Below are 72,089 nucleotides of genomic sequence, written 5' to 3'. Positions count from 1 at the left end.
CAGTAACGGTATCCTACTGCAGACAGTAACAGTATCCTACTGCAGACAGTAACAGTGGCCCTAGGTAACACGGTATCCTACTGCAGACAGTAACGGTGGCCCTAGGTAACACAGTATCCTACTGCAGACAGTAACAGTGGCCCTAGGTAACACGGTATCCTACTGCAGACAGTAACAGGGGCCCTAGGTAACACGGTATCCTACTGCAGACAGTAACAGTGGCCCTAGGTAACACGGTATCCTAATGCAGACAGTAACAGTATCCTACTGCAGACAGTAACAGTGGCCCAAGGTAACACGGTATCCTACTGCAGACAGTAACCGTGGCCCTAGGTAACACGGTATCCTACTGCAGACAGTAACAGTATCCTACTGCAGACAGTAACGTTGGCCCTAGGTAACACGGTATCCTACTGCAGACAGTAACCGTGGCCCTAGGTAACACGGTATCCTACTGCAGACAGTAACCGTGGCCCTAGGTAACACGGTATCCTACTGCAGACAGTAACCGTGGCCCTAGGTAACACAGTATCCTACTGCAGACAGTAACGGTATCCTACTGCAGACAGTAACCGTGGCCCTAGGTAACACGGTATCCTACTGCAGACAGGAACAGTGACCCTAGGTAACACGGTATCCTACTGCAGACAGTAACGGTATCCTACTGCAGACAGTAACGGTGGCCCTAGGTAACACGGTATCCTACTGCAGTCAGTAACAGTGGCCCTAGGTAACACAGTATCCTACTGCAGACAGTAACACAATCCTACTGCAGACAGTAACAGTGGCCCTAGGTAACACGGTATCCTACTGCAGACAGTAACAGTATCCTACTGCAGACAGTAACAGTGGCCCTAGGTAACACGGTATCCTACTGCAGACAGTAACAGTATCCTACTGCAGACAGTAACAGTGGCCCTAGGTAACACGGTATCCTACTGCAGACAGTAACAGTATCCTACTGCAGACAGTAACAGTATCCTACTGCAGACAGTAACAGTATCCTACTGCAGACAGTAACAGTGGCCCTAGGTAACACGGTATCCTACTGCAGACAGTAACCGTGGCCCTAGGTAACACGGTATCCTACTGCAGACAGTAACAGTATCCTACTGCAGACAGTAACAGTATCCTACTGCAGACAGTAACGTGGCCCTAGGTAACACGGTATCCTACTGCAGACAGTAACCGTGGCCCTAGGTAACACGGTATCCTACTGTGGCGCTAGGTAACACGGTATCCTACTGCAGACAGTAACCGTGGCCCTAGGTAACACGGTATCCTACTGCAGACAGGAACAGTGACCCTAGGTAACACGGTATCCTACTGCAGACAGTAACGGTATCCTACTGCAGACAGTAACAGTATCCTACTGCAGACAGTAACGTTGGCCCTAGGTAACACGGTATCCTACTGCAGACAGTAACCGTGGCCCTAGGTAACACGGTATCCTACTGCAGACAGTAACCGTGGCCCTAGGTAACACGGTATCCTACTGCAGACAGTAACGGTATCCTACTGCAGATAGTAACGTTGGCCCTAGGTAACACGGTATCCTACTGCAGACAGTAACCGTGGCCCTAGGTAACACGGTATCCTACTGCAGACAGTAACAGTATCCTACTGCAGACAGTAACAGTATCCTACTGCAGACAGTAACCGTGGCCCTAGGTAACACGGTATCCTACTGCAGACAGTAACCGTGGCCCTAGGTAACACGGTATCCTACTGCAGACAGTAACGTTGGCCCTAGGTAACACGGTATCCTACTGCAGACAGTAACCGTGGCCCTAGGTAACACGGTATCCTACTGCAGACAGGAACAGTGACCCTAGGTAACACGGTATCCTACTGCAGACAGTAACGGTATCCTACTGCAGACAGTAACAGTATCCTACTGCAGACAGTAACAGTATCCTACTGCAGACAGTAACAGTGGCCCAAGGTAACACGGTATCCTACTGCAGACAGTAACCGTGGCCCTAGGTAACACGGTATCCTACTGCAGACAGTAACGGTATCCTACTGCAGACAGTAACGTTGGCCCTAGGTAACACGGTATCCTACTGCAGACAGTAACCGTGGCCCTAGGTAACACGGTATCCTACTGCAGACAGTAACAGTATCCTACTGCAGACAGTAACAGTATCCTACTGCAGACAGTAACAGTGGCCCTAGGTAACACGGTATCCTACTGCAGACAGTAACGGTGGCCCTAGGTAACACGGTATCCTACTGCAGACAGTAACAGTGGCCCTAGGTAACACGGTATCCTACTGCAGACAGTAACAGGGGCCCTAGGTAACACGGTATCCTACTGCAGACAGTAACAGTGGCCCTAGGTAACACGGTATCCTACTGCAGACAGTAACAGTATCCTACTGCAGACAGTAACAGTGGCCCAAGGTAACACGGTATCCTACTGCAGACAGTAACCGTGGCCCTAGGTAACACGGTATCCTACTGCAGACAGTAACGGTATCCTACTGCAGACAGTAACTTTGGCCCTAGGTAACACGGTATCCTACTGCAGACAGTAACCGTGGCCCTAGGTAACACGGTATCCTACTGCAGACAGTAACCGTGGCCCTAGGTAACACGGTATCCTACTGCAGACAGTAACCGTGGCCCTAGGTAACACGGTATCCTACTGCAGACAGTAACGGTATCCTACTGGACAGTAACCTGGCCATAGGTAACACGGTATCCTACTGCAGACAGTAACCGTGGCCCTAGGTAACACGGTATCCTACTGCAGACAGGAACAGTGACCCTAGGTAACACGGTATCCTACTGCAGACAGTAACGGTATCCTACTGCAGACAGTAACAGTATCCTACTGCAGACAGTAACAGTGGCCCTAGGTAACACGGTATCCTACTGCAGACAGTAACGGTGGCCCTAGGTAACACAGTATCCTACTGCAGACAGTAACAGTGGCCCTAGGTAACACGGTATCCTACTGCAGACAGTAACAGGGGCCCTAGGTAACACGGTATCCTACTGCAGACAGTAACAGTGGCCCTAGGTAACACGGTATCCTACTGCAGACAGTAACAGTATCCTACTGCAGACAGTAACAGTGGCCCAAGGTAACACGGTATCCTACTGCAGACAGTAACCGTGGCCCTAGGTAACACGGTATCCTACTGCAGACAGTAACGCCTACTGCAGACAGTAACGTTGGCCCTAGGTAACACGGTATCCTACTGCAGACAGTAACCGTGGCCCTAGGTAACACGGTATCCTACTGCAGACAGTAACCGTGGCCCTAGGTAACACGGTATCCTACTGCAGACAGTAACCGTGGCCCTAGGTAACACGGTATCCTACTGCAGACAGTAACGGTATCCTACTGCAGACAGTAACGTTGGCCCTAGGTAACACGGTATCCTACTGCAGACAGTAACCGTGGCCCTAGGTAACACGGTATCCTACTGCAGACAGGAACAGTGACCCTAGGTAACACGGTATCCTACTGCAGACAGTAACGGTGGCCCTAGGTAACACGGTATCCTACTGCAGTCAGTAACAGTGGCCCTAGGTAACACAGTATCCTACTGCAGACAGTAACACAATCCTACTGCAGACAGTAACAGTGGCCCTAGGTAACACGGTATCCTACTGCAGACAGTAACAGTATCCTACTGCAGACAGTAACAGTGGCCCTAGGTAACACGGTATCCTACTGCAGACAGTAACAGTATCCTACTGCAGACAGTAACAGTGGCCCTAGGTAACACGGTATCCTACTGCAGACAGTAACAGTATCCTACTGCAGACAGTAACAGTATCCTACTGCAGACAGTAACAGTATCCTATTGCAGACAGTAACAGTGGCCCTAGGTAACACGGTATCCTACTGCAGACAGTAACCGTGGCCCTAGGTAACACGGTATCCTACTGCAGACAGTAACAGTATCCTACTGCAGACAGTAACAGTATCCTACTGCAGACAGTAACCGTGGCCCTAGGTAACACGGTATCCTACTGCAGACAGTAACGGTGGCCCTAGGTAACACGGTATCCTACTGCAGACAGTAACAGTGGCCCTAGGTAACACGGTATCCTACTGCAGACAGTAACAGGGGCCCTAGGTAACACGGTATCCTACTGCAGACAGTAACAGTGGCCCTAGGTAACACGGTATCCTACTGCAGACAGTAACAGTATCCTACTGCAGACAGTAACAGTGGCCCAAGGTAACACGGTATCCTACTGCAGACAGTAACCGTGGCCCTAGGTAACACGGTATCCTACTGCAGACAGTAACGGTATCCTACTGCAGACAGTAACGTTGGCCCTAGGTAACACGGTATCCTACTGCAGACAGTAACCGTGGCCCTAGGTAACACGGTATCCTACTGCAGACAGTAACCGTGGCCCTAGGTAACACGGTATCCTACTGCAGACAGTAACGGTATCCTACTGCAGACAGTAACGTTGGCCCTAGGTAACACGGTATCCTACTGCAGACAGTAACCGTGGCCCTAGGTAACACGGTATCCTACTGCAGACAGTAACGGTATCCTACTGCAGACAGTAACGTTGGCCCTAGGTAACACGGTATCCTACTGCAGACAGTAACCGTGGCCCTAGGTAACACGGTATCCTACTGCAGACAGGAACAGTGACCCTAGGTAACACGGTATCCTACTGCAGACAGTAACGGTATCCTACTGCAGACAGTAACAGTATCCTACTGCAGACAGTGGCCCTAGGTAACACGTATCCTACTGCAGACAGTAACAGTGGCCCTAGGTAACACGGTATCCTACTGCAGACAGTAACCGTGGCCCTAGGTAACACGGTATCCTACTGCAGACAGTAACGGTATCCTACTGCAGACAGTAACACGGTATCCTACTGCAGACAGTAACCGTGGCCCTAGGTAACACGGTATCCTACTGCAGACAGTAACAGTGACCCTAGGTAACACGGTATCCTACTGCAGACAGTAACGGTATCCTACTGCAGACAGTAACAGTATCCTACTGCAGACAGTAACAGTGGCCCTAGGTAACACGGTATCCTACTGCAGACAGTAACGGTGGCCCTAGGTAACACAGTATCCTACTGCAGACAGTAACAGTGGCCCTAGGTAACACGGTATCCTACTGCAGACAGTAACAGGGGCCCTAAACACGGTATCCTACTGCAGACAGTAACAGTGGCCCTAGGTAACCTATCCTACTGCAGACAGTAACAGTATCCTACTGCAGACAGTAACAGTGGCCCAAGGTAACACGGTATCCTACTGCAGACAGTAACAGGTAACACGGTATCCTACTGCAGACAGTAACGGTATCCTACTGCAGACAGTAACGTTGGCCCTAGGTAACACGGTATCCTACTGCAGACAGTAACCGTGGCCCTAGGTAACACGGTATCCTACTGCAGACAGTAACCGTGGCCCTAGGTAACACGGTATCCTACTGCAGACAGTAACCGTGGCCCTAGGTAACACGGTATCCTACTGCAGACAGTAACGGTATCCTACTGCAGACAGTAACGTTGGCCCTAGGTAACACGGTATCCTACTGCAGACAGTAACCGTGGCCCTAGGTAACACGGTATCCTACTGCAGACAGGAACAGTGACCCTAGGTAACACGGTATCCTACTGCAGACAGTAACGGTGGCCCTAGGTAACACGGTATCCTACTGCAGTCAGTAACAGTGGCCCTAGGTAACACAGTATCCTACTGCAGACAGTAACACAATCCTACTGCAGACAGTAACAGTGGCCCTAGGTAACACGGTATCCTACTGCAGACAGTAACAGTATCCTACTGCAGACAGTAACAGTGGCCCTAGGTAACACGGTATCCTACTGCAGACAGTAACAGTATCCTACTGCAGACAGTAACAGTGGCCCTAGGTAACACGGTATCCTACTGCAGACAGTAACAGTATCCTACTGCAGACAGTAACAGTATCCTACTGCAGACAGTAACAGTATCCTATTGCAGACAGTAACAGTGGCCCTAGGTAACACGGTATCCTACTGCAGACAGTAACCGTGGCCCTAGGTAACACGGTATCCTACTGCAGACAGTAACAGTATCCTACTGCAGACAGTAACAGTATCCTACTGCAGACAGTAACCGTGGCCCTAGGTAACACGGTATCCTACTGCAGACAGTAACCGTGGCCCTAGGTAACACGGTATCCTACTGCAGACAGTAACCGTGGCCCTAGGTAACACGGTATCCTACTGCAGACAGTAACCGTGGCCCTAGGTAACACGGTATCCTACCGCAGACAGTAACGGTGGCCCTAGGTAACACGGTAACCTGTTGCATCAAGTTTAGTTCAGCGTGTTTGTTTGATTATAGTATCTAACAGAGCACCATCCCTGATTTTGGATGTGAACTGTTGTTCATATTGGACAGAGGGACAGACAGGCCAGATGGTCTGGTCCATCTTTAGTCAATAGGACTTATGTAAAGTTGTGCAAAGTGACTTTAAAAAAAAAATATATAATATATAATAATAATAATAATAATATTATAATAATAGGAGTGACAAGGAAAAAGAAATTGTTGAGAAAAAAATGGTCTGGTAAACAATGGGCTTGTATGCTAGAAAATCCCTGTTGGGCTGCTTCCTATATAGTTCATTATGGTATGAACAAAATGGTTTGTATAATGGTAGTGTGAGAATGCTATGTTAATATTTTTTTCAAGGCAATAAGAATAGTTCATGTTGTGCCAAAGGTGTGTCACTTAATCAGATAATAAAATACAAAAATTGTTAATTATTGCTTCTTGACATTTCTGATGTTCATTCTTGAAATTGTTTGAGACGTGACTAAACCTTTTAGTTTGTAAGTCAGTCAAAGAAATTTGGCCTCCAGTGAGAAGTTCAGTATCGATGCGATACATTCTCATCGCTCCCTATCACTCATGCCATTGTATTATTCTTTATAAAAACACTCCCTCATGAACACACCCAGCCCAGCCTAATGGGAAAGCTGTGCAGGGGACTATAGTCTGCCTGTGACCAACAGCAACTTTAGAAGTCAGAGCACTTCCTCTTTCTTACATTCCATCACATTCCATTATGAAAGGATGTGGTCAACAATGATTGGCATGTGTGTCACGCTCACAAAGTCTTCTCATTAAAAAGATCTCCAAAAGTTATGGGAACTTAGAATGGCACAGGTTATGTTCATGTAGAATGGCACAGGTTATGGGAACTTAGAATGGCACAGGTTATGTTAACTTAGAATGGCACAGGTTATGTTGTCTTAGAATGACACAGGTTATGGGAACATATAATGTATCGTGTCTGGTAGTGGCCTAACTCTAACCTAGACTGACTAAACGGTCTAAATGGTGAACTCACAACAATTCAATCATCTGAAACGATCAAATAAATGAAATCAAATCAAATGTATTAATAAAGCCCTTCTTACATCAGCTGATATCTCAAAGTGCTGTACAGAAACCCAGCCTAAAACCCCAAACAGCAAGCAATGCAGGTGTAGAAGCACGGTGGCTAGGAAAAAGTCCCTAGAAAGGCCAAAACCTAGGAAGAAACCTAGAGGGGAACCAGGCTATGTGGGGTGGCCAGTCCTCTTCTGGCTGTGCCGGGTGGAGATTATAACAGAACATGGCCAAGATGTTCAAATGTTCATAAATGACCAGCATGGTCAAATAATAGTAATCACAGTGAACAGGTCAGGGTTACATAGCCTGCAGGCAGAACAGTTAAAACTGGAGCAGCAGCACGGCCAGGTGGCCAGGGGACAACAAGGAGTCATCATGCCAGGTAACAAATAACATAACACCTCTACATCAAGAGAGGTTGTGCTGAAGACCATGTGGTCAACAGTGGCCCGTAGTAGGCCTGTGTTCAACTAGGAGGGCTACAGCTGACGAGGCATTAGACACCACCGTTATCCACCGTTATCCACCATTATCCACCATTATCCACCATTATCCACCGTTATCCACCATTATCCACCATTGTCCACCGTTATCCACCATTATACACCATTATACACCGGTACCCACCATTATCCACCGTTATCCACCATTATCCACCATTATCACCATTATCTGCCATTATCCACCATTGCCCACCATTATCCACCGTTATCCACCATTATCCACCATTATCCACCATTATCCACTGTTATCTACTCCAGAAAGTAAATACGACAGCTGAAGGAATCACATTGAGAGAGCTGGGATGCCCAAAAACTGCAAGTGATCAGAGGGTGCAGGATTTCCCATGATGCTAGATTTCAGCTCTAGATCTATGATCTACTACCACAAATGTTCTGATCATAATGTGATAGGCAGAATGTCTTTCCTTCCCGGACTGTGTTCTGATTTGTCAGAAGATATGATGCAGATGCATACCTCAGATATTGCCTTTTGAATAATTAAGAATGGACTGTAATACTGTATCACGATTAACTAACCTGAAAATACCTATGAAATAAGACTCAACTATATAAGTTCACCGAGTGACTGCTGCTGTGTAGGCCTAATCTGATCTACATTTTACACTGTGACAACAGAAGCCAGTCAGTGATGTAATACTGTGATGTAACTCATAGGAAGTTCCATGTAAATGACTCTAAATCTGACATTACTAGGTTTCTTGCTACAATATAGTAGCACTGAACCTCTGTCCTCGTGCAATCCGCATAACGTCAATTTTGTCATCCTGGAAACGTCATACTTTCTGCGTGACTGATGAAAGGATCATGAGTAATGCTGCTTTGAATTTGACATTATCAATTATAAACTGTTTATTTTACAGTCTGTTTTAAGATTGTACTTATCTGTCATTTACATATTAGCAGTTTTCACATTTCATGCCCACCTTCATGATCATCTTTAAGTAGCCATATTGAGCTACACTACAATCAATTTAGGATACTTTTGGATGATTTGGACATGACAAACAACAAATTATTATCGGGATATTGACTTGCATTGTTTTTTGGCACACAGATGAACATTTTGGAGACAGTGGCCAGGTAAACAACACCTAATCAATTATACTGTCTATCTTAGCCTGCTTACAGGGTACGGAAACCAACATTCTGTCATTTAGGTGAACTACCCATTTAATATCCTGTTACCACCTTGTTACCACCTTGTTACCACCCTGTTACCACCTTGTTACCACCTTGTTACCACCCTGCTACCACCCTGTTACCACCTTGTTACCACCTTGTTACCACCCTGTTACCACCCTGTTACCACCTTGTTACCACCTTGTTACCACCCTGTTACCACCATGTTACCACCTTGTTACCACCCTGTTACCACCTTGTTACCACCTTGTTACCACCCTGTTACCACCCTGTTACCACCTTGTTACCACCTTGTTACCACCCTGTTACCACCCTGTTACCACCTTGTTACCACCTTGTTACCACCCTGTTACCACCTTGTTACCACCCTGTTACCACCTTGTTACCACCCTGTTACCACCTTGTTACCACCCTGTTACCACCTTGTTACCACCCTGCTACCACCCTGTTACCACCCTGTTACCACCCTGTTACCACCTTGTTACCACCCTGTTACCACCTTGTTACCACCTTGTTACCACCCTGTTACCACCCTGTTACCACCTTGTTACCACCCTGCTACCACCCTGTTACCACCTTGTTACCACCCTTTTACCACCTTGTTACCACCCTGTTACCACCTTGTTACCAGTTTGGAGTCCAATCTGTTTGGTACAGGCCTATAAAGATAAAGCCAATCATTTCTTTCAATATTGCAATCCTTATTCGTCCTAGAGGCAACATTTATTCAATGTAGGATTCAGATCATAATACATAACTAAAACAGGACATCAAATAGGCATATTCATTCCCCTGAACGGTTCAGTGTGTTCCCCCAGCAAGACGACGGACGAAATGTCTATCTTTTGCTCTTGTGGCCTCAATGAACAGAAATAAATACCACTGTTTACTAGAGTGATGTTGTGTACTGTATTCTTCCACTCAGTGCTGGGTGTTTCCATCTTCTAGGCCCTGTGCGTTTTTAGGGGAACCAATCAACAACAACAAAAACATGTGGAGATGGTTATTACATCATCCCTGAGGGGAAACCTCATGACACGGCATGTGGAGATGTGGGAGTGGTTGGAGAAAAACACTTCATGGGTTACAGAGTTTGAATCTCCTCTGCTGTTAGGTTATACTGTCCTCTGCTGTTAGGTTATACTGTCCTCTGCTGTTCGGTTATACTGTCCTCTGCTGTTCGGTTATACTGTCCTCTGCTGTTCGGTTATACTGTCCTCTGCTGTTCGGTTATACTGTCCTCTGCTGTTCGGTTATACTGTCCTCTGCTGTTAGGTTATACTGTCCTCTGCTGTTAGGTTATACTGTCCTCTGCTGTTCTGGTTATACTGTCCTCTGCTGTTAGGTTATACTGTCCTCTGCTGTTAGGTTATACTGTCCTCTGCTGTTAGGTTATACTGTCCTCTGCTGTTCGGTTATACTGTCCTCTGCTGTTGTTGTTATACTGTTATACTGTCCTCTGCTGTTAGGTTATACTGTCCTCTGCTGTTAGGTTATACTGTCCTCTGCTGTTAGGTTATACTGTCCTCTGCTGTTAGGTTATACTGTCCTCTGCTGTTAGGTTATACTGTCCTCTGCTGTTAGGTTATACTGTCCTCTGCTGTTAGGTTATACTGTCCTCTGCTGTTCTGGTTATACTGTCCTCTGCTGTTCTGGCTGTATACTGTCCTCTGCTGTTAGGTTATACTGTCCTCTGCTGTTAGGTTATACTGTCCTCTGCTGTTAGGTTATACTGTCCTCTGCTGTTAGGTTATACTGTCCTCTGCTGTTAGGTTATACTGTCCTCTGCTGTTAGGTTATACTGTCCTCTGCTGTTAGGTTATACTGTCCTCTGCTGTATATACTGTCCTCTGCTGTTAGGTTATACTGTCCTCTGCTGTTAGGTTATACTGTCCTCTGCTGTTCGGTTATACTGTCCTCTGCTGTTCGGTTATACTGTCCTCTGCTGTTAGGTTATACTGTCCTCTGCTGTTAGGTTATACTGTCCTCTGCTGTTAGGTTATACTGTCCTCTGCTGTTCAAAGTGGACACGACACTTCTAAAACATTTTTTTGTTTTGTTTACCAGGGCCTATATACAGTACATAAAATATATCAGAGTACAAGTGCTGATCTAGGATCAGTTTCACCTTTTAGGTCATAATGAATATGAATATATTTACATGAACAGGTGAGACCTGATCATAGATCAGCACTAACCTAAGCAGATTTAAGGGACAACCTCACATCAAAATAATTGCATTTAGCAATGAAAAAAAACAAAACACTTATTGTGTTCCAGATAACTCATGTTGTCTACTCTAGTCGTATGATTGCATTCTGGTAGGGTGACAATCCAGGAAGGACGTTTTATTAAATGGGGCTGCAAAAACATCTCCCTCACCTATAGGCTCCATCACTAAAGTTCTTGAGACTGGGTTCAACAACCTTCACTCACAATGTAATGTATTGTTGGTTGGGGCTATTCATTGTGAAAAGCTATTAAAAATTTCCAGCACTGCTATCTTTGGCTAAACTCTGAATTTAATTTAAATGCAATTGTTAGAGAGCAATTCCAAATTAACACTGACAAGGTGCACTCTGATGATGACAGGTAGGATTTTATTGGACAGCTGGCCTAGACTGGAAGTGGGGTTTCTGGACACTCAGAGCGGGTCTATACAGTACAGGTGTAGGATCTTAATTTGAGCCAGTTTGCTACAGCAGGAAAATAATCCTGCAGCCACAGGAAATTTGAATTATTATATAGATTGTAATTAACAGAAATGTTTGAATGGGGTTCATACAAATTTGACATTTTAAAGTGGAAATTGCAAACTTCAGAAGCTTTTTTAAAACTTAGATACATCACACGTTTGCATTTCCTGCTTAAAATAAATAATTAAATTAAGGTCCTACGTCTGTAGGTTGGTTGCCTTGACAGAGTCATTTTGAAAAAGGCTCTCTGTGTCGTTAATGGAAGATTAGGGATTATGATTGAGGCTATTCTAGATTAGAAGGTTAGTTAGAAACGCTTGAGCCCCCATCCCATAATATGGGATGACATCAGAGGCATCACTGATTTTAGGGAATTTAGGGAAACTGGCCTCAAAAACTTGATTAGTATAGGTTTAGGTTAGGCCTACATTTATCACGTGAATTTGCCTTAAAATGCGTGCTCCAGTGCCTAACGGAACAGGAGTCATATTGCCTAGACAAATGTCCCAAATCGCGACCGTGCGCATGAGCCCATGTTGCGCCCATGGTCGCACCTCCTTCTCCCTCTATGGGCCGGAAGCGGGATGTGATGTAAAAATTACATTGGAACTTTTTTCCTTGTGTGCTGATCCTCAGATCCATTGTAATACACCGAGAATCATCCACTTTTTTGCGATAATGATCCGGAAATTTTAATCAACAAGCGTGTCCGAAAGCCAGTCGAGTTGGGAAAGTCTATTGTCGGGATCCCGTCAATAACTCAAATCAGGTAAATTGATAATGTTATCGGTACAAAGAAACAAGCTGAATTTGCCTGGAACAGATAAAAGTTATCCCATGGCTGTTTATGTTGGAGTCTTTGTTGCGATTAACAAACGAACTCGGAGAGAGAAATGTTTACGCTCGTCCTAGGACCTCTCAAACGTTAAAACTCACTGTTGTAGACTAACTGTTGATTAAGTTATTGATAATGACAACAGAGTTATAAGGATATCAAACATATATTTTATTCGTTTAGGCCTATAATGCTTTTTGTCTTTATTTTTATTTTATTATTTTTTTTGGGGGGGGGGTTAACCGCCCAAACATAACCATTTCAAACGTTGCTTACGTTTGTATACGATCACATCTATCGCTCTATTATGCAGAGAATACCTTGGGAACACATTTCCAAAATTAAAATCACTTGGAGCTGATTTGCTGGTGTTTTTACTGTGTTTAATGTCAACAACAAAAACACTTGGGGGGGCAAACAAAAATCACCCGTGGGCCAGTTGGTGTACCCTGCTGTAGTTTTATCTGACGTTTGCTTATCCAAATGCAGTTAACTTGTTTAAGTAGGCTGTTTCTTTTGGTTATTTTTTAAATTTCACAGACTGCTTCTGAAGAGTAGACTGGTATGGAATTACGGGACCGCAGAGATAAGGCCACTGACAATAAAATAGTTGAAATCATACAAGTCATTCTCTTCTAACCGCGGCGCGTGCGTTATGCTTGGTTATAGCCAACATGTCTCCAAACTGAAGGCCTTGAGATTGCCAAACAAATCATTTTTTTTGCCTAGTGGGACTGTCTAACTTCTTTTAGGTTTTTTTTTTTGCGCAAAATGATCTGGCTAATATTGGGGGCCTTGAGGGAAAAAAATGGGCCAATATGTTTTTCCTCATTTAGTTGTGTTACAACCTGCATTTAAAATGGATTAAAATGTTTGTCACTGGACTAGACACAACAACCCATAATGTCAAAGTGGAGTTATGTTTTTAGAAATTTGTACAAATTAATTCAAAATGAAAAGCTGAAATGTCTTGAGTCAATAAGTATGGCAAGCCTAAATAAGTTCAGGAGATTGCATAAGAACATAATAAGTTGCATGGATTCACTCTGTGTGCAGTAATAGTGTTTAACATGATTTTTGAATGAATTTCAAACACAAACACAGCATTTTGTAATGCCCGCAGAGAAGGGCACCTATTGGTAGATGAGTAGAAATTATGTACATACAGTTGAAGTCGGAAGTTCACATACACTTAGGTTAGAGTCATTGAAACTAGTTTTTCAACCACTCCACAAATTTCTTGTTAATAAACTATAGTTTTGGCAAGTCGGTTAGGACATCTACTTTGTGCATGACACAAGTAATTTTTCCAACAATTGTTTACAGACATATGATTTCACTTATAATTCACTGTATCACAATTCCAGGGGTTCAGAAGTTTCTGATAGGCTAATTGACATAATTTGAGTCAATTGGAGGTGTACCTGTGGATGTATTTCAAGGCCTACCTTCAAACTCAATGCCTCTATGCTTGACATCATGGGAAAATCAAAAGAAATCAGCAAAGACATCAGAATTTTTTGGTAGACCTCCACAAGTCTGGTTCATCCTTGGGAGCAATTTCCAAATGCCTGAAGGTACCACGTTCATCTGTATAAACAATAGTACGCAACTATAAACACCATGGGACCACGCAGCCGTCATACTGCTCAGGAAGGAGACGTGTTCTGTCTCCTAGAGATGAACGTACGTTGGTGCAAAAAGTACAAATGAATCCCAGAACAACAGCAAAATACCTTGTGAAGATGCTGGAGGAAACAGGTACAAAAATATCTTTATCTAGTGAAATGAGTCGTATATCGACATAACCTGAAAGGCCGCTCAGCAAGGAAGAAGGCACTGCTCCAAAACCACCATAGAAAAGCCAGACTATGGTTTGGAACTGCACATGGGGACAAAGATTGAACTTCATGGAGAAATGTCCTCTCATCTGATGAAACAAAATTAGAACTGTTTGGCCAAAATGACCATCGTTATGTTTGGAGGAGAAAGGGGGAAGCTTGCAAGCCGAAGAACACCATCCCAACCATGAAGCACCGGGGTGGCAGCATCATTTTGTGGGGGTGCTTTGCTGCAGGAGGGACTTGTGCACTTCACAAAATAGATGACATCATGAGGTAGGAAAATTATGTGGATATATTGAAGCAACATCTCAAGACATCAGTCAGGAATTTAAAGCTTGGTCGCAAATGGGTCTTCCAAATGGACAATGACCCCACGCATAGTTCCAACATTGTGGCAAAATGGCTTAAGGACAACAAAGTCACGGTGTTGGAGTGGCCATCACAAAGCCCTGACCTCAATCCTATGTGGGCAGAACTGAAAAAGCGTGTGCGAGCAAGGAGGCCTATAAACCTGACTCAGTTACACCATGTGTGTCAGGAGGAATGGGTCAAAATTCACCCAACTTATTGTGGGAAGCTTTTGGAAGTCTACCCAAAACGTTTGACCCAAGTTAAACCAATTAAAGGCAATGCTACCAAATACTAATTGAGTGTATGTAAACTTCCGACCAACTGGGAATGTGATGAAAAAAATCAAAGCTGAAATAAATAATTCTCTCTGCTATTCTGACATTTCACATTCTTAAAATAAAGTGGTGAGCCTAACTGACCTAAGACAGGGAATTTTTACTCTGATTAAATGTCAGGAATTGTGAAAAACTGAGTTTAAATGTACGGTATTTGGCTAAGGTGTATGTAAACTTTAGACTTCAACTGTATTCAATACCAGTCAAAGTTTGGACACACCCACTCATTCAACGGTTTATCTTTATTTAGACTATTTTCTACATTGTACAATAATAGTGAAGACATCAACACGATTAAATAACACATGGAATCATGTAGTAACCAAAAAAATGTTTAAAAATTCTATATATATTTTAGATTTTAGATTCTTCAAAGTAGCTACCCTTTGCCTTGATGACAGCTTTGCACACTCTTGGATTTCTCTCCATGCCAAGAGGGAGAATTGCACTACAGGTGCTGGCACAAGCGCAGATGAAATACACCGCTGGGATGCCGATTAAGATATTTACATGTCCTAATTAGAAAGATTGCTCAGAAAACCATGCATTTTAATCGGCATATGCTTACTTTGATTTTCACCGTACACCTGTTAAGATAAGCAGACTAATGTGTTTATGTGACTAATGCATAATCGGCCTTCTGCCATATTCAGTTTAATATTGAATTATTTGTGTGCATGTAAACATACTCATTGTTGTTAGGGGTATTATAAAAGTCAAGGATGGCATTCTGTCTTGTTGGAATGTTAACAAAGGGTTGTAATCGATTCCCATTAAGTCCAGACACATGAACGTTGTTTAAATCACCCATGATAATAATCCTAGCATTAACCTATTTTGCTCTGATAGTATCAAGGCTGTCCATTGGACGTTGGATATGTCGATATTCTGAATTGGATTGAGTTGAGGGAATAATTGATATAATCGATCCAACTTGTCTTGGTAATCATTTAGATGTAAGCCACACTGCAATTCAGCTGGTACCTCTATGAATGGGAGGTTGTGTGTATTTCAGCTGGTACCTCTATGAATGGGAGGTTGTGTGTATTTCAGCTGGTACCTCTGCGAATGGGAAGTTGTGTGTATTTCAGCTGGTACCTCTATGAATGGGAGGTTGTGTGTATTTCAGCTGGTACCTCTATGAATGGGAGGTTGTGTGTATTTCAGCTGGTACCTCTATGAATGGGAGGTTGTGTGTATTTCAGCTGGTACCTCTATGAATGGGAGGTTGTGTGTATTTCAGCTGGTACCTCTATGAATGGGAGGTTGTGTGTATTTCAGCTGGTACCTCTATGAATGGGATGTTGTGTGCAGGCATATCCTCTCTTTTATAAAGTGTCACACCCCTTACCCTTTGACCTTGTCTTGGTTTAGGTGTTGAAAACATTAATTTCCCAGAGTTCAGGTTTGTACATCTGGATCAAACCATGTCTCTTACACAGCAGCAATTTCACCTCTCTCTGACAGCAGGATTGACAGACCAGTGACTGTGCATTGCACACTATGACCCTAGGAGAACTATTCATTTATTTCCTGTCCAACTTTGGTGAGCGAGTTTGTTTCCTCCTGGCGTTGTGGGAAATAGGGTTTAACTAGCACCATCCTCTCCGTCTGGTTTTTCTGATATATTCTGTGTTGAATCAAGTGGGGGTTTTTTTTCAGGCTCTTTACTCAGGGTTGTTATGATCTACTGGAGACTTTGTAGGAATCCTATTGGATACTGGATTAGAATCTTAAACATGAAATTAATCAGACTGATTTATCCTCGTAATGCCACCCGGGCCACCCTACAGTGTGCAGGACTCATTGACTTGTACAATTTGTAACACTTCTCTCCCATCTGAATGCTTGAAAAAAAATAATTGCAGAGTAACAATATGATGTCATTTCACGTAGAAGTTTATGCTTTAGGAAATGCACTTCAACTACAGAGACAGATCAAATCAAATCATATTTTTATTGGTCACATACACGTGATTATCAGATGTTATTGCGGGTGTAGGGAAATGCTTGTACCTCTAGCTCCGACTGTGCAGTAATATGTATATGTTGGCCTTGAGATAGATGCTGTTTTTCAGTCTCTCGGTCCCATCTTTGATGTACCTGTACTGACCTCGCCTTCTGGATGATAGTGTGATGGACAGGCAGTGGCTCGAGTGGTTGATGTCCTTGATGATTTTTGGCCTTCCTATGTCATCGGGTGCTGTAGGTGTCCTGGAGGGCAGGTTGTTTGCCCCCGGTGATGCATTTGGCAGACCGCACCACCCCCTGGAGAGCCTTGTGGTTGAGGGCGTTGCAGTTGCTGTACCAGGTGGTGATACAGCCCAACAGGATGCTTTCAATTGTGCATCTGTAAAAGTTTGTGAGGGTTTTAAGTAACAAGCCAAATGTCTTTAGCCTCCTGAGGTTGAAGAGGCTCTATTGATGGAAAGGGTCCCATGTACCCCACTTCAATCAAGCAGGGTCTTCAGACAGCCACTTGGCGACAGTCATCCCCAAGACAAATCCAGCTATGGCCTCCTCCTTGTCAGGCCTCTCAAACTGGGCAGACAGGGGTCCTGGGATGGACAGCTCAGGTCTCTCTCACTGGGCAGACAGGGGTCCTGGGATGGACAGCTCAGGTCTCTCTCACTGGGCAGACAGGGGTCCTGGGATGGACAGCTCAGGTCTCTCTCACTGGGAAGACAGGGGTCCTGGGATGGACAACTCAGGTCTCTCTCACTGGGAAGACAGGGGTCCTGGGATGGACAGCTCAGGTCTCTCTCACTGGGCAGACAGGGGTCCTGGGATGGACAGCTCAGGTCTCTCACACTGGGCAGACAGGGGTCCTGGGATGGACAGCTCAGGTCTGTCTCACTGGGCAGACAGGGGTCCTGGGATGGACAGCTTCCCCACATACAAGTGCTGGATCACGGCCCTGGTGAACTCGTTAAAGAGGAGATCCAGGAGCCTGTCTGCGTTGCCTTGAGAACCAGCCTTGCCTTGTACCCGAGGAGACGCACTGGAGACCAGAACGCTTATTTTGTATCACAGCATTCCTGCTGTGGCGGTTGCCTGGAAGTAGATGCAGCATCTCAGACTTAATGTCAGGGTCTTAGGGATTTTTTTAATGTATAATTGTTTAACCGTTATTTAACTAGGCACGTCAGTAAAGAACAAATTCTTATTTTACAATGACGGCGTAGCCCAGCCAAACCACCACAGATGGTGGTTACCAGAATCTTTGGTCGTACGTTCTGCTTGAGCTAGTAGCTAGCTTACAGTTGGTAAACAAAGCCAAAGGAAGGTGTAAGCGCACATGTGATGACGGTTTTAAAGCGGTACATATTTAAATGACAAAATATGATGAGACGCTACTATTGGTGTATTACATTTCCGGCTTTATGTGATGTTGCATAAAGCCCGGAAATAAATCTTGGTAATGGCTGCCTCCTGAATCCAAGTGTTTGACACGGGGGGGCAGGGGACCAGCAACTTTATTTTCAAACTTGATCAATGTACCAGCTACAGTTATTTTTCATACTTGAGTCACCCTACTTTGAACTGGTTTCATCCAAATATCATCCAATTGAATGAAAAACACTGTTCGAGACCTGATGTTTGGGCCTAATGCATTTCCTTTATGCAAATTCACAGTAGTTACACATGCCCTACAATATACCACTAGGGCCTTCAGAGATGTTTTAACTAATTATCTTTCTTGAGTTTCTTGAGTTTGTCAAAATGTTACAGATCAGAATAACACAGAATAAAAATAACATAGAATAGCATAGAATAGAATAACATAGAATAGCATAGAATAGAATAACATAGAATAGCATAGAATAGAATAACATAGAATAGAATAACATAGAATGGAGTAACATATAATAGAATAACATAGAATGGAGTAACATATAATAGCATAACATAGAATGGAGTAACATATAATAGCATAACATAGAATGGAGTAACATATAATAGCATAACATAGAATAGAATAACATAGAATAGAATAACATAGAATAGAATAACATAGAATGGAGTAACATATAATAGCATAACATAGAATAGAATAACATAGAATGGAGTAACATATAATAGCATAACATAGAATAGAATAACATAGAATAGAATAACATATAATAGATTAGCATAGAAAACAATAACATAGAATATAATTACATAGAATATAATAACAATAATTTTCCCAGAGGGAACATCAGTGTCTCAAAAGGAGGTGATGAGGCTGTTATCTCAATCCTAATTAGCTTTGTCTCTTTTTCATATACTCCTCTCACCCACAATGCTTTATGGTTATAAACAAATGTTTATAGTTAAAATGATCTGTCATTTGGACATAAATGCAAAAAATACACTTAAACACATGACTTAAGCCAGCAGGCTGGGGATCCACATTCTATCTATCCAATCAGAGACCTGGCCAGGTGGTGCCAGAATAACAACCTATCCCTCCACGTAACCAAGACTAAGGAGATGATTGTAGACTACAGGAACTTGAGGACCGAGCACGCCCCCATTCTCATCGATGGGGCTGTAGTGGAGCAGGTTGAGAGCTTCAAGTTCCTTGGTGTCCACATCAACAACAAACTAGAATGGTCCAAACACACCAAGACAGTCGTGAAGATGGCACGACAAAGCCTAGTCCCCCTCAGAAAACATAAAAGATTTGGCATGGGTCCTGAGATCTACAGGTTCTACAGCTGCAACATTGAGAGCATCCTGACCGGTTGCATCACTGCCTGGTACGGAAATTGCTTGCCAATATCAGACCACTGTGTGCCAATATCAGACCACTGTGTGCCAATATCAGACCGCTGTGTGCCAATATCAGACCACTGTGTGCCAATATCAGACCACGGTGTGCCAATATCAGACCGCTGTGTGCCAATATCAGACCGCTGTGTGCCAATATCAGACCACTGTGTGCCAATATCAGACCACTGTGTGCCAATATCAGACCGCTGCCTGCCAATATCAGACCACTGTGCCAATATTAGACCACTGTGCCAATATTAGACCACTGTGCCAATATCAGACCGCTGTGCCAATATCAGACCACTGTGCCAATATTAGACCACTGTGCCAATATCAGACCGCTGTGCCAATATCAGACTGCTGTGCCAATATCAGACCGCTGCCTGCCAATATCAGACTACTGTGCCAATATCGGACCACTGTGTGCCAATATCGGACCACTGTGTGCCAATATCAGACTACTGTGCCAATATCAGACCGCTGTCCAAATATCAGACTACTGTGCCAATATCAGACTGCTGTGCCAATATCAGACCGCTGTGCCAATATCAGACCACTGTGCCAATATCAGACCACTGTGCCAATATCAGACCGCTGTGCCAATATCAGACCGCAGTGCCAATATCAGACCGCTGTGCCAATATCAGACCGCTGTGCCAATATCAGACCGCTGTGCCAATATCAGACCGCTGTGCCAATATCAGACCACTGTGCCAATATCAGGCCGCTGTGCCAATATCAGACCACTGTGTGAAACGCTATTAGCGCGCACCTCGCTAACTAGCTAGCCATTTCACATCGGTTACACCAGCCTAATCTCGGGAGTTGATAGGCTTGAAGTCATAAACAGCTGCTGGCAAACGCACTAAAGTGCTGTTTGAATGAATGCTTATGAGCCTGCTGCTGCCTACCACCGCTCAGTCAGACTGCTCTATCAAATCCTAGACTTAGTTATAACATGATAACACACAGAAATACGATCCTTAGATCATTCTTATGGTCGAATCCGGAAACTATCAGCTCGAAAACAAGACGTTTATTCTTTCAGTGAAATACAGAACCGTTCCGTATTTTATCTAACAGGTGGCATCCATAAGTATAAGTATTCCTGTTACATTGCGCAACCTTCAATGTTATGTTATAATTATGTAAAATTCTGGCAAATTAGGCAGCCCAAACTGTTGCATATACACTGACTCTGCGTGCAATGAAAAGTGACACAACTTCACCTGGTTAATATTGCCTGCTAACCTGCTTTTAGCAAAATATGCAGGTTTAAAAATATATACTTCTGTGTATTGATTGAAAGGCATTGATGTTTATGGTTAGGTACACGTTGGAGCAACGATACGCACCGCATTGATTATATGCAACGCAGGACACGCTAGATAAACTAGTAATATCATCAACCATGTGTAGTTAACTGGTGATTATGATTGATTGATTGATTGATTGTTTGTTTTTTTGTAAGATAAGTTTAATGCTAGCTAGCAACTTACCTTGGCTTACTGCATTCGCGTAACAGGCAGGCTCCTCGTGGAGTGCAATGTAATCAGGTGGTTAGAGCGTTAGACTAGTTAACTGTAAGGTTGCAAGATTGAATCCCCCGAGCTGAGAAGGTAAAAATCTGTTGTTCTGCAGCTGAACAAGGCAGTTAACCCACCGTTCCTAGGCCGTCAGTGAAAATAAGAATGTGTTAACTGACTTGCCTAGTTAAATAAAGATGAAATAAAGGTGTAAAAAAATATTTTTAAAAAATCGGCCAAATCATTGTCCAAAAATACAGATTTCCGATTTTTTGTGAAGACCTGAAATCGGCCCTAATTAATCGGCCATTCCGATTAATCGGTCGATCTCTACTGTATTTACAGTTGAAGTTGGAAGTTTACATACATCATAGCCAAATATATTAAAACTCGGTTTTTCACTATTCCTGACATTTAATCCTAGTAAAACCTCCCTGTCTTAGGTCAGTTAGGATCACCACTTTATTTTAAGAATGTGAAATGTCTGAATAATAGTACAGAGAATGATTTTATTTCTTTCATCACATTCCCAGTGGGTCAGAAGTTTACATATACTTAATTAGTATTTGGTAGCATTGCCTTTAAATTGTTTAACTTGGGTTAAACGTTTCGGGTAGCCTTCCACAAGCTTCCCACATAAGTTGGTTGAATTTTGGCCCATTCCTCTTGAAAGATCTGGTGTAACTGAGTCAGGTTTGTAGGCCTCCTTGCTCACAGTCTTTTTCAGTTCTGCCCACAGATTTTCTATAGGATTGAGGTCAGGGCTTTGTGATGACCACTCCAATATCTTGACCTTGTTGTCCTTAAGCCATTTTGACACAACTTTGGAAGTATGCTTGGGGTCATTTTTCATTTGGAAGACCCATTTGCGACCAAGCTTTAACTTCCTGACTGATGTCTTGAGATGTTGCTTCAATATATCCACATAATTTTCCATCCACATAATTTTCCTACCTCATAATGCCATCTATTTTGTGAAGTGCACAAGTCCCTCCTGCAACAAAGCACCCCCACAACATGATGCTGCCACCCCCGTTCTTCATGGTTGGGATGGTGGTCTTCGGCTTGCAAGCCTCCCCCTTTTTCCTACAAACCTAGCCTTTCAGGTTATGTCGATATAGGACTCATTTCACTGTGGATATGGATACTTTTGTACCTGTTTCCTCCAGCATCTTCACAAGGTCCATTGCTGTTGTTCTGGGATTGATTTGCAGTTTTCGCACCAAAGTACGTTCATCTCTAGGAGAGAGAACGCATCTCCTTCCTGAGCGGTATGATGGCTGCGTGGTCCCATGGTGTTTATAGTTGCGTACTGTTGTTTGTACAGATGAACGTGGTACCGTCAGGCCTTTGGAAATTGCTCCCAAGGATGAACCAGACTTGTGGAGGTCCACCATTTTTTTTCAGAGGTCTTGGCTGATTTCATTTGACTTTCCCGTGATATCAAGCAAAGAGGCACTGAGGTTGATGGTAGGCCTTGAAATACATCCACAGCTACACCTCCAATTGACTCAAATGATGTCAATTAGCCTATCAGCAGCTTTAGCCTGACATCATTTTCAGGAATTTTCCAAGCTGTTTAAAGGCACAGTCAACTTAGTGTATGTAAACTTCTGACCCACTGGGATTGTGATACAGTGAATTATAAGTGAAATCATATGTCTGTAAACAATTGTTGGAAAAATTACTTGTGTCATGCACAAAGTAGATGTCCTAACCGACTTGCCAAAACTATAGTTTATTAACAAGAAATTTGTGGAGTGGTTGAAAAACTAGTTTCAATGACTCCAACCTAAGTGTATGTAAACTTCATGAATATCATGAATAAGTCCAAAAAATGGATGTAGCAACAAGAAATTGTCCCATGAAATCTATCAGAAGTTTGTGTCTATTAGGCCTATGGATTAAAAAAAAAATCAGGATGAATTAGATTGAGCAATAAAAGCCCCACTTTTATTCCATAGGTGTCACGTTCTGACCTTTATTTCCTTTGTTTTGTCTTTATTTAGTATGGTCAGGGCGTGAGTTGGGGTGGGCAGTCTATGTTTGTGTTTCTATGTTTTTTCTATTTCTGTGTTTGGCCTGATATGGTTCTCAATCAGAGGCAGCTGTTTATCGTTGTCCCTGATTGAGAACCATATTTAGGTAGCCTGGGTTTCACTATTGGTTTGTGGCTGTTTGTTTCCGTGTGTTTGTTTGTCGCCACACGGTACTGTTTCGGTTTGGTTATTTCACATATTTGTTTATTGTTTTTGTATTTCATAGTGATCAGTGCTTTTCTTATTAAAATCGTCATGAACACTTACCACGCCGTATCTGGGTCCGATCCTTACTCCTCTTCAGACGAAGAGGAGGAAATCTGCCGTTACAATAGGCTTGGATCCACACTGTGCAGCTGTTGCAAGAGTGCATGTTTCACTGGCTGTCCACTGGTTTCAAAAACAACGATTGACAGGCAGCTTAAACTCCTTAAATTCAAGCATTATTAGGTTCAAATACATATTTAGATTTGTGAACAGCCATCCACAACAACCACAATCCGTAAAGCGCAAATAGCTGTCAATGTGATGGTGTTTCATGGTAACTCTGTGTCAATGTGATGGTGTTTCATGGTAACTCTGTCAATGTGGTGGTGTTTCATGGTAACTCTGTGTCAATGTGGTGGCGTTTCATGGTAACTCTGTGTCAATGTGGTGGTGTTTCATGGTAACTCTGTGTCAATGTGACGGTGTTTCATGGTAACTCTGTGTCAATGTGACGGTGTCTCATGGTAACTCTGTGTCAATGTTCATTTGTAGGGGTCCAGATTATGCAGCTCTTTCACAACATCAGCTGACTGGATTTGAGTGAAGAAGAAATGGCGGGTGGCTTTTGGAGGATGCCGGTCAGTTGACCGGGGTAGGGGTAGCCAGGTGGAAAACATGGCCAGCCGTAGAGAAATGCTTATTGAAATTCTCAATTATTGTGGATTTATCGGTGGTGACAGTGTTTCCTAGCCTCACAGCAGTGGGCAGCTGGGAGGAGGTGCTCTTATTCTCCAAGGACCTTACAGTTTACAGTTTACAGCTAGCCTTAGCTTTCCTAACTGCCTGTGTATATTAGTTCCTGACTTCCCTGAAAAGTTGCATACGGGGACTATTCGATGCTAATGCAGAACGCCACAGGATATTTTTGTGCTGGTCAAGGGCAGACAGGTCTGGAGTGAACCAAGGACTATATCTATTCCTAGTTCAATTTTTTTTGAGTGGGGCATGCTTATTTAACCTGTTGCGTCGAGCAATCCCGTATCCGGGAGCGTAATTATAGCCTCAAGCTCATTACCATAACGCAACGTTAACTATTCAGGAAAATCGCAAATGAAATGAAATAAATATATTGGCTCACAAGCTTAGCCTTTTGTTAACAACACTGTCATCTCAGATTTTCAAAATATGCTTTTCAACCATAGCTACACAAGCATTTGTGTAAGAGTATTGATAGCTAGCATAGCATTAAGCCTAGCATTCAGCAGGCAACATTTTCACAAAAACAAGAAAAGCATTCAAATAAAATCATTTACCTTTGAAGAACTTCAGATGTTTTCAATGAGGAGACTCTCAGTTAGATAGCAAATGTTCAGTTTTTCCAAAAAGATTATTTGTGTAGGAGATATCGCTCTGTTTTGTTCATCACGTTTGGCTAAGAAAACCCCCCGAAAATTCAGTCATTACAACGCCAAACTTTTTCCAAATTAACTCCATAATTTCGACAGAAACATGGCAAACGTTGTTTAGAATCAATCCTCAAGGTGTTTTTCACATATCTATTCGATGATAAGTCATTCGTTGCAGTTGGGTTTCTCCTCTGAAGCAAATGGAAAAATGCACGCAGCTGGAGATTACGCAATAATTGCAACGGAGGACACCAAGCGAGCACCTGGTAAATGTAGTCTCTTATGGTCAATCTTCCAATGATATGCCTACAAATACGTCACAATGCTGCAGACACCTTGGGGAAACGACAGAAAGTGTAGGCTCATTCCTTGCGCATTCACAGCCATATAAGGAGACATTGGAACACAGCGCCTTCAAAATCTGGGGCATTTCCTGTTCTGTTTGAAATTTCATCTTGGTTTCGCCTGTAGCATCAGTTCTGTGGCACTCACAGATAATATCTTTGCAGTTTTGGAAACGTCAGAGTGTTTTCTTTCCAAAGCTGTCAATTATATGCAGAGTCGAGCATCTTTTCGTGACAAAATATCTTGTTTAAAACGGGGGAAAAAAAATATCCCAAAATTTGATTGAAAACAGAGGTGAATTTGGAGGGTGAGTTAGTTAGGATGACATCTATGAGGGTGCCCGTGTTTACTGATTTGGGGTTGTACCTGGTAGATTCATTGATAATAGCCGTTGTTTACCGTTTACCATGGGGGTGTTGGTTTCTGTCCTGCCCTCCCCAGAGCACATAGCCGTTGTTCACCGTTTACCATGGGGGTGTTGGTTTCTGTCCTGCCCTCCCCAGAGGACATAGCCGTTGTTCACCGTTTACCATGGGGGTGTTGGTTTCTGTCCTGCCCTCCCCAGAGCACATAGCCGTTGTTCACTGTTTATCATGGGGGTGTAGCATAATTTGAATCCCAGAACCAACAAAGCGAAAAATCTGTTGCTGAGCCCTTGAGCAAGGCACTTAACCCCAATTGTTCCAGGGGCCGTGACCCCAGTCCCTGCGGGTATCTTAGGGGGAGTTTGGATATGGTGACCCTGGCTGTGACCCAAGTCCCTGCGGGTATCTCAGGGGGAGTTTGGATATGGTGACCCTGGCTGTGACCCCAGTCCCTGCGGGTATCTCAGGGGAGTTTGGATATGGTGACCCTGGCTGTGACCCAAGTCCCTGCGGGTATCTCAGGGGAGTTTGGATATGGTGACCCTGGCTGTGACCCCAGTCCCTGCGGGTATCTCAGGGGAGTTTGGATATGGTGACCCTGGCTGTGACCCCAGTCCCTGCGGGTATCTCAGGGGGAGTTTGGATATGGTGACCCTGGTTGTGACCACAGTCTCTGCGAGTATCTCAGGGGAGTTTGGATATGGTGACCCTGGTTGTGACCCCAGTCCCTGCGGGTATCTCAGGGGAGTTTGGATATGGTGACCCCAGTCCCTGCGGGTATCTCAGGGGAGTTTGGATATGGTGACCCTGGCTGTGACCCCAGTCCCTGCGGGTATCTCAGGGGGAGTTTGGATATGGTGACCCTGGCTGTGACCCCAGTCCCTGCGGGTATCTCAGGGGGAGTTTAGATATGGTGGAAACACATTGCCATTACACACTCATACAACAAACATCTACAAGTGTGTATCAGGACAAATATAAGCACTAATTAATGTTGGGCCAACGTTTGGAAAAGTGTTCTAATATTAGACAGTCGGTGTTACATAGCATTGTTTAAATATTTCCCACGTCACGTCAATGGGGTTCTAACATGGCTGCCATAGAATGTTGACGTGTCATTTGAATGCATCATAATGCAGAAACCTCACTGAGCCAACTCTTCAGACATATGACTCTGGAGTAGACACTGTTCTGTTCTGTGCTTTGTTCTCAGTCAACTCCAGTTTCATTCACCTCTGGGAAAAAAAGAGGACATGCTCGGTCCTGTATGGGAGAATGTGATCTCTGGATTGCGTCGTATGTTTGGAATTTGGGGGGGGTTTATGACTGTTTGCTGTGCTGATGTAGGGTTAGGGAAGATGAGATGGGAGGCTTGGAAAGGGAGGGGTTGCTGTCTGGCTGTGAAACCCACTCACACTCTCTCACTCTCTCTCACTCTCACTCTCTCTCTCTCTGGTGCTCTGCAGCAAGGTCCAGGGTCTGTAACCCTGCTGCTCAGCTCGGCTCCGGGCCTGGTCACGTGAGACCCTTAGAAAGATGAGCAAGGACAGAGGAATCTCTTTGTTGAACAGGCCTCGGCTTGATTCAAGGATTAGATAAACCAGCTGTGACTATCTGCCTCACCCAATCCCCCTCCTCCTTTTCTCTCTATCTCTCTCTCTTTCTTTCCATACATTTCCTGACTTTCCATCCCTCCCCTCACCGTTCATCTGTTTATCTGTCCCCCCCGTCTCACTCTCTCTCTCTTTCACTCTCTCTCTCTCTCTCTCTCTCTCTCTCTCTCTTTCTTTCTCTCTCACTCTCTGCTAGTCTTTCTCAACAATATGAGTTAGACTGCCCTCAGTGCAGCTGAGGTTTTCCCAGCGTAATGTTGAAAGAGAGCGAGAGAGAGAGAGAGAGACCATCTTTACACTTTCACAGCATGGTGACATGGCAGGATGCAAGGATCCTGAACAAAGTGAAAAAAGCAGAAGTTGCTATGTGCTGCAAAGACATGAAGGGGGTGGGAGGGGTCTGAATTCATTTAAACATGAAGGGGGTGGGAGGGGTCTGACATTTAAAGACATGAAGGGGTGGGAGGGGTCTGAATTCATTTAAAGACATGAAGGGGTGGGAGGGGTCTGAATTCATTTAAAGACATGAAGGGGTCTGAATTCATTTAAAGACATGAAGGGGTGGGAGGGGTCTGAATTCATTTAAAGACATGAAGGGGGTGGGAGGGGTCTGAATTCATTTAAAGACATGAAGGGGTGGGAGGGGTCTGAATTCATTTAAAGACATGAAGGGGGGAGGGGTCATTTAAAGACATGAAGGGGTGGGAGGGGTCTGAATTCATTTAAAGACATGAAGGGGTGGGAGGGGGAGGGGTCTGAATTCATTTAAAGATCTGAATTCATTTAAAGACATGAAGGGGTGGGAGGGGTCTGAATTCATTTAAAGACATGAAGGGGTGGGAGGGGTCTGAATTCATTTAAAGACATGAAGGGGTGGGAGGGGTCTGAATTCATTTAAAGACATGAAGGGGTGGGAGGGGTCTGAATTCATTTAAAGACATGAAGGGGTGGGAGGGGTCTGAATTCATTTAAAGACATGAAGGGGTGGGAGGGGTCTGAATTCATTTAAAGACATGAAGGGGTGGGAGGGGTCTGAATTCATTTAAAGACATGAAGGGGTGGGAGGGGTCTGAATTCATTTAAAGACATGAAGGGGTGGGAGGGGTCTGAATTCATTTAAAGACATGAAGGGGTGGGAGGGGTCTGAATTCATTTAAAGACATGAAGGGGTGGGAGGGGTCTGGGAGGGGGGGTCTGAATTCATTTAAAGACATGAAGGGGTGGGAGGGGTCTGAATTCATTTAAAGACATGAAGGGGTGGGAGGGGTCTGAATTCATTTAAAGACATGAAGGGGTGGGAGGGGTCTGAATTCATTTAAAGACATGAAGGGGTGGGAGGGGTCTGAATTCATTTAAAGACATGAAGGGGTGGGAGGGGTCTGAATTCATTTAAAGACATGAAGGGGTGTGGGAGGGGTCTGAATTCATTTAAAGACATGAAGGGGGTGGGAGGGGTCTGAATTCATTTAAAGACATGAAGGGGTGGGAGGGGTCTGAATTCATTTAAAGACATGAAGGGGTGGGAGGGGTCTGAATTCATTTAAAGACATGAAGGGGGTGGGAGGGGTCTGAATTCATTTAAAGACATGAAGGGGTGGGAGGGGTCTGAATTCATTTAAAGACATGAAGGGGTGGGAGGGGTCTGAATTCATTTAAAGACATGAAGGGGTGGGAGGGGTCTGAATTCATTTAAAGACATGAGGGTGGGAGGGGTCTGAATTCATTTAAAGACATGAAGGGGGTGGGAGGGGTCTGAATTCATTTAAAGACATGAAGGGGTGGGAGGGGTCTGAATTCATTTAAAGACATGAAGGGGTGGGAGGGGTCTGAATTCATTTAAAGACATGAAGGGGTGGGAGGGGTCTGAATTCATTTAAAGACATGAAGGGGTGGGAGGGGTCTGAATTCATTTAAAGACATGAAGGGGTGGGAGGGGTCTGAATTCATTTAAAGACATGAAGGGGTGGGAGGGGTCTGAATTCATTTAAAGACATGAAGGGGGTCTGAATGGGAGGGGTCTGAATTCATTTAAAGACATGAAGGGGTGGGAGGGGTCTGAATTCATTTAAAGACATGGGAGGGGTCTGAATTCATTTAAAGACATGAAGGGGTGGGAGGGGTCTGAATTCATTTAAAGACATGAAGGGGTGGGAGGGGTCTGAATTCATTTAAAGACATGAAGGGGTGGGAGGGGTCTGAATTCATTTAAAGACATGAAGGGGTGGGAGGGGTCTGAATTCATTTAAAGACATGAAGGGGTGGGAGGGGTCTGAATTCATTTAAAGACATGAAGGGGGTGGGAGGGGTCTGAATTCATTTAAAGACATGACATGAAGGAAGGGGTGGGAGGGGTCTGAATTCATTTAAAGACATGAAGGGGTGGGAGGGGTCTGAATTCATTTAAAGACATGAAGGGGTGGGAGGGGGGTCTGAATTCATTTAAAGACATGAAGGGGTGGGAGGGGTCTGAATTCATTTAAAGACATGAAGGGGTGGGAGGGGTCTGAATTCATTTAAAGACATGAAGGGGTGGGAGGGGTCTGAATTCATTTAAAGACATGAAGGGGGGGGAGGGGTCTGAATTCATTTAAAGACATGAAGGGGTGGGAGGGGTCTGAATTCATTTAAAGACATGAAGGGGTGGGAGGGGTCTGAATTCATTTAAAGACATGAAGGGGTGGGAGGGGTCTGAATTCATTTAAAGACATGAAGGGGTGGGAGGGGTCTGAATTCATTTAAAGACATGAAGGGGTGGGAGGGGTCTGAATTCATTTAAAGACATGAAGGGGGAGGGGTGGGAGGGGTCTGAATTCATTTAAAGACATGAAGGGGTGGGAGGGGTCTGAATTCATTTAAAGACATGAAGGGGTGGGAGGGGTCTGAATTCATTTAAAGACATGAAGGGGTGGGAGGGGTCTGAATTCATTTAAAGACATGAAGGGGTGGGAGGGGTCTGAATTCATTTAAAGACATGAAGGGGGTGGGAGGGGTCTGAATTCATTTAAAGACATGAAGGGGTGGGAGGGGTCTGAATTCATTTAAAGACATGAAGGGGGTGGGAGGGGTCTGAATTCATTTTGGAGCATTGCGTAAGAACTCTGCGTGGGCCTGGGGTTTATGTCCAGGGTTTGTAAACTTGTCAACCCCAAATAACAACATGGATGGATCACACACACACACGCACCATACATTTTACTATCCTTGCGGGGACCTAAAATGGATTTCCATTTCAAATCCCATTTTCCCTAACCCCTAATCCTAAACTTAACCTAAACCCTAACCTTAACCCCAAACCCTAACCTTAACCCCTAACCTTAACCCCTAACCCAAACCTTAACCTTAACCCCTAACCCCTAACCCTAACAAACCCCAAACCCTAACCTTAACCCCCTAACCCAGGGTAACCTTAACCCCTAACCTGGAACCCTAACCCCATAATTTTACCAAACCCTAACCCCCCTAACCCTAACCCTAAACTAACCTAACCCTAACCTTAACCCTAACCTTAACCCCTAACCCAAACCCTAACCTTAACCCCTCACCCAAACCTAACCTTAAACCCTAACCTTAACCCCTAACCCAAACTCTAAACCTTAACCCCTAACCTTAACCCCTAACCTTAACCCCTAACCCTAACCCCAAACCTTAACCCCTAACCCTAACCTTAACCCCTAACCCCCCAAACCCTAACCTTAACCCCTAACCCAAACCCTAACCTTAACCCCTAACCGTAACCCCTAACCCTAACCTTAACCCTTAACCTTAACCCCTAACCCTAACCTTAACCCCTAACCCTAACCTTAACCCCTAACCCAAATTGTAACCCTAATTGTAACCCTAACCCTAAATTTAGAATAGCCTTTGTCCTCGTGGGGATGTGGGACATTTCCCCGTTATAGAGAATTGTCCTTACTATCCTTGTGGGGACTGGTGAGGATTTCCAGTTCCCACGGGGATAGTAATACAAGCATCTAGTCAACAAGTCAACATGTGGGATTGCCATTGCTGAGTGTTTGCAAGTTTTTGATTATTGTTGACTGTGAGCATGTATCACACTATTCACTCCATGAGGGATTTTACCCTGAAACCATTATTTTTCTTTCAATCTAAGTGGGCAATAAAAGAAGGCCTGTGCCAGTGGCTCAGCCCAGAAAACTGTGGTGTTTCCCAGGCACAGTACTCTGGCAAGGCTCCAGGCTCTACTTGGGCCTATATCCAGAGATCCAGACTCCTGGGAACAGTAAGCAACAAGAGCTTTGAAAACAACCAGAGAGAGAGAGAGAGAGAGAGAGGAAGAGAGAGAGAGAGAGAGAGAGAGAGGAAGAGAGAGGAAGAAACGTGTGGGGGAAGGGGTCAACACATTGGGAAAGATTTAGAGAAGACAGGGTTAGTAGACGATAGATAGGAGCCAGGGCAGAAAAACATAACGGGGAAGTTTATACCACTTTTCAACCTCATGTTCATCATCTTCAGCGCCACACCAATGTCTATGTGAAAATGGCACGTTTCTATTTTCTGAAGTTAAAAAGATAAGAAGAAGAAAGGTCCTATAAAAAGTGCAATCTGATTACATCAGCCAGGGGGAGATGGCATTTTCCTGCTTCCTGTGTGACTGCAGATCTCATGGTCCTATCTTCTTCCTGTTTTTACTTTCGATGACATCATTAAAGTGCACCTTTTTTTGTGTGCATCTTTTTATCTGCAGATCATAGAAATGCAGATCATAGAAATGCAGATGATGGAAATGCAGATCATAGAAATGCAGATCATAGAAATGCAGATCATAGAAATGCAGATCATAGAAATGCAGATCATAGAAATGCAGATCATAGAAGTGCAGATCATAGAAATGCAGATCATAGAAATGCAGATCACAGAAATGCAGATCATAGAAATGCAGATCATAGAAATGCAGAGCACAGAAATGCGCTGTTTTCACATACAGTATGTAGACACTGGTATGGGGCTGAGATGGGGAATATGAGGGAGAGAATGTTTCAATGTTGCATTTCTGAAGAAACATGAGGATGTGCAGTATACAGTAAGTAGAGTTTGAGCGACACTTCAAAAACGTTCTCGGGAACTTGGCGATGTACGTTATCTTTGTCAATGCGAAGTGACTAGGCTCAGTAGAGGAGGTTGATACAGTACAGTGACTAGGCTCAGTAGAGGAGGTTGATACAGTACAGTGACTAGGCTCAGTAGAGGAGGTTGATACAGTGGGACAGTGACTAGGCTCAGTAGAGGAGGTTGATACAGTACAGTGACTAGGCTCAGTAGTGACTAGGCTCAGGAGGTTGATACAGTACAGTGACTAGGCTCAGTAGAGGAGGTTGATACAGTACAGTGACTAGGCTCAGTAGAGGAGGTGACTGAGGAGGTTGATACAGTACAGTGACTAGGCTCAGTAGTAGTGAGGCTTGATACAGTACAGTGACTAGGCTCAGTAGAGGAGGTTGATACAGTACAGTGACTAGGCTCAGTAGAGGAGGTGGATACAGTACAGTGACTAGGCTCAGTAGAGGAGGTTGATACAGTACAGTGACTAGGCTCAGTAGAGGAGGTTGATACAGTACAGTGACTAGGCTCAGTAGAGGAGGTTGATACAGTACAGTGACTAGGCTCAGTAGAGGAGGTTGATACAGTACAGTGACTAGGCTCAGTAGAGGAGGTGGATACAGTACAGTGACTAGGCTCAGTAGAGGAGGTTGATGCAGTACAGTGACTAGGCTAGGCTCAGTAGAGGAGGTTGATACAGTACAGTGACTAGGCTCAGTAGAGGAGGTTGATACAGTACAGTGACTAGGCTCAGTAGAGGAGGTTGATACAGTACACAGTACAGTGACTAGGCTCAGTAGAGGAGGTTGATACAGTACAGTGACTAGGCTCAGTAGAGGAGGTTGATACAGTGACTAGGCTCAGTGACTAGGCTCAGTAGAGGAGGTTGATACAGTACAGTGACTAGGCTCAGTAGAGGAGGTTGATACAGTACAGTGACTAGGCTCAGTAGAGGAGGTTGATAGGCAGTACAGTGACTAGGCTCAGTAGAGGAGGTTGACTAGGCTCAGTAGAGGAGGTTGATACAGTACAGTGACTAGGCTCAGTAGAGGAGGTTGATGCAGTACAGTGACTAGGCTCAGTAGAGGAGGTTGATACAGTAGAGGAGGTTGATACAGTACAGTGACTAGGCTCAGTAGAGGAGGTTGATACAGTACAGTGACTAGGCTCAGTAGAGGAGGTTGATACAGTACAGTGACTAGGCTCAGTAGAGGAGGTTGATACAGTGGGACAGTGACTAGGCTCAGTAGAGGAGGTGATACAGTGGGACAGTGAGGTTATTGAATCATTTAGGAACAGTAAACTAGGCTCAGTAGAGAAAACAGGCTCAGTAGAGGAGGTTGATACAGTACAGTGACTAGGCTCAGTCGAAGTACAGTGACTAGGCTCACTGAAGGTTGTCCAATAGAATCTCTTGTTTTCGTTGGTAAAAAAACGTGTTCAGTGACAAAAGGTTTAGCTATGTTGTACACTAACAAATACACCCGAGGAGTTGTCTGTGGTTAGTTGTTGTCATTGGTGCACTCTGCCTAACAGTAGCTTCATGGGTGAACATCCTCAGTTAACAGTACGTTCAGTGTCTCATTCTCAAGGCCCGAGGCGATTCACACAGTCCTTCAAAGAAACTGTTAGATGATACAAAATATTAATCATGACCTACCACAGAATGATACGGTGACATTTACAGCAGTGTAAATGTTATAACCAGGTCTGTGTTTACTACAATCATCAGTGCATAATAGTTACTTGTATTTCTGGTACTCTATGTAAAATAGAATTGAGTAGAATAGAATCAGACTTCATTTGTCTTGTGACGGAAATTCATATTTTGCTCTGCAAACACATACAAAGAGGAGCCCAGGATCATGTAGGGGTTAAGTGCCCTGTTCAAGGGCACAGTGGTAATATGTAATAATATGGTAGCTATGAACCAACGACCTTCCAGAAATTGTGATGGGTCATTTGACTAAAACTCTCTCTCTCTCTCTCTCTCTCTCTCTCTCTCTCTCTCTGCTCTCTCTCTCTCTCTCTGCCTCTCTCTCTCTGCCTCTCTCTCTCTCTGCCTCTCTCTCTCTCTCTCTGCCTCTCTCTCTCTGCCTCTCTCTCTCTGCCTCTCTCTCTCTCTCTAACTCTCTCTCTCTCTCTCTCTCTCTCTCTCTCTCTCTCTCTCTCTCTCTATCTGCCTCTCTCTCTCTCTCTCTCTCCTCTCTCTCTCTCTCTCTCTCTCTCTCTCTCTCTCTCTCTCTCTCTCTCTCTCTCTCTCTCTCAGAGATGTAGCCTCTGTCTATATCTGTCCTCAGACATTTAAGGCCCACCATGCTGCTCTATCTGCTGCTGGTCTTTCAAGCCAATGCCAATGCCCAGATCGACCCAGGTGAGTCAGCTGCTGTTACTCCACATGCTCCCCCATCCCATTGTTGCCAGTCATACCACACACCTGGTGAACATGCACAATTTCTAACCAATCAGGATTTGTCACCTATTAGACCCTGGACTGGTCCCAATTCTCTCTCCTTCCTCCTGAAATATGCACTTGTTCACTTTCCTTCACTGATTTGAAAGGTGGAAATTCCCACAAGCTCATGCCACCAATTATCAAATGCTTTTACATTTGTGGGCAGTATTGAACAAGTGGACACTTCAGGAAAAGGAGATATTAATTGGGACGCACCCCATATTTAAGTCTCCCCTCTTTAAAACCCAACTGTAATTTCCTTCCAGGGGATTTCAGAGGGCTTATTTTTGTTAACCTAACTAACGCTGCCTACGACAATACCGTCAAACTGTCTGGCACTTCTCCCTCCACGTACACACACGTGTACACACACTGACCATTCAGTCCCTGCAGACTGCATATAGGTGCTACATCTCACAGGCCCATTTTAAAAAGTACTAACTAAGTAAGGCAGTGTAGGCTGAAGTTGCCTCTTGACGTTGATCTTGGGTCAGCAGCGTTTTCCTCACTAATGGTTGAGGTTATGATTGTACATTTTTTGTCATATAGCAGACACTCTTCTCTCATATAGCAGACACTCTTCTCTCATATAGCAGACACTCTTCTCTCATATAGCAGACACTCTTCTCTCATATAGCAGACACTCTTCTCTCATATAGCAGACACTCTTCAGAGCAACTTGCAGTTAGTGCATTCATCTTCAGATAGCTAGGTGAGACCACCACATTATCAGGCGGTGTAAGTCCGTTTGTCCTCAATGCCGGAGACGGTATGACTAGTAATGACCTCCAGTTCACTTTCTGCCCGGCTCTGACTCCTCTACGGCAGCACACTGCCGCTACCCTCTTGGCATGGAGGATGGCAGGATCAAAGACCATGACATCACCGCCTCCAGCCAATGGTACGAGACCACTGGGCCACAATATGCCAGGTGAGTGTTCCTTGATTACATCACAATGCCCGTGTATGAAGTGTATTCTTGATATATGGTCAAAAAGTTCTCTCTTCGTTCCATGAATTATCTCTGTTTTTCTTCCTCTCCGTTCCCCACTCTCTTCTATTTATCGGTTTAGTGGTATGCCAATCTGTTGTAACTTATTGCTGATGAACTTTCCATACATTTATTCATCTTTAGTCATCATTTAGTCATCAATTAGTCATCATTTAGTCATCTATATAGTGTGTAAAAACATCAAAAATTGTATGATATCATATTTTATGTATGTTTATGCATATGTACCGAGATGTTCAAATAAATCTAAACCTATCAGGTTGAACCGGGAGGAGGGTGACGGGGCGTGGTGCCCAGCGGGGCTCCTACAGCCCTCTGACACCCAGTACCTGCAGGTCGACCTGGGCCAGCTCACCTTCCTGACAGTGGTGGGAACACAGGGCCGCTATGCCCGGAACTCGGGTAAAGAATTCGCCCGCATGTACCGCCTGAACTACAGCCACGACGGCCAGCTCTGGAGATCCTGGAAGAATCGCCTTGGCAATAAGGTGAGGAAGTGAGGAGTGCAGGAAAAGGGAAGTGGTGTGAAGAATGGGGGAAGTGAGGTGAAGAATGGGGGAAGGGAGGTGAAGAATGGGGGAGGGAGGTGAAGAATGGGGGAGGGAGGTGAAGAATGGGGAGGAGGGAGGTGAAGAATGGGGGGAGGGAGGTGAAGAATGAGGGGAGTGAGGTGAAGAATGGGGGGAGTGAGGTGAAGAATGGGGGGAAGGGAGCATAAAAATGTTGTGTTAGGTTTCTAACTATTATGAGCCATTTTTGAGGAAATCTTTTTATACTGAAATGACCAGAGCACAAAACATTATGAATTTGACTGACAAAAACATACAGAGTATGTTTTGTTTAGTGGTCAAATACAGCTGTAGAGGAGCAGAGAAAAGGATTTTGTCCAGGCTAGGCCAAAGAAATGTCCTGTAGGTTTTGGAATGGTTATAAAACCAGTATGTTTTACATTGTTGTGTTGAACCACGAGATCATGTGTAAGAAGGGATTATTTAGGGTGTCGTTTATTATATAATGTATGCGATTTAGCAGACGGTTTCCATCCAGCAGTACATGCGTATATTTTCATAATGGTGACCCCACCAGCAATCAAACCCATAACCTTGACAGCACCAAGCTTTACCCTACGGAGTCACATAGGACCGTTCTGTAATGGCACTGGTTCTAATCTCTTGTCAGACGATGGAGGCGAATGACAACGCCTATGTCTCTGTGATCAAAGACCTTCACCCGCCCATCATCAGCCGCTACATCCGTCTCATCCCTGTCACCAAGATGCCCACCACTGTGTGTATGAGACTGGAGCTGTACGGCTGCCCCTGGCACGGTGAGAGCAGGCACGCACAGACACGTACACACAACCACAGAATGCATTATGCTACACAACATTTCTCACTATTTCTCACAGCATTTCACAACATTTTGTGTGTGTGTGTATATGTATGTGTGTGTGTGTTTGTATGTGTGTGTGTGTGTGTGTTTGTGTGTGTGTGTGTGTTTGTGTGTGTGTGTGTTTGTGTGTGTGTGTGTGTTTGTGTGTGTGTGCCAGAGGAGGCTGGTGGGGCTCATTGTAATGGCTGGAATGGATTAAATGGAACTGTATCCAACACATTAAACATATGGAACATTCATTCCATTCCAGCCTATGCAATGAGCCCGTCCTCATAGCTCCTCCCACGAGCCTGTGTGTGATTTGTGTAACACTGTTAGTGATCATAACCTGTGTACCAACAGCATATAGCCTGGGGGTGTGTGTCTGTGTGTGTTTGTGGGGTTTGTCTGTGTCCCTATAGCCTGGGGGCCAGTCTGTAATGGCTGTGGATTAAATGGAGCCTGGGGGCCAGTCTGTCGGAACATTCATTCCATTAGCCTGGGCAATGAGCCAGTCATAGCTCCTCCCACTAGCCTCCTCTGGGACCAGTCTGTTAGTGATCATACCCTGAGCGACCCAACAGCATATAGCCTGGGGGCCAGTCTGTTGTCCTATAGCCTGGGGGCCAGTCTGTCGTCCTATAGCCTGGGGGCCAGTCTGTCGTCCCTATAGCCTGGGGGCCAGTCTGTCGTCCCTATAGCCTGGGGGCCAGTCTGTCGTCCTATAGCCTGGGGGCCAGTCTGTCGTCCCTATAGCCTGGGGGCCAGTCTGTCGTCCTATAGCCTGGGGGCCAGTCTGTCGTCCTATAGCCTGGGGGCTACATGTATCAACCTGGAGCACTGCATTCAGAGGCGGGTGGGAGGAGCTATAGGAGGACGGGCTCATTGTAATGGCTGGAATGGATTGAATGGAACTGAGTCAAACATGTGGTTTCCATATGTTTCATGTGTTTGATAACGTTCCATTGATTCCATTCCGGCCATTAGATTGAGACTGTCCTCCTATAGCACCTCCCACCTGCCTCCTCTGACACACACACATAATGTTGCATAGCATAATGCGTTCTGTGGTTGTCTCTCTGTTCAAGTAAAAGGAAGATATATCAAATCAAATCAAATTGTATTGGTCACATACACATGGTTAGCAGATGTTATTGTGAGTGTAGCGAAATGCTTGTTTGTGTTATTGGGACACGATTCATCTAGGTGGTATTGGGTCTGTAAACACACCACAGGGGGATTAGGGATTGCTGTGTTTGTGTGTGTGTCTGTCTGTTTGTGTGTGTGTGTGTCTGTCTGTGTGTGTGTGTGTGTGTGTGTGTGTGTGTGTGTACGTGTGTGTGTGCTCGTGCGTGCGTGTGTTTGTGAAACTGTTCCGATCAGTTAAATTGATGACTCAGAACGGAGTCTTGTCTCCACTCCTCCTTCTCCTCTCTACCACTATCCCCTGTCTCCTCCTCCTCTCTACCACTATCCCCCGTCTCCTTCTCCTCTCTCTACCACTGTCCCCCGTCTCCTCCTCCTCTCTACCACTATCCCCGTCTCCTTCTCCTCTCTACCACTATCCCCCGTCTCCTTCTCCTCTCTACCACTATCCCCCGTCTACTTCTCCTCTCTACCACTGTCCCCCGTCTCCTCCTCCTCTCTACCACTATCCCCCGTCTCCTTCTCCTCTCTACCACTGTCCCCCGTCTCCTCCTCCTCTCTACCACTATCCCCCGTCTCCTTCTCCTCTCTACCACTATCCCCCGTCTCCACTCCTCTCTACCACTATCCCCGTCTACTTCTCCTCTCTACCAATGTCCCCCTACCACTGTCTCCTCCTCCTCTCTCTACCACTATCCCCCGTCTCCTTCTCCTCTCTACCACTGTCCCCCGTCTCCTTCTCCTCTCTACCACTGTCCCCGTCTCCCCTCCTCTCTACCACTTCTCCTCCTCTCTACCACTATCCCCGTCTCCTTCTCCTCTCTACCACTATCCCCCTCCTCTCCTCCTCCCCCGTCTCCTCTCTCTACCACTATCCCCCGTCTTCTCCCCCACTCCCCCCTCTCTACCACTCCTCCCCCCCGTCTCCTTCTCCTCTCTACCACTATCCCCCGTCTCCTTCTCCTCTCTACCACTATCCCCCGTCTCCTTCTCCTCTCTACCACTATCCCCCGTCTCCTTCTCCTCTCTACCACTGTCCCCCCTCTCTCCACTTCCCCTTCCTTCCCCCTCCTCTCTACCACTATCCCCCGTCTCCTTCTCCTCTCTACCACTGTCCCCGTCTCCTCCTCCTTCTCCTCTCTACCACTATCCCCCGTCTCCTTCTCCTCTCTACCACTATCCCCCTCCTCCTTCTCCTCTCTACCACTATCCCCCTTCCTCCTTCTCCTCTCTACCACTATCCCCCGTCTCCTCCTCCTCTCTACCACTATCCCCCTCCTCCTTCTCCTCTCTACCACTATCCCCCCCCCGTCTCCTTCTCCTCTCTACCACTATCCCCCGTCTCCTCCTCCTCTCTACCACTATCCCCCTCCTCCTTCTCCTCTCTACCACTATCCCCCGTCTCCTTCTCCTCTCTACCACTATCCCCCGTCTCCTTCTCCTCTCTACCACTGTCCCCCTTCTCCTCTCCTCCTCTCCTCTCTACCACTATCCCCCGTCTCCTTCTCCTCTCTACCACTGTCCCCCGTCTCCTCCACTGTCCCCCGTCTCCTCCGTACTGTAGATGGCCTGACGTCATACAGCTCTCCTGAAGGTCAGCTGATGATGCCTCCTGGGTATCCCATTGCCAGCCTCAATGACTCCACATACGACGGCGCCCACGAACGAAGGTAGGCCGGGTGCCTGCATACACACCGTCACACACACACACACACCGTCACACACACCGTCACACACACACACACACCGTAACACACCGTCACACACACACTATCACACACACACACACACACACACACACACACACACACACACACACACACACACACACACACACACACACACACACACACACACACACACACACACACACACACAGACACACACACACAGACGCACACACACATAATGAACCAGGCAACGTCAGATTTCAGAGACTTACATCTCCAGATGAAACAACAAGCCAACAAATACTCATAGAATTCGACCTGAAATGCACTAGAACTCTCTATCTTTTACCCTGTTTTGATTTAGTTTCCCCTCCTTAATATATAAAGCGCTTTGAGCACTGGAAAAAACACTATAAATCCAATCAATTATTGTGCCTTCCTTCTCCCAAGGAAACTGTCTGGGGGGTTGGGTCAGCTGACGGATGGTGTGACTGGTCAAGATGACTTCCTGGTGACGCGGCAGTACCATGTATGGCCTGGATACGACTATGTGGGCTGGAGGAACGGGAGTCTGGGCTCTGGCTATGTGGAGATGGAGTTTGTCTTTGACAAGCAAAGGAACTTCACCTCCATGAAGGTACCAAAGTGCATCCTACAGAGAAGGAATGGGACAGACGAGGTTAAGGACAGAGAAGGAATGGGACAGACGAGGTTAAGGACAGAGAAGGAATGGGACAGGCAAGGTTAAGGACAGAGAAGGAATGGGACAGACGAGGTTAAGGAAAGAGAAGGAATGGGACAGGCGAGGTTAAGAAAAGAGAAGAAATGGGACAGAAGAGGTTAAGGACAGAGAAGGAATGGGACAGGCGAGGTTAAGGACAGAGAAGGAATGGGACAGGCAAGGTTAAGGACAGAGAAGGAATGGGACAGACGAGGTTAAGGAAAGAGAAGGAATGGGACAGGCGAGGTTAAGAAAAGAGAAGAAATGGGACAGAAGAGGTTAAGGACAGAGAAGGAATGGGACAGACGAGGTTATGGACAGAGATGGAATGGGACTGTCTGTGTAACCTACTGGCCTGTTCATATGAGGTGGTGTTTCTGTCTGTGTCATCTACTGGCCTGTTCATATGAGGTGGTGTTTCTGTCTGTGTCATCTACTGGCCTGTTCATATGAGGTGGTGTTTCTGTCTGTGTCATCTACTGGCCTGTTCATATGAGGTGGTGTTTCTGTCTGTGTCATCTACTGGCCTGTTCATATGAGGTGGTGTTTCTGTCTGTGTCATCTACTGGCCTGTTCATATGAGGTGGTGTTTCTGTCTGTGTCATCTACTGGCCTGTTCATATGAGGTGGTGTTTCTGTCTGTGTCATCTACTGGCCTGTTCATATGAGGTGGTGTTTCTGTCTGTGTCATCTACTGGCCTGTTCATATGAGGTGGTGTTTCTGTCTGTGTCATCTACTGGCCTGTTCATATGAGGTGGTGTTTCTGTCTGTGTCATCTACTGGCCTGTTCATATGAGGTGGTGTTTCTGTCTGTGTCATCTACTGGCCTGTTCATATGAGGTGGTGTTTCTGTCTGTGTCATCTACTGGCCTGTTCATATGAGGTGGTGTTTCTGTCTGTGTCATCTACTGGCCTGTTCATATGAGGTGGTGTTTCTGTCTGTGTCATCTACTGGCCTGTTACATTAGATGCAGAGCTTTTGCCAAGTGTGACAATTGCATGTATTTCAATGAAAGCTTGAGGTTTGAGCTGCTCAGTGTAAATGATATTCTGGTTTCATTTTCAACATTTTGACGTGCAGCTCACACCAATAGGATGAAGAGGCTCACGTTCTTCTCATGTTGGTCAAAAGTTACTCTGTGTAAGAAATAATAATTATAATAAATAAAACCTACTGACTTCCCAGTTCGTATGTAACTGTGGTCTTCCCTGGACAGGTGCACAGTAACAATATGTTCTACCGCGGGGTGAAGATCTTCTCCTCCGTGTCCTGCTCTTTCAAGCCTCGTCTCATTGCTAACTGGGAGACCGAGCCGGTGGAGTTCCGTACGGTGCTGGACGACCGCAACCCCAGCGCTCGCTATGTGACCGTGCCTCTGGGACGCCGTAATGCCAAGGCCCTGCGCTGCCGCTTCCACTTCGCTGATGTGTGGATGATGTTCAGCGAAATCTCCTTCCAGTCAGGTAGGAGGGGAAGCAGAGAAATATCTACCGCTAAGGCACGGATCACTTCCTTCCTTCCTTCCTTCCTTCCTGACTGACTTACTGACTTACTCCTCTTCATCCCCTAAGGCACGGCTCACTTCCTTCCTTCCTTCCTTCCTTCCTTCCTTCCTTCCTTCCTGACTTACTGACTTACTCCTCTTCATCCCCTAAGGCATGGTTTACTTCCTTCCTTCCTTCCTTCCTTCCTTCCTTCCTTCCTTACTGACTTACTCCTCTTCATCCCCTAAGGCATGGTTCACTTCCTTCCTGTGACTTACTCCTCTTCATCCCCTAAGGCATGGTTCACTTCCTTCCTTCTTTCCTTACTGACTTACTCCTCTTCATCCCCTAAGGCATGGTTTACTTCCTTCCTTCCTTCCTTCCTTCCTTCCTTCCTTCCTTCCTTCCTTCCTTCCTTCCTTACTGACTTACTCCTCTTCATCCCCTAAGGCATGGTTTACTTACTTCCTTCCTTCCTTCCTTCCTTCCTGACTTACTGACTTACTCCTCTTCATCCCCTAAGGCATGGTTTACTTCCTTCCTTCCTTCCTTCCTTCCTTACTGACTTACTCCTCTTCATCCCCTAAGGCATGGTTCACTTCCTTCCTTACTGACTTACTCCTCTTCATCCCCTAAGGCATGGTTCACTTCCTTCCTTCTTTCCTTACTGACTTACTCCTCTTCATCCCCTAAGGCATGGTTTACTTCCTTCCTTCCTTCCTTCCTTCCTTCCTTCCTTCCTTCCTTCCTTCCTTCCTTCCTTCCTTCCTTCCTTCCTTCCTTCCTTCCTTACTGACTTACTCCTCTTCATCCCCTAAGGCATGGTTTACTTCCTTCCTTCCTTCCTTCCTTCCTGACTTACTGACTTACTCCTCTTCATCCCCTAAGGCATGGTTCACTTCCTTCCTTCCTTCCTTCCTTACTGACTTACGGACTTACTCCTCTTCATCCCCTAAGGCATGGTTCACTTCCTTCCTTCCTTCCTTACTGACTTACTCCTCTTCATCCCCTAAGGCATGGTTCACTTCCTTCCTTCCTTCCTTACTGACTTATTCCTCTTCATCCCCTAAGGCATGGTTCACTTCCTTCCTTCCTTCCTTCCTTCCTTCCTTCCTTCCTTCCTTCCTTCCTTACTGACTTACTCCTCTTCATCCCCTAAGGCATGGTTCACTTCCTTCCTTCCTTCCTTCCTTCCTTACTGAATTACTCCTCTTCATCCCCTAAGGCATGGTTTTCTTCCTTCCTTCCTTCCTTCCTTCCTTCCTGACTTACTCCTCTTCATCCCCTAAGGCATGGTTCACTTCCTTCCTTCTTTCCTTACTGACTTACTCCTCTTCATCCCCTAAGGCATGGTTCACTTCCTTCCTTCCTTCCTTCCTTACTGAATTACTCCTCTTCATCCCCTAAGGCATGGTTCACTTCCTTCCTTCCTTCCTTCCTTACTGACTTACTCCTCTTCATCCCCTAAGGCATGGTTCACTTCCTTCCTTCCTTCCTTCCTTACTGACTTACGGACTTACTCCTCTTCATCCCCTAAGGCATGGTTCACTTCCTTCCTTCCTTCCTTACTGACTTACTCCTCTTCATCCCCTAAGGCATGGTTCACTTCCTTCCTTCCTTCCTTCCTTCCTTCCTTACTGACTTATTCTCTTCATCCCCTAAGGCATGGTTTACTTCCTTCCTTCCTTCCTTCCTTCCTTCCTTACTGACTTACTCCTCTTCATCCCCTAAGGCATGGTTTACTTCCTTCCTTCCTTCCTTCCTTACTGACTTACTCCTCTTCATCCCCTAAGGCATGGTTCACTTCCTTCCTTCCATCCTTCCTTCCTTACTGACTTACTCCTCTTCATCCCCTAAGGCATGGTTCACTTCCTTCCTTCTTTCTTTCCTTCCTTCCTTCCTTCCATCCTTACTGACTTACTCCTCTTCATCCCCTAAGGCATGGTTCAACTGACTTACTCCTCTTCATCCCCTAAGGCATGGTTCACTTCCTTCCTTCTTTCTTTCCTTCCTTCCTTCCTTCCATCCTTACTGACTTACTATCCCTAAGGCATGGTTCACTTCCTTCCTTCTTTCCTTCCTTCTTTCCTTCCTTATTTCCTTCCTTCCTTCCTTCCTTCCTTCCTTCCTTCCTTACTGACTTACTCCTCTTCATCCCCTAAGGCACAATGATCCACTTCAGCTATCTGTCCTTTGACACACGTTCCTTCCTTCCTTCCTTCCTTCCTTCCTTCCTTCCTTCCTTCCTTCCTTCCTTCCTTCCTTCCTTCCTTACTTCCTTCCAATGATCCACTTCCAGCGCTATCTGTCCTTTGACACACGTTGAGCCCCACCAGGCACGGTTCACTTCCTTCCTTCCTTCCTTCCAATGATCCACTTCCAGCGCTATCTGTCCTTTGACACACGTTGAGCCCCACCAGGCACGGTTCACAGGAAAACAGTTAAAGACCTGTGCAGTATGTAGAAATAGCCACGCCATTTCCTGGGTTTCAAAAATTCTTAAATGTTTGCCAGATTTTAGGTTGTGACATGACAAGCACATGCAATGTGCAGAGAATCATCGTACCATCTAAACCCCTGTGAAAATATGTACTCTAATGTTCAGTGTCGTATGTGAACACAGGTGACCATTTGAAGAGTTTGGTTCCAAAACGCTATTTATCTATTTTCTGAAACGTTGGTAAGTTAAGCGTTTATTGTTTAAAGAACTTGAGAGAGATCGGTGTATTTTTTCGCTCTCTAATCATGACACGAGGTTGTTCAATGACGGACATGTACTGTACGAGTGCATTGAGATTTGGGAAGTAAATTCAGGGAGTTGAGTGTTTTAATAAACACACGTAATGTAAAACAAGAAAAAACGAACAACGCACAAACATGACACAGAAACAACAACGTCTGGGGGAGGAACCTAAGGGATTGACATATATAGGGAAGGTAATCAGGCAGGGGATGGAGTCCAGGTGAGTCTGATGACGCGCAGGTGCGTGTAACCATGGTGACAGGTGTGCGCCATAACGAGCAGCCTGGTGACCTAGAGGACGGAGAGGGAGCACACGTGACAGTATTCGATTAAAATCTATCACTTGATGGATTCATTTCAGAGAGACAAATAATCGTTTTTTTTTTTGCAAATGCAATATATCTGCCTCCCTCTCAGAGAAATGAGTTAAACTGCTAGGTTTTACACAGTCAAATATAAGTAATAACTACATTTTTTAGAAAGAAATGTATAAATTATACATTTGTGACATCAATATTTAAATGTTTTAAATAAATAATTCAATACAGTAATATGAGATCTGTATGTAAAAGATTTACATTTCAATTGTTTGGCATTTAGTAGATGCTCTAATTTACAGTTAGATTTACAGTTAGATTTACAGTTAGATTTACAGTTAGATTTACAGTTAGATTTACAGTTAGTGCATTTTAAGAGAGCTAAGTGGGTCCACCACATATCACAGTCAAAAATACAGGATACTAACATTCTAGCAAAAAAATGATATATAGTGTTTTGCAAATACATTTTTGTTTTCATACACATACTAGGAATACAAATATTTTACACACACACATGAAGGCACCCATAAGAAATCATTTCTGATTAAAAAAACACGAATTTGAAACATTTGTGGAAATAGCATTTTTTGGGGAAATAAACTCTTAATTGGTTCCTTTTGTCCTACAGCAGACACCGTGATTCCTACTCAGATAACCCTGGCGGTGACATCCCCTTGGCCCAAGGAGGAGAGCTCCATGCCCACCACCCACAAGACTGGTGACCTTTCAACTTCCTGCTTCCACTCTCCCAATCCTTACCATAACCATTAATGGAGAAAATGCAAAACTGAGCGTTTTCGGGGGTAGTCTCTTCGAAAAAAAGGGTTCCAAAGGGGTTTTTCTCCATTGGAGAACACTTTTTAGTTCCAGGTAGAACACTTTTTAGTTCCAGGTAGAACCATTTTTAGTTCCAGGTAGAACACTTTTTAGTTCCAGGTAGAACACTTTTTAGTTCCAGGTAGAATCATTTTTAGTTCCAGGTAGAACCATTTTTAGTTCCAGGTAGAATCATTTTTAGTTCCAGGTAGAACACTTTTTAGTTCCAGGTAGAACCATTTTTGGTTCCAGGTAGAACTCTTTTGGGTTTCATGTAGAACCCTCTTGGGAAAGGGTTTATACATGGAACCCAATAGGGTTCTACCGGAAACCAAAACAGGTTCTTCAAAGGGTTCTACAATGGGGATAGCCGAAGAACCCTTTCAGGTACTAGAAAGTTGAGGTGTTTTCTAAAAGTATAACTCTACAACCTCCCTTTTCATATGCAGCACCTCTGAATATTTCCACACTTTGTTTCCTTTCAGTTGTTTAGTTGTAGCTGAAAAAGTCTGGCTGCAAAAGTGTCAAATAAGCTGAGGGAAAGGGAATGGATCCATCTAACCTGCTTCTACTGTATACAGTATAGTTTTCTCTATGGAAATAACTTGATTATGTTATATCCTTGATCATATTTTAAATATATGTACTACTGGCTATAGACCTATATGTCTTTTTTTTTCTCCAAATAAATGAAATTAGTCAACTCCTTAACACCTCCCCCTCAGTGACAACCCCATCAACCAAGGACCAACCGGATGATGGGAACACCCCTATTCTGATTGGCTGTCTGGTGACGATCATCCTGCTGCTCGTGGTGATCATCTTCCTGATCTTGTGGTGCCAGTATGTGTGCAAGGTGCTGGAGAAGGTAGGACAGACTATATTCTGGATACCCACATCTGTCATAACCCTTTTAGCAGGTTGAACTGACAAGGCAGAAGGGGATGTGAAAAATTGTGTTTTCTGAAGTGAAGAGGAAAATTCAGCAACTCTTAAGGGCCTGGAAAGTGTCAATTGTTTTTATTTCTCCTCGGAAATCTAAATAGCATAATGAAGCTGTCTGTTTTTTTTGGCATGAGCTGTGTCTTAATCTACCTTGTCCTTCGATATTCGCCTTCCGCATCTGTGGTGGAAGGTGGGAGAGCTACTGCGGTATTTGTTAGACCGGGAGAAATCCCGAAAAATCGTTCTTCTCACGAAAACGTCTGTAGAGTCCGAACGGTTTGGCCTACAAACTAATATGACCTTGGGACTCATCTGAAGTCTGTACCGACGATCTGCCAACTTCTGTCTGTAGCGAACAGTTTGGAGTACCACCGTCGAAAGGTGAGACTGTCACGTACCGAAGGTCCCCGGAACCAGTTTTAAACAATCATGGAAGTAGTTTAGTGTTTTAAAAAAATGGGTTAAATATGGGTAAAAAAAAGTATATAATTTCCTGATCTGTCTTCTATCTCTCAGATGTAGGACAGACACTTCAGAACAGACCATGTATGAATGTTATTCAATGTGTATCTCTGTGTATCTATGTGTATCTATGCGTATCTATGCGTATCTATGCGTATCTATGTGTATCTATGTGTATCTATGCGTATCTATGCGTATCTATGCGTATCTATGCGTATCTATGTGTATCTATGTGTATCTATGCGTATCTATGCGTATCTAAGGCCGAATTCAATGTTGTATTAAATTCAAAATCAAATAGCTAAATGATCCATGGTATGACCATCTTAAAACAAGTCCATATGTTATCTTAGTAGAAACCCAGCCCAGGCCGTTACACCTTAGTGTGTTTTAAGTGTTTTTATAAAACAACTTCAACTGCCCTCCAAGAGATGCTGAGTTTCCCCTTCACTTCAATTCGCTCCTCAATTTATGTGCCTTGGAGAGGGAGGTAGCGATAATGTTTCCTTCGCTAAAGACTGATCCCTGCCTGCTTCCCGCCCCAGGCTCCACGCCGTATCCTCGAGGAGGAGGTCACCGTGCGCCTGTCCTCCAGTAGTGACACCATCATTCTGCAGACCCCTCCCGTGCCCCCCCGGGTCTCTCAGATGGACCACCCGTACGAGCGCGTCTTTCTCCTGGACCCTCAGTACCAAGACCCAGCCGGCCTCAGGAACAAGCTGCCTGAACTGTCTCGGAGTGCAGAGACCTCAGGTGAATACCTCTTTGCTTTTCTCTCTTCCTCTCCTTTCTCCTCCCACCTTCATCTTTCTTTCAATCAAAGGCATCATGTTACTTCTTAGTCCTTATAGTTTGCATGTTGCTGTGACTGTTACTCGCTTCTTACAAATCAACCTGTTGATCATGCCGGCTGCTTCTCTGATTCTCAATATTCTCTGGAATGTTGTATGTTATGCATGCTGATCTGTTGTTCAGACTCTCTCTCTTCTTTACCTTCCAGTCCTCCTCCATATCCCTCTAGCCTCTAGCCCTATGCCTTTATGACCTCTTCCTGACCTCTCGTCATGACCGAAGTCCCCTCTCGTGGTAAGAGATGAAAGGTGTGCCGATGTGAAGACCCGGAATGGCCGCCCAATGATGAATGGAAATGTTGAAGTGCCAGTGTGTCTTTAAATAGTTTGTATTTCCGTTTTACTATCAGACTATAATATCAGAATGATATAGAAGACTATAGTGGTGGGGATGGGGAATGTCCTCCTTGTCTGATTTGAGGCTATAGTTCCTTCCCCTTCTGTGTTCCTGTCTGGGTCTGCCAGGGCCTGTTACTGTCTGGGACTGGCAGGGTCTGTTACTGTCTGGGACTGCCAGGGTCTGTTACTGTCTGGGACTGCCAGGGTCTGGGACTGCCAGGGTCTGTTACTGTCTGGGACTGCCAGGGTCTGGGACTGCCAGGGTCTGTTACTGTCTGGGACTGCCAGGGTCTGGGACTGCCAGGGTCTGTTACTGTCTGGGACTGCCAGGGTCTGTGCCTGTCTGGGACTGCCAGGGTCTGTGCCTGTCTGGGAATGCCAGGGTCTGTTTACTGTCTGGGACTGCCAGGGTCTGTTACTGTCTGGGACTGCCAGGGTCTGTTACTGTCTGGGACTGCCAGGGTCTGGGACTGCCAGGGTCTTTCCTGTCTGGGACTGCCAGGGTCTGTGCCTGTCTGGGACTGCCAGGGTCTGTGCCTGTCTGGGACTGCCAGGGTATTTTCCTGTCTGGGACTGCCAGGGTCTGTTACTGTCTGGGACTGCCAGGGTCTGTTACTGTCTGGGACTGCCAGGGTCTGTTACTGTCTGGGACTGCCAGGGTATTTTCCTGTCTGGGACTGCCAGGGTCTGTGCCTGTCTAGGACTGCCAGGGTTTGTTACTGTCTGGGACTGTTTTCTTTTCATCCTTAGCTTTATGAGTCTGGCACTGTGTTCAGTTTAGCCTTTTAGATCATAATGAACAAGATTACTTGAACAAGGGGGACCTGATCCTAGATCAGAACTCCTACTCTCAGGCCCTGGTTATCATAACAGTCAGGAGCTTAGCACAAACTATCACTCTCTCTTTGTCTCTCCTCCTCCCCCTCCCTTTCCTCCTCCTGCTCTTCCTCCTCCTTCTTAACAATCCCTTCCCTCCTCCTCCTGCTCTTCTTCCTCCTCATCCTGTTCTTCCTCCTCATCTTGTTCTTCCTCCTATTCATCCTGCTCTTCCTCATCCTCATCCTGTTCTTCCTCCTCATCCTGCTCTTCCTCCTCCTTATCCTGTTCTTCCTCATCCTGTTCTTCCTCCTCATCCTGCTCTTCCTCCTCCTCATCCTGTTCTTCCTCCTCCTCATCCTGTTCTTCCTCCTCCTGATCCTGTTCTTCCTCCTCCTCATCCTGCTCTTCCTCCTCCTGATCCTGCTCTTCCTCCTCCTCATCCTGCTCTACCTCCTCCTCATCCTGCTCTTCCTCCTCCTCATCCTGCTCTTCCTCCTCCTCATCCTGTTCTTCCTCCTCATCTTGTTCTTCCTCCTCCTGATCCTGTTCTTCCTCCTCCTGATCCTGCTCTTCCTCCTCCTCATCCTGCTCTTCCTCCTCCTCATCCTGCTCTTCCTCCTCCTCATCCTGTTCTTCCTCCTCATCTTGTTCTTCCTCCTCCTGATCCTGTTCTTCCTCCTCCTGATCCTGCTCTTCCTCCTCCTCATCCTGTTCTTCCTCATCCTGTTCTTCCTCCTCATCCTGCTCTTCCTCCTCCTCATCCTGTTCTTCCTCCTCCTCATCCTGTTCTTCCTCCTCCTGATCCTGTTCTTCCTCCTCCTCATCCTGCTCTTCCTCCTCCTGATCCTGTTCTTCCTCCTCATCCTGCTCTTCCTCCTATTCATCCTGCTCTTCCTCCTCATCTTATTCTTCCTCCTCTTCCTCCTCTTCCTGTTCTTCCTCCTCCTCCCTAATATCCCTGCTCCTCCTCAGCGTGTGGTGGGGGCTATGCGGAGCCCGATGTCACCCAGTGCACGCCTCATCAGTGCTTCCAGAGCAGCGTGCCGCACTACGCCGAGACGGACATCGTAAGCCTGCAGGGTGTGACAGGCAGTAACATGTACGCCGTGCCCGCGCTCACCGTCGACTCGCTCACCCGCAAGGACATCTCCGTGGCAGAGTTCCCCCGTCACCGGCTGCTCTTCAGGGAGAAGTTGGGGGAGGGGCAGTTTGGAGAGGTGAGGACCTTCCTAGTGTTTATCTTCTTGTTGACGTACACACAGACAACTGCAGATGCCCTCATTCGTTCTTCATGAGCGTTTAAAAGTTATATTCTTCAAGAATCAATGAAGGATGTATCAATCCCAGATTGCCCCTTCAACATTTATCCACTGGAGGAAACCACAGAAAAAGGTTGTACTGTGTGTTATATTACCAAAAACTTATTCATCGCGCTTGTCTGATTTCAGTCACATAACTGTGTTGTTCACCATGAATTTATCATTACTCCCACATTTATAAACAATTTACTAATCATTAGTAAAGTATTTTTTCAGTCCCTAATCTGAAGTGAGAGCTACCTAAACTTTTTCAATAGTTTCTAAATGTTTTGAGTGACCAGTGTAATTTCTCACTAAAAGATGGGCAGACATTGGTAGACATTCCTGCTGTACCTGGTGAAAGAACAAGCACCTGACACAGGATGTTTAAGGACCTGTAATAATGTAACAGTATAGCTTCTGTCCCTCTCCTCGCCCCAACCTGGGCTCGAACCAGGGACCCTCTGAACACATCAACAACTGCCTCCCACCAAGCATCGTTACCTATCGCTCCACAAAAGCCTCAGAGCGAGTGACGTCACCGATTTACGTCACCAATTGAAACGCTATTGGCGCGCACCACTAACTAGCTAGCCATTTCACACCGGTTACATATATACATGTGTGAATAATTAGCAAATGTGGAAGTAATGGTTAAGAAATGATAAGCAAACTGTTTGCAAATGATTATAAATTGCAGAGAAGGGGAAACAACTGCTTCAAGGTCTCAGAGCGAGTGACGTCACCGATTGAAACGCTATTTGCGTGCCCCCCTCTAACGAGCTAGCCATTTCAGACTGGTTACATACAGTGGAATAAAATGCTAATTAATTACTTAAAAATCATACAATGTGAATTTCTGGATTTTAGTTTTAGATTCCGTCTCTCACAGTTGAAGTGTACCTATGATACAAATTACAGACCTCTACATGCTTTGTCAGTAGGAAAACCTGCAAAATTGGCAGTGTATCAAATACTCTGTATATACATGTGTGAATGATTAGTTTACTAACATTTACAAATTTGGGAGTCATGGTTAATAAATGATAAGCAAACTGTTTGCAAATGATTATAAATGGCTTATTATGGACCCTTAAAGTAATGTGTTACTGGGCACACGATGAAAAACATACAAATGTTTCAGTCTGTTTGGGGCCTAATGAACATGACCCTGTTCTCTGTGCAGGTCCACCTGTGTGAGGCTGAGGGTCTGCCTGAGTTTCTGGGGGAGGGCGCCCCCCTTCCCGACCGAGACGGACGGCCTGTACTGGTGGCGGTGAAGCAACTGAGGGCAGACGCCACCAACAACGCCAGGTGTGTGTGTTTGTTTATTTGTGTTCACCAGGTGTGTGTGTATGAATATTGCCTTTAGTACTCTGTGTGTATGAATAGCTACATTCTGACCTATGGTATTCTAACCCCCCCCAATGCCACCACACACGCACAGGAACGACTTCCTGAAGGAGATCAAGATCATGTCGAGGCTCAACGACCCCAACATCATCCAGTTGCTGTGTGTGTGTGTGAGCTCAGACCCACTGTGCATGGTGACTGAGTACATGGACAACGGAGACCTCAACATGTTTCTGTCACAGAGAGAGATGGAGAGCACCCTGACCCACGCCAACAACATCCCCGCAGTCAGGTGAGACCCTCCTCCTCTCACCACGCTCCTCCTCTCTCCTCCCCTCTCACCACGCTCCTCCACTCCTCTCTCCTCCCTCTCACCATGCTCCTCCTCTGTCTCCTCCTCCTCTCACCATGCTCCTCCTCTGTCTCCTCCTCCTCTCACCATGCTCCTCCTCTGTCTCCTCCTCCTCTCACCATGCTCCTCCTCTGTCTCCTCCTCCTTTCACCACGCTCCTCCTCTCTCCTCCTCTCTCACCATGCTCCTCCACTCTCCTCTCCTCCTCTCACCATGCTCCTCCTCTGTCTCCTCCTCCTTTCACCATGCTCCTCCTCTCCTCCCCCTCTCACCACGCTCCTCCTCTGTCTCCTCCTCCTCTCACCATGCTCCTCCTCTGTCTCCTCCTCCTCTCACCATGCTCCTCCTCTGTCTCCTCCTCCTCTCACCATGCTCCTCCTCTGTCTCCTCCTCCTTTCACCACGCTCCTCCTCTCTCCTCCTCTCTCACCATGCTCCTCCTCTCTCCTCCTCTCTCACCATGCTCCTCCTCTCTCTCCTCCTCTCACCACGCTCCTCCTCTGTCTCCTCCTCCTCTCACCATGCTCCTCCTCTCTCCTCTCTCCTGTCACCATGCTCCTCCACTCCTCCTCTCACCACGCTCCTCCACCTCCTCCTCCTCTCACCACGCTCCTCCACTCCTCCTCCTCTCACCACGCTCCTCCTCTGTCTCTTCCTCTCACCACGCTCCTCCTCTCTCCTCTCACCATGCTCCTCCTCTCTCTCTCCTCCTCTCACCATTCTCCTCCTCTGTCTCCTCCTCCTCTCACCATGCTCCTCCTCTGTCTCCTCCTCCTCTCACCATGCTCCTCCTCTGTCTCCTCCTCCTCTCACCATGCTCCTCCTCTGTCTCCTCCTCCTCTCACCATGCTCCTCCTCTGTCTCCTCCTCCTCTCACCATGCTCCTCCTCTCTCCTCCTCCTCTCACCATGCTCCTCTCTCCTCCTTCACCACGCTCCTCCTCTCTCTCTCCCCTCTCACCATGCTCCTCCTCTCTCCTCTCTCCTCTCCTCCATGCTCCTCCTCTCTCCTCCTCCTCTCACCATGCTCCTCCTCCTCCTCCTTTCACCACGCTCCTCCACTCTCCTCCTCCTCTCACCATGCTCCTCCTCTCTCCTCTCTCCTCTCACCACGCTCCTCCAATCCTCTCTCCTCTCACCACGCTCCTCCTCTGTCTCCTCCTCACCACGCTCCTCCTCTGTCTCCTCCTCTCACCACGCTCCTCCTCTCTCTCTCCTCTCACCACTCCTCCTCCTCTGTCTCCTCTCCACTCTCCTCTCTCCATGCTCCTCCACTCCTCTCTCCTCTCCTCATACTTCTCCTCCCCTCTCACCACGCTCCTCCACCACCTCTCTCCTCTTACGCTCCTCCTCCCTCTCTCTCCTCTCACCACGCTCCTCCACTCCTCTCTCCTCTCACCACGCTCCTCCACTCCTCTCTCCTCTCACCACGCTCCTCCTCTCCTCTCTCCTCTCACCACGCTCCTCCACTCCTCTCTCCTCTCACCACGCTCCTCCACTCCTCTCTCCTCTCACCACGCTCCTCCACTCCTCTCACCATACTTCTCCACTCCTCTCTCCTCCTCTCTCACCATGCTCCTCCACTCATCTCTCCTCTTACCACGCTCCTCCACTCCTCTCTCCTCTCACCATACTTCTCCTCCCCTCTCACCACGCTCCTCCACTCCTCTCTCCTCTCACCATACTTCTCTACTCCTCCCTCCTCCCCTCTCACCATGCTCCTCTACTCCTCTCTCCTCTCACCACGCTCCTCCACTCCTCTCTCCTCCCCTCTCACCACGCTCCTCCACTCCTCTCTCCTCTCCTCTCACTCCTCCACCATGCTCCTCCACTCCTCTCTCCTCTCACCACGCTCCTCCACTCCTCTCTCCTCTCACCATGCTCCTCCACTCCTCTCCTCTCACTCCTCTCCTCCCCTCTCACCATGCTCCTCCACTCCTCTCTCCTCTCTCCCCTCTCACCATGCTCCTCCACTCCTCTCTCCTCTCTCCCTCCCTCCTCTCACCACGCTCCTCCACTCCTCTCTCCTCCTCTCACCACGCTCCTCCTCTCCTCTCTCCTCTCACCATGCTCCTCCTCTCCCTCTCACCATTCTCCTCCTCTCTCTCCTCCTCCTCTCACCATGCTCCTCCTCTCTCTGTCTCCTCCTCCTCTCACCATGCTCCTCCTCTCTCTCCTCCTCCTCTCACCATGCTCTCCTCCTCTCTCCTCCTCCTCTCCTCCATGCTCCTCCTCCACTCCTCTCTCCTCCTCCTCCTCCCCTCACCACGCTCCTCCACTCTCCTCCTCCTCTTCACCACCTGCTCCCTCCTCTCTCCCCTCTCCTCTCACCATGCTCCTCTCTCCTCCTCCTCTCACCACGCTCCTCCTCTCTCTCCTCCTCTCACCATGCTCCTCCTCTCACCATGCTCTCCACTCTCCTCCTCTCACCACGCTCCTCCACTCCTCTCTCCTCTCACCATGCTCCTCCTCTGTCTCCTCCTCTCACCACGCTCCTCCTCTGTCTCCTCCTCTCACCATGCTCCTCCTCTCCTCTCTCCACGCTCCTCCCATGCTCCTCCTCTGTCTCCTCTCTCCTCCTCACCATGCTCCTCCACTCTCACCATGCTCCTCCACTCCTCTCTCCTCTCCCACATCCTCCTTCTCCTCCCCTCTCACCACGCTCCTCCACCACCTCTCTCCTCTCACCACGCTCCTCCTCTCTCCTCTCTCTCTCACCACGCTCCTCCACTCTCTCTCCTCTCACCACGCTCCTCCACTCCTCTCTCCTCTCACCACGCTCCTCCACTCCTCTCTCCTCTCACCACGCTCCTCCACTCCTCTCACCATACTTCTCCTCTCTCTCTCCTCCTCTCTCACCATGCTCCTCCACTCATCTCTCCTCTTACCACGCTCCTCCACTCCTCTCTCCTCTCACCATACTTCTCCTCCCCTCTCACCACGCTCCTCCACTCCTCTCTCCTCTCACCATACTTCTCTACTCCTCCCTCCTCCCCTCTCTGCTCCTCCACTCTCTCTCTCTCTCCATGCTCCTCTCTCCTCTCACCACGCTCCTCCACTCCTCTCTCCTCCCCTCTCACCACTCCTCCACTCTCACCATGCTCCTCCACTCCTCTCTCCTCTCACCACGCTCCTCCACTCCTCTCTCCTCTCCCATGCTCCTCCACTCTCACCACGCTCCTCCACTCCTCTCTCCTCCCCTCTCCACTCCTCTCTCCTCCACCACGCTCCTCCACTCCTCCTCCTCTCACTGCTCCTCCACTCCTCTCCTCTCACTCCTCCTCCCTCCTCTTCACCACGCTCCTCCACTCCTCTCTCCTCTCACCACGCTCCTCCACTCCTCTCTCCTCTCACCACGCTCCTCCACTCCTCTCTCCTCTCACCACGCTCCTCCACTCCTCTCTCCTCCACTCTCACCATGCTCCTCCACTCCCATGCTCCTCCACTCCTCTCTCCTCTCTCACCATGCTCCTCCTCTCTCACCATGCTCCTCCACTCATCTCCTCCTCTCACCATGCTCCTCCACTCCTCTCTCCTCTCACCACGCTCCTCCACTCCTCTCCCTCTCACCACGCTCCTCCACTCCTCTCTCCTCTCTCTCCTCCTCTGTCTCCTCCATCTCACTCACTCCTCTCTCCTCTCACCACGCTCCTCCTCCTCTCTCACCATGCTCCTCCACTCCCTCTCTCCATCTCGTCACCCTCTCCTCCTCCTCTCTCTCCTCCCCTCTCACCACGCTCCTCCACCACCTCTCTCCTCTCCACGCTCTCCACCACTCTCTCCTCCACGCTCCTCTCTCCTCCCCTCTCACCACGCTCCTCCACTCCTCTCTCTCCTCCCCTCTCACCATACTCCTCCTCCTCTCACCATGCTCCTCCACTCTCTCCTCTTACCATGCTCCTCCCCTCTCCTCTCACCATGCTTCTCTACTCCTCTCTCCTCCCCTCTCACCATGCTCCTCCACTCCTCTCCTCTCACCACGCTCCTCCACTCCTCTCTCCTCTCACCACGCTTCTCCTCCTCCCTCCTCCCCTCTCACCATGCTCCTCCACTCTCTCCCTCTCTCCATGCTCCTCCACTCCTCTCTCCTCTCACCATGCTCCTCCACTCCTCTCTCTCCTCTCACCATGCTCCTCCACTCCTCTCCTCCACTCCTCTCCACGCTCCTCCACTCCTCTCTCCTCTCACCACGCTCCTCCACTCCTCTCTCCTCTCACCACGGTCCTCCACTCCTCTCTCCTCTCACCATACTTCTCCACTCCTCTCTCCTCCTCTCTCACCATACTTCTACACTCCTCTCTCCTCCTCTCTCACCATGCTCCTCCACTCCTCTCTCCTCCTCTCTCACCATGTGCTCCTCCACTCCTCTCTCCTCCTCCCTTCTCACCATACTCCACCAGTCTCAGTCATTCCAACTATACCAGGGGTATTCAAATCCAAGCCTAGAGGTCCAGAGTACTACTTCCAGTTAATGTTCTACCTGATAATTCATTTTACCCACCTGGTGTCCCAGGTCTAAATCAGTCCCTGATTAGAGGGGAACAATGCAAATCTGCACAGCAGTGGAACTGGCTTGGAGGTCCAGATTTGAATTGACCTGAACTAAACCAATTCTCTCACCCATAGAAATATAGGTCAATGACTCAATATTCTATTACTACTCCCTCACTTCCTCCAACAACATTGTTCTACGTTGTTTTCTTCTTAAGCTAACACATTGGTTCTCTCTCTCTCCGCTCTCTCCTCTTTCTCTTCGCTATATTTCCTCACTCTACGCTATCTCGCCTCTCTCTTCGCTGTCCATCTTCTCTCTCTCTTCGCTATCTCTCCTCTCTCTATCTTCGCTATCTCTCCTCTCTCTATCTTCGCTATCTCTCCTCTCTCTCTCTCTCTCTCTCTCTCTCTCTCTCTTTGCTCTCTCTCCTCTTTATTCGCTATATTTCCTCACTCTTTGCAATTTCTCCCCTCTCTATCTTCGCTATCTCTCCTCTCTCTCATTTCGCTCTCTCTCTCTTCACTATCTCTCTCTCTTCACTATCTCTCCTCTCTCTCTCTCTCTCTTTGCTATCTATCTATTCTCTCTCTCCGCTATCTATCTTTTCTCTCTCTTCGCTATCTCTCCTCTCTCACTTTTTTGCTATCTCTCTCTCTCTTTTTTTGTAGCTTGTCAGATCTCCTGCACATGTCAGTGCAGATCTCGTCCGGCATGCGCTACCTGGCCTCTCTGAACTTTGTGCACCGAGACCTGGCCACACGCAACTGCCTGCTGGACCGCAGACTCACCATCAAGATAGCAGACTTCGGCATGAGCAGAAACCTGTACAGCAGTGACTACTACCGCATTCAGGGGCGAGCTGTGCTGCCCATCCGTTGGATGGCCTGGGAGAGCATTCTACTGGTGAGAAAGCACAATACCTCAGGGTCATTCCACAAAATGATGGCCTGGGAGAGCATTCTACTGGTGAGAAAGGAGTATACCTCAGGGTCATTCCACAAAATGATGGCCTGGGAGAGCATTCTACTGGTGAGAAAGCACAATACCTCAGGGTCATTCCACAAAATGATGGCCTGGGAGAGCATTCTACTGGTGAGAAAGGAGTATACCTCAGGGTCATTCCACAAAATGATGGCCTGGGAGAGCATTCTACTGGTGAGAAAGCACAATACCTCAGGGTCATTCCACAAAATGATGGCCTGGGAGAGCATTCTACTGGTGAGAAAGCACAATACCTCAGGGTCATTCCACAAAATTACTCCCGTTTGGGTAGTTAACTTGGTAAAAAAAATGTTACAATTTTGTCATGACGAGCATGTTCAACCCTTCAAGAAGTTATTTTTTTTTAAAATGACTATAGTAAGGGCTTATTAAGTGCCAAATAAAGTAACAGGGTTGACTGTCACAGAGTTGACCGTAACATGGCCATAAATCCCCTTGTGACAGTGAGAATGGAAGCGTGTTGTGTGCAACAGGAAGGGGCAATTGAATACAAGCTTCACAAAAAAATGTAAGACCCTGGCGGGCTGCCAGTAAAGCCATTTCCAGCCTGTCTATCTATGGGCAACAATCTTGACCTGTTATGCTCAACCCCCTCAGTTTTCCACCACAAAAACAACAAAATGGGCCAAAAAGAGTAGAATCAGCTCACCTGATTTGATAGTATGATTTGACTATAATTTTATATTATATATATATATATTTTTAAAGGAATAGTTTCACCGTATTAAAAAGATAGTTCAGTTCACGTGACAGGGTTGACTTTAAAATGAGGGGCATGTTGTTGTTGATCTTTAGAAATGAATCACTAATCACATTAAATAAATAATCATCTTTAGAAATGAATCACTAATCACATTAAATAAATAATCATCTTTAGAAATGAATCACTAATCACATTAAATAAATAATCATCTTTAGAAATGAATCACTAATCACATTAAATAAATAATCATCTTTAGAAATGAATCACTAATCACATTAAATAAATAATCATCTTTAGAAATGAATCACTAATCACATTAAATAAATAATCATCTTTAGAAATGAATCACTAATCACATTAAATAAATAATCATCTTTAAAAATGAATCACTAATCACATTAAATAAATAATCATCTTTAGAAATGAATCACTAATCACATTAAATAAATAATCATCTTCAGAAACGATTCATTGTAACAAAATAACAGGGCTTCACAATGATGGTGTTGCTCTGAACCAGAGCATGTGAGCTGAGTTGAGCGGTTGGAAATCCAGCTCATTGCTCTGGCGCATCACATCCTTTCCAACCGCTCGTCTAAAAACCGCTCAACGTTCACAAGTTTAAAAATAAACTGCCGTTCCAAATTCACTCCATTCATTAAAATCCCAGTTTAACCAACATCCATCTATTGTTGTGACTACCTGGATCTACCATTTTGGTTTAGAAGTATTGAAACCAAACCATATGATTTGAATGAAAAGTATTTGAATAAACAACATGAAAAGATGAATGTAAGAAGTGCACATCATTTCAAATAGGCTACATTCTTTAAAAAACATTATTTCACCTTTATTTAACCAGGTAGGCTAATTAAGAACACATTCTCATTTACAACTGCGACCTGGCCAAGATAAAGCAAAGCAGTGCGACACAAACAACACAGAGTTACACATGGAATAAACAAACATACAGTCAATAATACAATAGAAAGGTCTATGTACAGTGTGTGAAACTGAGGTAGGATAAGGGAGGTAAGGTAAAAAAAAAATAGGCCATAGTGGCGAAATAATTACAATATAGCAATTAAACACTTGAGTGATAGATGTGCAGAAGATGAGTGTGCAAGTAGAGGTACTGGGGTGCAAAGGAGCAAAATAAATAAATAAATAACCGTATGGGGATGAGGTAGTTGGATGGGCTATTTACAGATGGGCTATGTACAGGTGCAGTGATCTGTGAGCTGCTCTGACAGCTGGTGCTTAAAGTTAGTGAGGGAGATATGAGTCTCCAGCTTCAGTGATTTTTGGAACGCGTGCTACGAGTGGGTGCTGCTATGGTGACCAGTGAACTGAGATAAGGCGGGGCTTTACCTAGCAGAGACTTATAGATGACCTGGTTGTCAGTGGGTTTGGCGACGAATATGAAGCATCCTTGACATCGCCAAAGTCAAGGATCAGTAGGATGGTCAGTTTTACGAGGGTATGTTTGGCAGCATGAGTGAAGGATGCTTTTGTTGCGATATAGGAAGCCGATTCTAGATTTAATTTTGGATTGGAGATGTTTAATGTGAGTCTGGAAGGAGAGTTTACAGTCTAACCAGACACCCAGGTATTTGTAGTTGTCCACATATTCTAAGTCAGAACCGTCCAGAGTAGTGATGCTGGACGGGCGGGCAGGTGTGTCATACTAAACAGCATATAAACACTGTAAATAGGTCAGGAGCCAGACAGGGAGCCTGAATGATTTAGGCTATATTATTTCAAGGCTATAACATACTAGACTGGTAGGGACATAAAGCGCTCAGCATTTAAACAACATTTCATTGTATTAATCATTATAATATAGAAATTGCTCATATAGGCTGTGACTTACTTAGAATGAAATACAAATTAAACAAAAAAGGACTTATTAGTGCCTTTTGAATTCATTTTTAGAATTCATTTTTAGAATTCATTTTTAGAACCACGTCTTGCCAGTCTGTGTCTTCAGGCTCATGTGATGGTGAATATCTTATATTATTATTATTATGTTATCTTATATTTTTTTATTTATTGGTAGGCCTAAAGGTTTTTAGGCAAAATATCCCAATCAAAATGTAAAGTTCCTTGAATATGGGAATATGCCAGGCCTATTGATCCAACATCAATGATGGTCTATTGTATAGATAATAGAACAAAAATGAACAAAACATTTAAGAGATCAGATTTTTTGTTTATAAATACTTTGCTACAGCGACACACTCCTTCCTTTCTTTTGTCTTTTTCTTTTTGGTGGACACTACATCACCACACTCCCTCTCTTTAGTAGTGGACACTACATCACCACACTCCCTCTCTTGCTCTTGGTCCTCATCTTTGTAAGTCACCTTGATTTAGCACCCGTGTGGTCTATCAGTTTCTTTATGTAAATATTTAGTGAACTCCATGATAGTAGCTAAAGCTAGGGGCTATAGCAGCACACAAGTAGACTACAAATGCATGCTGGCCGGGCATGCCTTGAGCTCATGAAGTGAGCGCTACTGGAGTGAAATTGGAGCAGGCGAGAAGGACAACGCTCCAGCCTTTGAGAATCTTCTCGCTGCGCTTTCCAGTAAAATTGGGCTCCGCTCCAGCCCCACTACTCGCTCTATTCCAGCTCCACTACTCGCTCCACTCCAGCCCCATTACTCGCTCCACTCCAGCCCCACTACTCGCGCCACTCCAGCCCCACTACTCGCTCCACTCCAGCTCCACTACTCGCTCCACTTGTCGCTCCGCTCCAGCCCCACTACTCGCTCCACTCCAGCTCCACTACTTGCTCCACTCCAGCTCCACTACTCTCTCAACTTGTCGCTCCGCTCCAGCCCCAATACTCGCTCCGCTCCACTGTCGCTCCACTCCAGCCCCACTACTCGCTCCATTCCAGCCCCACTACTCGCTCCACTCCAGCTCCACTACTCACTCCACTCCAGCCCCACTACTCTCTCCACTCCAGCTCTACTCCAGCCCCACTACTCGCTCCACTCCAGCCCCACTACTCGCTCCACTCCAGCCCCACTACTTGCTCCGCTCCAGCCCCACTACTCACTCCACTCTAGCCCCACTACTTGCTCCGCTCCAGCCCCACTACTCGCTCCACTCCAGCCCCACTACTTGCTCCGCTCCAGCCCCACTACTCACTCCACTACAGCTCCACTACTCGCTCCATTCCAGCCCCACTACTCGCTCCACTCCAGCCCCACTACTCGCTCCACTCCAGCCCCACTACTCGCTCCGCTTGTCGCTCCGCTCCAGCCCCACTCCACTACTCCTCCACTCCAGCTCCACTACCTCTGCTCCAGCCCCACTACTCACTCCACCCAGCTCCACCCCAGTCCAGCTCCACTACTTGCTCTGCTCCAGCCCCACTACTCACTCCAGCTCCAGCTCCCACTACTTATAGTCGCAGCTGTGTATATGCCACTCCACCCCACTACTCGAACTTCACTAGACTTTATGCAAACCTGGAAACCACATATCCTGAGGCAGCCCCACTACTCGCTCCACTCCAGCCCCACTACTCGCTCCACTTAAATGTTGTTCCTCCCTTCCTATAGGTAGAAACTCAAACAGGAAGTGCCCGTGCTAAGGTCTATTCAACGCTGGTCTCACCAATCGGAATCCATGCTTTGATCACGTGGACTGGGATATGTTCCGGGTAGCTTCTGAGAACTACATTGATGCTTACATGGACACGGTGACTGAGTTCATCAGGAAGTGTATAGGGGAAGTTGTTCCCACAGTGACTGAGTTCATCAGGAGGTGTATAGGGGAAGTTGTTCCCATGGTGACTAATAAAACCTACCCAAACCAGAAACCATGGATAGATGGCAGCATTCGCTCAAAAATGAAAGCGAGAACCGTTGCATTTAACCATGGCTAGGTGACTGGGAATATGGTTGTATACAACCAGTGTAGTTATTCCTTCCGCAAGGCAACCAAACAGGCAAAACATCAGTACAGAGACAAAGTGGAGTCGCAATTCAGTTCCAAGCTGTTTAAAGGCACAGTCAACTTAGTGTATGTAAACTTCTGACCCACTGGAATTGTGATACAGTGAAATAATTTGTCTGTAAACAATTGTTGGAAACATTACTTGTGTCATGCACAAAGTAGATGTCCTAACTGACTTGCCAAAACTATAGTTTGGAAACAAGACATTTGTGGAGAGGTTGAAAAACGAGTTTTAATGACTCCAACATAAGTGTATGTAAACTTCTGACTTCAACTGTATGTACAGTCCTTTCTAGTGTATATACTGTCTTCTATTCTACTCTATTTTAGGCAATGCCACTCCGACATTGTTCGTCCTAATATTTATATATTTCTTAATTCCATTCTTTTACTTTTAGATTTGTGTGTATTGTTGTGAATTGTTAGATACTACTGCACTGTTGGAGCTAGGAACACAAGTATTTCACTACACCCGCAATAACTTCTGATAAATATGTGCATGTGACCAATAACATTTGCTTTGATTTGAAAAGATGTGCAGCATGTAAGATGTGGTCCCATTTACATTGTTTAATTTATTGATGGTCCCTAACTAGCCCCAGATATAGACTGTCCAATGTCAAACCAATTTTGCCACAACCAGGCTGAAGATAATTGGTGAAAGGAGTTGTCTAGCACTAGCGAGCAAAGGTGACTCCAAGACACAAAACCTGGTTAGAGACTGTTTCAAGTTATCTAGAAGGGTGAGTGACTAACTGTGAACAGTTTTTTTAAATGTAGAAACAAACACATGTGATTTGCAAACACACACAAGAGACACCCACATTACAACTCTTGTTGGGGTTCAGTCATGGCTGCTGAATTTCTTAATGACCAAGTCGAAAACAGTGGTGTTGAGTGGATGAGAGATAGAGATGATGTAAATGTGTTTCCTGAAACGTTATCATGTATCCATCAAAGCTCATTCAGAACTCTGATGGAAGCTATAGGCAACCATTTTGACCCGTTAAGTCAGCCCTTATTTGGCTACATCTGGGTCCTATGCATTAGTGCACACCATAGCAAAACACTTATGAAACCCTTCCCCGCTTCTCTAGTTTCTTCCGTTTGTTGCCAAATCAATACGACCCAGATAGATCCCGTGGTTGTTGGTGTGAGGTTTAGGGTGAAGTTGGCCCTTGATGCTGATCTTGGGTTAGTTTTGCATTTTCTGCACTAATAGCTACGGTTAGGATTTGGGGAGGGGAATCTGATTCTAGATCTGTACCTAGGGGAAACTTCACTGTCTGTGTGGTTCCTCTCCAGGGTAAGTTCACCACAGCCAGTGATGTGTGGGCCTTTGGCGTCACCCTGTGGGAGATCTTCACTCTGTGTAAAGAACAGCCTTACAGCCTACTGTCAGACGAACAGGTCATCGAAAACACTGGCGAGTTCTTCCGGAACCAGGGCAGACAGGTTAGTGATTTATTTAATTTAATTTACTCATTCATTCATTTATACACGGGTGGCAAAAACATTTAAAAGAGAGAAGAGTGGTAACCGGGTACTGGATTCATCAGTGCATAGGATTAGACATGTCATTAGGTAGAGTAACTTAGCTCTGTCTCACATTCAACAACATGTCATTAGGTAGAGTAACTTAGCTCTGTCTCACATTCAACAACATGTCATTCTTTTCCAAATGGGTAAAATATTATTGTCTCAGTTCAACAACATGTCATTAGGTAGAGTAACTTAGCTCTGTCTCACATTCAACAACATGTCATTCTTTTCCAAATGGGTAAAATATTATTTAGTTGTGCTCAAATTGTTGTCATCCTGCATGCAATGTAAACTCATCCTGCATGCAATGTAAACTCATCCTGCATGCAATGTAAACTCATCCTGCATGCAATGTAAAGTCCATTATATATCTGTGACTATTATATATCTGTGACTATTATATACCTGGGGCTTTTATATATCTGTGACTATTATATATCTGTGACTATTATATATCTGGGGCTTTTATATATCTGTGACTATTATATATCTGTGACTATTATATATCTGTGACTATTATATATCTGGGGCTTTTATATATATGTGACTATTATATATCTGGGGCTTTTATATATCTGTGACTTATATATCTGTGACTTATATATCTGTCACTATTATATATCTGGGGCTTTTATATATCTGTGACTTATATATCTGTGACATATATCTGTGACTTATATATCTGTGACTATTATATATCTGTGACTATTATATATCTGTGACTTATATATCTGTGACTATTATATATCTGTGACTATTATATATCTGTGACTATTATATATCTGGGGCTTTTATATATCTGTGACTTATATATCTGTGACTATTATACATCTGGGGCTTTTATATATCTGTGACTTATATATCTTAGACATATATCTGTGACTATTATATATCTGTGACTATTATATATCTGGAGCTTTTATATATCTGTGACTATTATATATCTGGGGCTTTTATATATCTGTGACTTATATATCTGTGACTATTATACATCTGGGGCTTTTATATATCTGTGACTTATATATCTGTGACATATATCTGTGACTATTATATATCTGTGACTTATATATCTGTGACTATTATATATCTGGGGCTTTTATTTATCTGTGACTTATATATCTGTGACTATTATATATCTGGGGCTTTTATATATCTGTGACTATTATATATCTGTGACTTATATACATCTGGGCATAACAGTAATGTTTTGGCACCCCATCCCCCGTCCACCCCATTTTTCTTCTAGATCTTTCTATACGCCCCACTGCTCTGTCCTCCCTCTCTATTTGAGCTGATGATGCGTTGTTGGGACCGCGACATCGCTGATCGACCCACCTTCGAGGGGTTGTACCAGGCCTTACGACCACACGTGGTCCAGTGAACTTTGAACCCTGGCACAACCAACGGGCTGTCCTGAGTGAGAGGTCTATTTAGCCTGAATTCTCTTCTCTTAACCCCTCTGACTGACAGACAGATGGACAGACGGACAGACAGAGAGACAGACAGGCAGACAGACAGACAGCGGGGAGGACTGGAAGAGGATGCAGCGATGTTGTCATTTTAAGAGAGCAGGAAGTGGGTTGAGGTTATCACTTCCAGAATGTGGGCCATTTCTTTCATATTTCACATTCTTCAGTGATGGACCTGAATCATTTGAAATCCATGAAAAAAAGCTCTCACCCTTTTTGTCTGTTGATGGTTTGTGTAAATTGAATTCTGTTCATCCATCTTTATACAGTAATTTGTGTTTTCATGTTGATTTTGTATGGTAGGCCTACCAAAGAAAACATAATGTCCCTAATACCTGGCCTAGTAAGAAATCGACAACTGGACAAATGCTTTTGTCTTGAGGTTCTGTGTTTTTTGTGTGTAAAGCACTGCTGCCTGGTTGTCTTCCATTTATCCATTGTTCCTTTTATTAACCCCACACTGGACTATGATCATTTTGATTTGTTTGACTCAGATTTTATTGATCTTTTTGAATATGAATGTTCTATAGGACAGTTTGGATAAGGCCTTTGGCTAAAGCAGAACTACTGTCATAGCTAGAATAGGACCCTAACCCTCTGACCCTAACCCTCTGACCCTAATCCTCTGACCCTAATCCTCTGACCCTAACTCTCTGACCCTAACCCTCTGACCCTAACCCTCTGACCCTAACCCTCTGACCCTAAGCCTCTGACCCTAACCCTCTGACCCTAACCCTCTGACCCTAAGCCTCTGACCCTAACCTCTGACCCTAACCTCTGACCCTAACCCTCTGACCCTAACCCCTCTGACCCTAACCCTCTGACCCCCTAACCCTCTGACCCTAACCCTCTGACCCTCTAACCCTAACCCTCTGATCCTAACCCCCTGACCCTAAGCCTCTGACCCTAACCCTCTGACCCTAACCCTCTAACCCTATCCCTCTGATCCTATCCCTCTGATCCTAACCCTCTGACCCTAACTCTAACCCTCTGACCCTAACTCTAACCCTCTGACCCTAACCCTAACCCTAACCCTGCATTAGAGAGGGTTGGGGAGCCACAATGGACTGATGATGAGGAATAGAAAGCACTGTCCCCTTGGAGATGTCTAACGCAAGGCACTGTCCCGCTGGAGATACCCACCGCAAACTGTGCAGCCTTATCAGATAGCATTAAAGCTAGTTAGCATTATTAGATGTCATTAGCTATCCCCTACAGAGTCTTCTGGATTGAGTAGCTGGAGGCTGGTTAGCGTTGGTCCAGGGGCGTTTGTGTGCGTTCCAGTGGAGGAACACGCACTGACGGTGACGTGGACCAGAGCTAGAAGCTGGACAACGGTGACGTGGACCAGAGCTAGAAGCTGGACAACACACTTTACGAGTATACAGTACCTAGCATGTTGCTGTGGCCAAGCCTCTGACCACACAGTAGCTAGCATGTTGCTGTGACCAAGCCTCTGACCAAACAGCTGTTGTGTTCACAGCTCCGCCTTCAGATGAATTGAGCCATAGCAATAGAATTACTGCTGTACATCCCTGTTCTAGGGAACAGGGAAGTTACTGATGTACTTCCCTTCGCCTGTTCTAGTACACATATTTCTATGATTGTAGCTGGCTTGCATAGAATTCATTCTGAGTTGCAGGGGATTGAAATGAAGGTTAACCTTAATTGTGGTTGTAAATATAACTGAAAAGCGATCTCTGTGTAGATGTCACTTGTCCATTGGGAGATCAAGCGATATTGTCATGTTAGTGTAAAAGTTTTAAAAAGCCAAGTTTTACTTTTTTCGTTATTTCAAAACATTATTTCCCCCTATTTTAAGTACATTTATTTGTATTGCTGCATCCTCTGTTACCACAATATCGGAGTGAATGAACAGGCATCAAGTGTTTAAAAGTGGCTGACACCAAAGATCTCAACATTGAAATCAGCTTCTGACATTTCTTGTGTTGTCATTGTTAAGGTTATTAACATGAATGTCAATGTGTTGTGTTGTTCACCTGTACTGTATCTGATGCTTCACGGTGTGTCTGTGTCTGCTGGGAGGAGGGGCTCTGCTGAGAGGTGGAGCTCTGCTGAGAGGAGGGGCTCTGCTGGGAGGAGGGCTCTGCTGGGAGGAGGGCTCTGCTGGGAGGAGGGCTCTGCTGGGAGCAGGGGCTCTGCTGAGAGGAGGGGCTCTGCTGGGAGGAGGGGCTCTGCTGGGAGGAGGGCTCTGCTGGGAGGAGGGGCTCTGCTGAGAGGAGGGGCTCTGCTGAGAGGAAGGGCTCTGCTGAGAGGAGGGGCTCTGCTGAGAGGAGGGGCTCTGCTGGGAGGAGGGGCTCTGCTGGGAGGAGGGGCTCTGCTGAGATGAGGGGCTCTGCTGAGAGGAGGGGCTCTGCTGAGAGGAAGGGCTCTGCTGAGAGGAGGGGCTCTGCTGGGAGGAGGGGCTCTGCTGGGAGGTGGGGCTCTGCTGGGATGTGGGGCTCTGCTGGGAGGTGGGGCTCTGCTGGGAGGAGGGGCTCTGCTGGGAGGTGGGGCTCTGCTGGGAGGAGGGGCTCTGCTGGGAGGAGGGGCTCTGCTGAGAGGAAGGGCTCTGCTGAGAGGAGGGGCTCTGCTGGGAGGAGGGGCTCTGCTGGGAGAAGGAGCTCTGCTGGGAGGTGGGGCTCTGCTGGGAGGTGGGGCTCTGCTGGGAGGAGGGGCTCTGCTGAGAGGTGGGGCTCTGCTGAGAGGTGGGGCTCTGCTGGGAGGAGGGGCTCTGCTGAGAGGTGGAGTTCTGCTGAGAGGTGGGGCTCTGCTGGGAGGTGGGGCTCTGCTGGGAGGAGGGGCTCTGCTGAGAGGTGGGGCTCTGCTGAGAGGTGGGGCTCTGCTGGGAGGAGGGGCTCTGCTGAGAGGTGGGGCTCTGCTGAGAGGTGGGGCTCTGCTGGGAGGAGGGGCTCTGCTGGATGTGTTATGTGTATGTTTGACATTCCACGGAGCACTGGGGGAAGTGGTTCAACTTGAAGTGTGTTTACATGCCCCGTTGTTGTGCAGTACAATCTGCAATGCATGGAGAGGGGAGGGAGGGATGAAGGGGGAGAGAGGGATGTAAGGAAACCACTAAACCCAATATCCCAGAGGTCTTTGCTGAAGTGAGCCTGTGTTAGCTAATGTTCGTTGGTAAAGATGAATCCCTTAATGCTGGTCCAGACAGAGTAAATCATGTTTTTTTTGTTTTCCATTGGTTGGGATTGGACAGAAGAAAGCGGATTATTGACCCAAGCTCTGTAACACTTCCTCTCCGGAGTGGCTTTCTCCACTTTTTTGGTTGCCATGGAAGCACAACTGTGGTAAAGGACGTTTTGAGGGAAAGGTTGGTTTGAGCGTGTATGCATGTGGCAGTCTGCTAGACTTAGAGTCTCTGTACAGCGTGTTTGTACGAGTGTGAAAACCCAAAAGGGTTTGGTGTTTGAATCCATAACGGGTGGTAATGACTGGTTGGTTTGGTGTTTGAATGCATAACGGGTGGTAATGACTGGTTGGTTTGGTGTTTGAATGCATAACGGGTGGTAATGACTGGTTGGTTTGGTGTCTGAATGCATAACGGGTGGTAATGACTGGTTGGTTTGGTGTCTGAATGCATAACGGGTGGTAATGACTGGTTGGTTTGGTGTCTGAATGCATAACGGGGGGTAATGACTGGTTGGTTTGGTGTCTGAATGCATAACGGGTGGTAATGACTGGTTGGTTTGGTGCCAGGTGATAGAGGACACTCTGATTTTTCTCTTTTCTATTCATCGCTTCAGTTTAGAAACTCTTCTCATACATATGTGGCTGACTTGTACATAGTGTAGTCAGAGTAGATTTGTATAGTAATATATTGGGTGCTGAGGAGAAGATTCCAGCCCCATGACAGTTTTCCTCTGATCTATTCTTTCTCTTTGTTTCTTATATTAAAATCAAACTTGACAAACGGTATCGTGTCTTTTTTTTTCCATCATAAAAATAAATAAATATATGTTTTCAAAGTGAGAGAAACAAAGGAAATATATTCACATGAGCACTGCAACGCGTATTTCACCTATGCTCTACCGAGGGTTTCCACCTATGCTCTACCAAGGGTTTCCACCTATGCTCTACCGAGGGTTTCCACCTATGCTCTACCGAGGGTTTCCACCTATGCTCTACCGAGGGTTTCCACCTATGCTCTACCAAGGGTTTCCACCTATGCTCTACCAAGGGTTTCCACCTATGCTCTACCAAGGGTTTCCACCTATGCTCTACCGAGGGTTTCCACCTATGCTCTACCGAGGGTTTCCACCTATGTTTGGGGTTTCCACCTATGATCTACCGAGGGTTTCCACCTATGCACTCTGACCAAGGGTTTCCACCTCTCTTTTCTATTCATTTCCACCTATGCTCTCACCTATGTTTAGAAACTCTTCTTTCACCTACCACCTATGCTCTACCAAGGGTTTCCACCTATGCTCTACCGAGGGTTTCCACCTATGTCTACCGAGGGTTTCCACCTATGTCTAGAGGGTTTCCACCTATGCTCTACCAAGGGTTTCCACCTATATAGTTCCACCTATATCTGTGCTCTACCGAGGGTTTCCACCTATGCTCTACCAAGGGTTTCCACCTATGCTCTACCGAGGGTTTCCACCTATGCTCTACCGAGGGTTTCCACCTATGCTCTACCGAGGGTTTCCACCTATGCTCTAAGGGTTTCCACCTATGCTCTACCAAGGGTTTCCACCTATGCTCTACCAAGGGTTTCCACCTATGCTCTACCAAGGGTTTCCACCTATGCTCTACCAAGGGTTTCCACCTTGCTCTTTTCCACCTATGCTCTAAACCTATGCTCTAAACCTATGCTCTACCAAGGGTTTCCACCTATGCTCTACCGAGGGTTTCCACCTATGCTCTTTTCCACCTATGCTCACCGAGGGTTTCACCTAAAACCTATACCGAACCTATGCTCTACCAAGGGTTTCCACCTATGCTCTACCAAGGGTTTCCACCTATGCTCTACCAAGGGTTTCCACCTATGCTCTACCAAGGGTTTCCACCTATGCTCTACCAAGGGTTTCCACCTATGCTCTACCAAGGGTTTCCACCTATGCTCTACCAAGGGTTTCCACCTATGCTCTACCAAGGGTTTCCACCTATGCTCTACCAAGGGTTTCCACCTATGCTCTACCAAGGGTTTCCACCTATGCTCTACCAAGGGTTTCCACCTATGCTCTACCAAGGGTTTCCACCTATGCTCTACCAAGGGTTTCCACCTATGCTCTACCAAGGGTTTCCACCTATGCTCTACCAAGGGTTTCCACCTATGCTCTACCAAGGGTTTCCACCTATGCTCTACCAAGGGTTTCCACCCATGCTCTACCAAGGGTTTCCACCTATGCTCTACCAAGGGTTTCCACCTATGCTCTACCAAGGGTTTCCACCCATGCTCTACCGAGGGTTTCCACCCATGCTCTACCGAGGGTTTCCACCTATGCTCTACCGAGGGTTTCCACCTATGCTCTACCAAGGGTTTCCACCTATGCTCTACCGAGGGTTTCCACCTATGCTCTACCGAGGGTTTCCACCTATGCTCTACCGAGGGTTTCCACCTATGCTCTACCGAGGGTTTCCACCTATGCTCTACCGAGGGTTTCCACCTATGCTCTACCGAGGGTTTCCACCGATGCTCTACCAAGGGTTTCCACCTATGCTCTACCGAGGGTTTCCACCTATGCTCTACCAAGGGTTTCCACCTATGCTCTACCAAGGGTTTCCCCCTATGCTCTACCAAGGGTTTCCACCTATGCTCTACCAAGGGTTTCCAGCACACAGCTTTGACCAGAGGATGCGAGCGGAGCTGGGGTGGAGCGAGGGGCGGAGCGTGTGTAAATGTGAGCAGATTGAATTGATTTGTTAGTGTCTTTCTCTCCCGCTCAAATTTAGCTCCAATACCACCTAGCCACGAGCTCTGGTCATGCTCTGGTCATGCTCTGCCCAGCATTTTTTACTTCCTTCATCACTGTTCTTTTAATTAGACCTATTGTTGTAGTTATTCACCCTACCACCCCCCCCACTACCCCACCACCCCACTACCCCACCACCCCACTACCCCACTACCTACCCCACCACACCACCACCCCACTACCTACCCCACCCCACCACCACCCCACCACACCACCACCCCACTACCTACCCCACCACCCCCCACCCACCACCCCACCACCCCCCCACTACCCCACCACACCACACCACCACCCCACTACCCCACCACTAATGTGCAGAGGTGTTGAATATGAGTCAAACAAGAAATAGGTCACCACCTGTGTTAATTGATGACAAGACAA

At 46.1% G+C, this 72,089-nt stretch overlaps 1 protein-coding gene across 2 annotated transcripts; it reads left to right on the top strand.

Moving 5' to 3' along the window:
• The first annotated feature begins 12,337 nt into the window (after window positions 1–12,337).
• On the top strand, window positions 12,338–66,144 carry ddr2l (discoidin domain receptor family, member 2, like). 2 transcript variants are annotated; one of them, XM_042320268.1, is made up of 17 exons: window positions 12,338–12,522; window positions 34,705–34,809; window positions 35,719–35,821; window positions 36,162–36,390; window positions 37,082–37,229; window positions 39,984–40,089; window positions 40,540–40,726; window positions 42,029–42,275; window positions 45,991–46,077; window positions 46,901–47,043; window positions 48,128–48,335; window positions 50,564–50,808; window positions 52,076–52,203; window positions 52,337–52,534; window positions 57,756–57,990; window positions 64,070–64,219; window positions 65,553–66,144. In XM_042320268.1, exons 2-17 carry the CDS (start codon window positions 34,752–34,754, stop codon window positions 65,685–65,687), a joined length of 2,607 nt encoding a protein of 868 aa, XP_042176202.1. In that variant the 5' UTR covers window positions 12,338–12,522; window positions 34,705–34,751; the 3' UTR covers window positions 65,688–66,144. The 2 variants fall into 2 exon arrangements, with proteins under 2 accessions (XP_042176202.1, XP_042176201.1); XM_042320267.1 differs by having other exon boundaries at window positions 45,988–46,077.
• The last annotated feature ends 5,945 nt before the right edge of the window (window positions 66,145–72,089 follow it).

This window comes from Oncorhynchus tshawytscha, linkage group LG04, assembly GCF_018296145.1.
Source record: "Oncorhynchus tshawytscha isolate Ot180627B linkage group LG04, Otsh_v2.0, whole genome shotgun sequence".
In the NCBI taxonomy this organism is placed as follows: domain Eukaryota; kingdom Metazoa; phylum Chordata; class Actinopteri; order Salmoniformes; family Salmonidae; genus Oncorhynchus; species Oncorhynchus tshawytscha.
The sequence above is the reverse complement of the archived record's forward strand: the minus strand, read 5'-3'. Positions and strand labels throughout refer to the sequence as shown.

Coding starts and splice junctions, on each gene's coding strand:
- ddr2l (XM_042320267.1), top strand. CDS start 34,752: ATGCTGCTCTATCTGCTGCTGGTCTTTCAAGCCAATGCCAATGCCCAG. Junction 40,727..42,028: donor GGAACTTCACCTCCATGAAG/GTACCAAAGTGC, acceptor TTCCCTGGACAG/GTGCACAGTAACAATATGTT. Junction 47,044..48,127: donor TGTGCAAGGTGCTGGAGAAG/GTAGGACAGACT, acceptor TTCCCGCCCCAG/GCTCCACGCCGTATCCTCGA.